The 72089-nt window shown below is 43.6% G+C and overlaps 1 protein-coding gene across 1 annotated transcript; it reads left to right on the forward strand.

Annotated features, from left to right (window-relative positions):
- The first annotated feature begins 5423 nt into the window (after positions 1-5423).
- On the forward strand, positions 5424-46842 carry LOC122939574 (prolactin-releasing peptide receptor-like). Its single transcript, XM_044295665.1, has 2 exons — positions 5424-5556; positions 45532-46842. The coding sequence occupies exon 2, from the start codon at positions 45566-45568 to the stop codon at positions 46655-46657; it is 1092 nt and encodes a 363-aa protein (XP_044151600.1). The 5' UTR covers positions 5424-5556; positions 45532-45565; the 3' UTR covers positions 46658-46842.
- Positions 46843-72089: the final 25247 nt, after the last annotated feature.

A 72089-nucleotide genomic window follows, 5' to 3' on the forward strand; every position in this document is an offset into this window, starting at 1 on the left:
TTTTTGGCTAAAGCCTACATCAGGGTGAAGCTGTCACACCAAGTGCATTTAACCAGCAATAGTCTGTTTATTTTTTGGCCATATACTACATCAGGGGCAAGCTGCGCATGTCACCAAGTGCATTTAACCCTCAATGGTGTGGTTGTTTTTTGGCTAAAGCCTACATCAGGGTGAAGCTGTCACACCAAGTGCATTTAACCAGCAATAGTCTGTTCATTTTTTGGCCATATACTAAATCAGGGGCAAGCTGCGCCCGTCACCAAGTGCATTTAACCAGCAATAGTCTGTTCATTTTTTGGCCATATACTACATCAGGGGCAAGCTGCGCCCGTCACCAAGTGCATTTAACCCTCAGTAGTGTGGTTGGTCAAGCTGTCACACCAAGTGCATTTAACCAGCAATAGTGTGGTTATTTTGTGGCCATATCCCAGTCTAATTCTGTCACTAAATCCATACCGGTCACCCAGCGCCTAAATACTAGGCCTCAAATTTATATCCCGCTAAATCTCTCGTTACCGCTGTCCTGTTGTGGCTGGGCAAGTTATTTAGTGTCCGTCAAAGCACATTTTTTGTTCAGGGTTGAAATACAATTCCCAATTTCGCAATTTCATAATTTAGTGGTTTCTGCTGTATCAGAGCTATTTGAAATCTATCCCTAAAAGGGTATATAATATTCAAGGTGCACATAGGGTCATTCAGAATAACTTCACACACACCCGCTACTGTGTATTTCCAAGTCTAATTCTGTCACTAAACCCATACCTGTCACCCAGCGCCTAAATACTAGGCCTCAAATTTATATCCCGCTAAATCTGTCGTTACCGCTGTACTGTTGTGGATGGGCAAGTTATTTAGTGTCCGTCAAAGCACATTTTTTGTTCTGGGTTGAAATACAATTCCCAATTTAGCAATTTCCTAATTTAGTGGTTTCTGCTGTATCAGAGCTATTTGAAATCTATCCCTAAAAGGGTATATAATATTCAAGGTGCACATAGGGTCATTCAGAATAACTTCACACACACGCTACTGTGCATTTCCAAGTCTAATTCTGTTAGTAAATCCATACCGGTCACCCAGCGCCTAAATACTAGGCCTCAAATTTATATCCCGCTACATCTGTCGTTACCGCTGTCCTGGTGTGGCTGGGCAAGTTATTTAGTGTCCGTTAAAGCACATTTTTTGTTCACGGTTGAAATACAATTCCCAATTTAGCAATTTCATAATTTAGTGGTTTCTGCTATATCAGAGCTATTTGAAATCTATCCCTAAAAGGGTATATAATATTCAAGGTGCACATAGGGTCATTCAGAATAACTTCACACACACGCTACTGTGCATTTCCAAGTCTAATTCTGTCACTAAATCCATACCGGTCACCCAGCGCCTAAATACTAGGCCTCAAATTTATATCCCGCTAAATCTGTCGTTACCGCTGTACTGTTGTGGATGGGCAAGTTATTTAGTGTCCGCCAAAGCACATTTTTTGTTCTGGGTTGAAATACAATTCCCAATTTAGCAATTTCATAATTTAGTGGTTTCTGCTATATCAGAGCTATTTGAAATCTATCCCTAAAAGGGTATATAATATTCAAGGTGCACATAGGGTCATTCAGAATAACTTCACACACACGCTACTGTGCATATCCCAGTCTAATTCTGTCACTAAATCCATACCGGTCACCCAGTGCAGATTAGACATTAACTACCTCCCCTTAACCATATATTATTGGACTCCAGGGCACTTCCTCATTCAATCCTATTTTTATTTTCATTTTACCATTATATTGCGAGGCTACCCAAAGTTGAATGAACCTCTCCTCTGTCTCGGTGCCGGGGCCTAAATATATGCCAATGGACTGTTCCAATGTTGGGTGACGTGAAGCCTGATTCTCTGCTATGACATGCAGACTAATTCTCTGCTGACATGAAGACAGATTCTCTGTTACGGGACCTCTCTCCTCTGCCTGGGTGCTGGGCCTAAATATCTGACAATGGACTGTTGCAGTGGTGGCTGACTTGAAGCCTGATTTTCTGCTATGACATGCAGACTGATTCTCTGCTGACATGAAGCCAGATCCTCTGTTACGGGACCTCTCTCCTCTGCCTGTGTGCTGGGCCTAAATATATGCCAATGGACTGTTGCAGTGGTGGCTGACGTGAAGCCTCATTCTCTGCTGACATGAAGCCAGATTGTCTGTTACGGGACCTCTCTCCTCTGCCTGGGTGCTGGGCCTAAATATCTGACAATGGACTGTTGCATTGGTGGCTGACGTGAGGCCTGATTCTCTGCTATGACATGCAGACTGATTCTCTGCTGACATGAAGCCAGATTGTCTGTTACGGGACCTCTCTCCTCTGCCTGGGTGCTGGGCCTAAATATCTGACAATGGACTGTTGCATTGGTGGCTGACGTGAAGCCTGATTCTCTGCTATGACATGCAGACTAATTCTCTGCTGACATGAAGCCAGATTGTCTGTTATGGGACCTCTCTCCTCTGCCTGGGTGCTGGGCCTAAATTTATGAAAATGGACTGTTGCAGTGATGGGTGACGTGAAGCCTGATTCTCTGCTATGACATGAAGACTGATTCTCTGCTGACATGAAGCCAGATTGTCTGTTACGGGACCTCTCTCCTCTGCCTGGGTGCTGAGCCTAAATTTATGAAAATGGACTCTTACAGTGGTGGGTGACGTGAAGCCTGATTCTCTGCTATGACATGAAGACTGATTCTCTGCTATGACATGAAGCCTGATTCTCTGCTATGACATGCAGACTAATTCTCTGCTGACATGAAGCCAGATTGTCTGTTACGGGACCTCTCTCCTCTGCCTGGGTGCTGGGCCTAAATTTATGACAATGGACTGTTGCAGTGGTGGCTGACGTGAAGCCTGATTCTCTGCTATGACATGCAGACTGATTCTCTGCTGACATGAAGCCAGATCCTCTGTTACGGGACCTCTCTCCTCTGCCTGGGTGCTGGGCCTAAATTTATGAAAATGGACTGTTGCAGTGGTGGGTGACGTGAAGCCTGATTCTCTGCTATGATATGAAGACTGATTCTCTGCTGACATGAAGCCAGATCCTCTGTTACGGGACCTCTCTCCTCTGCCTGGGTGCTGGGCCTAAATATCTGACAATGGACTGTTGCATTGGTGGCTGACGTGAAGCCTGATTCTCTGCTATGACATGCAGACTAATTCTCTGCTGACATGAAGCCAGATTGTCTGTTACGGGACCTCTCTCCTCTGCCTGGGTGCTGGGCCTAAATTTATGAAAATGGACTGTTCCAGTGGTGGGTGACGGGAAGCCAGATTCTCTGCTATGGGACCTCTCTCCAATTGATTTTGGTTAATTTTTATTTATTTAATTTTTATTTTAATTCATTTCCCTATCCACATTTGTTTGCAGGGGATTTACCTACATGTTGCTGCCTTTTGCAGCCCTCTAGCCCTTTCCTGGGCTGTTTTACAGCCGTTTTAGTGCCGAAAAGTTCGGGTCCCCATTGACTTCAATGGGGTTCGGGTTCGGGACGAAGTTCGGATCGGGTTCGGATCCCGAACCCGAACATTTTCGGGAAGTTCGGCCGAACTTCTCGAACCCGAACATCCAGGTGTTCGCTCAACTCTAGTCATTGATGTCAATTGATGCAGTTTGATGATTTTCTTGGCCGAGATACCGCTATCGATGAGCAGGATAATGCTGTTTCTCTTTTCTTGGGGAATCTTCTTCATGGCTGCTCCTGGATTCCACCCAGTGACCTTTCATTTGGGAATCAACCTAACACACTGAGCTATTAGGGAATGTGAGAACAGGTTGTAATTTGTAGTATAGAGGTGAAACTCGGAAAATTTTGAATATTGTGCAAAGTTCATTTATTTCAGTAATGCAACTTAAAAGGTGAAACTAATATATGAGATAGACTCATTACATGCAAAGCAAGATATTTCAAGCCTTTGTTAGTTATAATTTGGATGATAATGCCTTACAGCTTATGAAAACCCCAAAGTCACAATCTCAGGTACCCTTTGTTCAAGGGGTATGGATTAATTAGCTGACTAGAGCTTAGAATATTGAACCTTTTCACAATATTCTAATTTGAAGTTGCATTACTGAAATAAATGAACTTCTGCACTACATTCAAATTTTTTGAGTTTCACCTCTACAAGAAGAAAAAAAGATTGGTTCACCAGGAGCAAAACAGTAACAAAGCAGTTACACGACAATAATCCGCATAACTAATCATATGCTGAATAGCCGCAAGTCCAATTTATGTATGAGATAGCCAAGATGATTGTCTATAAAATGATGGTCGTCTCACGTTTTAAACTGTAGTGGATGGTTAGATATGAAGCCTGAAAGTCAAACGTTCTATCCATTCTTACCCTTTTGCCTGTCAGTATGTATATATATATATTCTGGAGAGAAAGAGAGACAGGAGGCAGCGCCTCGTGTGTATTTCCGTTTGCCACAAGATCACAATAGATAATAAATTGCTCTTACCATATGATGTTGTGATGAGTCACAACGCCTTTGTTTTGTCCTTCCTGGTATTTTCCCGTCCAGCTTGCGGGGAATCTGCTCTGCTGCCAAGGTCTTTGCCCTTACCGCTGCAGCGGTTTTCAGGAACGAGAAACAGTAGTAAAAAGGAAGAAACACAGGACCTTTTCACGGCGCTGATGCAGAAGACGTGGGACCAGAAGGGTATCGGTAAAACAGTAACAATTCTTTATTCCGGGTCTACGCGTTTCATGGGCGAACAGCCCCCTTCATTATTGTCCTGATGAAGGGGGCTGTTCACCAAATGTTTTATTGTCCTGATGAAGGGGGCTGTTCACCAAATGTTTTATTGTCCTGATGAAGGGGGCTGTTCACCAAATGTTTTATTGTCCTGATGAAGGGGGCTGTTCGCCCCTGAAACGCGTAGACCCGGAATAAAGAATTGTTACTGGTTTACCGATACCCTTCTGGTCCCACATCTTCTGCATCAGCGCCGTGAAAAGGTCCTGTGTTTCTTCCTTTTTACTACTATATATTATTCTGGTAATTTTGTGGACTTTCAGAAGAATTTTTTAAACCATTCCATGTGTCTGATGACGAAGGCAATACATTTAAACCAGTAACTAGTCATGGCTCTTAGAAAAGAAGTGACATTTTATTTCTCCAGTTTTAGAGAAGTAGAAGTAATTGCCTCCTCCCTGCAAGTTAATTCCCATTATTGTGAGAGGAATAAAGGCTGGATTCAGCAGCAGAGCTCTGGACAGCTCCCTCTACCTCCAGTGTGTGCTGTGGGGGCTGCTCACAGGCTCCTGTACCTGACACAGGCTGGACTATCCCCTCACCACACTATATACAGCCAGGATCTGACTGCACAATCTGTGCCTTTCCCTTTCTGAGATTTCCAGTGCCGGGTCTGTGCACAAAGCTGAGCTCCACATTTAGTGACTGCTGTCGCAGAGCGACCTTTCTCAGTCTTCAAGTGCTGCGCTGCAGGTTCACTCCCAGTGCTTACTGGATTCTGCTTACTGGGAATACAAGCACATAGGATCCTCAAACTATGTGAGTATGGATCAACAGGTCTGTGCCTGTCCTGTCTTCTCTTCTGTATGGGTACTCCTAGGAGGAAGGAGAGCACAGCTCTAGCTTTCTGACTGTCCTGGGGTGTAATACTAGAAATAGATCTATATAGCATGCTACATATGTAACTGGTATTCAGACTGGATTTAAGATGATTATGCCTAGTGACAGCTCTCTATCTATCTATCTATCTATCTATCTATCTACCATCTCTTTTCTATCAGTTCCTATCTTTTATAGTTTGTTACTTTATCTATCTACAATCTTTTTTCTATGTTTCCCATCTTTTATAGTTTGTTTATTTATTATCTATCTCGTGTTATATTTCTATATCTATCTACTATGTATCCCTCTACCTACTATCTATCTATCAATCATGTAACATAAATGCCACAGAAAAGTACATTGACCGGTTATCCACAACCCTAAGCTTAGCCTTTGGCTTTAGAGCCTCACAATTTCCAACTTATCTAAGTGAATTCGGAGATAGCCATGCCAACATCTGCCCGTGAGATGTAAAATCACCGAAGACGACTAGTGAGGAACATATGACAAAGAACTGAAATTCCAATGAAACTGGAGTAATACAATAAGGAAAGGTCAGTCCATTAATTCTTTTCAGAATTCCTGCTGAGATAATGAACCGTGTGTTGGTTAGCATAATAGATTTTATAACTGTACAGAGGACAGCCTCATAGGCTAATGATAATAAATGAGGAACACGGTACTTATGGTAATGTATACCAGCTTAGTGTGTTAATTGCTGGGTAATATACGTGATTGATTGACCTTTCCTTTGAAGTAAATAAATGATTGTGACCTTTAACGGGTAATCCAAATTTGATAGTGTTTCAATCCTTTAAGAGCCCATTCAAATGGCGTATAGTTGATCCAGTGGTGGGAGCAGTGTGACTATTGTATAGGTCTCTTAGGATCTCAGTGAATGTGGTGTAAGCCTTTATGAGGCTCATTATTCACACCTTCCACCCTTACTCTAAGTAGTGTGAAAATAATCGAAACAAGACAGTGTTCCCCTGAGAGGCATCGTTCACTGGTAATCAAATAACTGCCTCTGAGATCCAAATAGCCTCCTGCAAGTGGAGGGCACTAAATGCACCAGTAAAAGATGCTTCCAGTACTGGTTAGTACATACAGTACAATATAAATCAATACTGCTCTGATACTAATACTAGTGATATAAATAAGAAGCCCTCCTCTAGTAAAAACTATGTACCATATCTACTATATACATCAATAATATAACCCTCCAGTGATGGCATCAATATACTATACTACATACTCACCCAAAAATATTCTACAGTTTTCAAACCATAACCTAACATATAACATAGTAACATAGTTTATAAGGCTGAAAAAATAAATCTGTCCATCCAGTTCGGCCTGTTATCCTGCAAGTTGATCCAGAAGAAGGCAAAAAAACCCTGTGAGGTAGAAGGCAATTTTCCTAATTTTTACGAGAAAAAAATTCCTTCCCTACTCCAATCAGGCAATCAGGATTAGTGATGAGCGGCAGGGGCTATATTCGAATTCACAATATTTCACGAATATTTTGTAGAATATTCGTCATATATTCGCGAATTTCGAGAATTCAAACTTATTTTATTGAATGCAATAAATCGCGTAATGCGAAATACAGGCGTGGGTCACTTTGGCTACATTTTTCAAGCTGGTATAAGTTTCCTGAGACTGGAGAAAATGGTTGGCACGGCAGAACATTACAATAGCTTTATATGCAGATAGAGTGCTCCAATATATTCGCGATTGTGCTAATCGGCAGTGATTAGAATATTTTATCGCACTACGTGCAACTTCACATTTTAGCAGGTCTGGCTACAGATTACTGACTGGTGCAATAAGTATTGTTGTGAACTTGACACTGCTTCCTTCTCATTGGCCCACAAGCAAGAAGCAGAGACGAATCATGTGTTCAGATGGGAAAAAATGCTGAATATTTGATATAACGAATATATAGCACTATATTCTAAATATTTGCGAAGTGGCGATATTCACGATAAAAATTTGCTATTCGAATATTCGTGCTCAACACTAATCAGGATAACTCCCTGGATCAGCGACCCCTCTCTAGTAACTATAGCCTGTAATATTATTACACTCCAGAAATACATCCAGGCCCCTCTTGAACTCTTTCATTGTACTCACCGTCACCACCTCCTCAGGCAGAGAGTTCCATAGTCTCACTGCTCTTACCGTAAAGAATCCTCTTCTATGTTTGTGTACAAACCTTCTTTCCTCCAGACATAGAGGAAGTCCCCTCGTCACAGTCCTAAGGATAAATAGATGATGGGAGAGATCTCTGTACTGACCCCTGATTTTTTAAGTGGACCCTAATTTTGATAATTTTTCTGGGTACTATAGTCCACCCATTTCACTTATTACTTTAGTTGCCATCCTCTGTACCCTCTCCAGCTCTGTTATGTCTGTCTTGTTCACAGGAGCCCAGAACTGTACACAGTACTCCATGTGTGGTCTGACTAGTGATTTGTAAAGTGTCAGGACTATGTTCTCATCACAGGCATATATGCCCCTTTTGATACAACCCATTATCTTATTGGCCTTGGCAGCAGCTGCCTGACACTGGTTTCTACAGCTTAGTTTCTGGTCCACTAAAATTCCTAAGTCCTTTTCCATGCCAGTGTTACCCAGTGTTTTACCATTTAGTATGTACGGGTGACTTGCATTATTTCTTCCCATGTGCATAACTGTCATGATCAGTGTTGGGGAAAAACGCCACACTAAACACAGGACGGAAGGGGAACAGTAACTGTGCCTGGAAACTAGGGAAAGAACAAGTCATCTCCTAAACAACCCTAATCCGGGCCCTAACTACCTATCAATATGAATAGACCTTCAAGGTAGGAATATTCATATGCTGTATACCTAGGCCCTTATATCCCTATAAGGCCCTGAAATGAGGTTAGGACCAGAGACAACCCATTCCTCCCCAGATGGATGAATGGAAGTTTCTGTCTCAGGCCGAGATACAAACAATAGGGAATATAACAAACACAAAACAATAAGAAAAGACAAGACTTATCTGAAAGTAGAAAACTGGCAACTCCAGAAGCACCACAGAGTACAACCGACCAGCTAGTTAGAAGGCAGGAAGACAATCTATAAACCGCACATTCAAGAGTGAGAAGCGGCTACTTATGGGAAAAGTAAATTACCAACAAGCAACACCTGAAGCAAGGGGTGTGGCATTAATCAAAACACAGACACAATAAGATCCACAGTGAACTTGTCAATTTAACCCATGAGTTGCCAGTCTCTCCGATCTCCTGGTACCTGCCACGGGAACGTCAGTTACAGTACCCCCCTTTCTACGGATGACCTCCGGGCACCCAGGACTGACCTTATCGAGGTGAGATCTATGAAAGGCATTCACTAAACGATTGGCATTAACGTCAGATGCCGGCACCCACATCCTCTCCTCTGGTCCATAACCTTTCCAGTCGACAAGATATTGAAAGGAACCACGGAGAACTCGAGAACTCAACTATTTTCGCAATCTCAAATTTCAAATTACCGTCCACCATGACTGGAGTGGGTGGCAAGGAAGATGGCTGTAAAGGTTCCACATATTTTTTTCAGCAAAGACCTTTGGAACACATTATGAATTTTCAGGGCCTGAGGAAGCTAAAGACGAAAAGCTACAGGATTTATAATGGCTGTGATCTTATATGGGCCGATAAACCTTGGACCCAACTTCCAGAAAGGTACCTTCAACTTAATGTTTCTTGTGGACAGCCACACAGAATCACCCACACTTAGGTCCGGACCATTCATACGTTTCCTGTCAGCCAGAAGTTTATATTTGTTGCCCATATTTTTCAAGTTATTTAGAATTTTTCACCATATCGATGACAATGATGACGAAAAACGTTCTTCCTCAGGGATACCAGAAGTATTAGAACCAGAAAATGTGCCAAACTGCGGGTGAAATCCATAGGCCCCAAAAAACGGCGACTCACCAGTGGACCCCTGAGTACGATTGTTTATGGCAAACTCTGCCAAAGACAAAAAGGAAAACCACTCCTCCTGGTTCTCAGATACAAAACATCTCAAGTAGGTCTCCAGACTCTGATTAGTCGCTCCGTCTGTCCGTTCAACTGAGGATGAAAAGCCAAAGATAATGACAATTGAATTCCCAGACGAGTACAGAACACCTTCTAGAATCTGGAAACAAACGGAGTCCCACGATCTGAGACCACGTCAGAGGGAATGCCATGAAGTTTCACAATGTTGTCAACAAATACCTGTGCAAGGGCTTTAACATTAGGTAGGCCTGGTAATGCAATAAAATGTACCATTTTACTAAAGCGATCAACTACCACCAGAATAACTGTCTTTCCTGAAGAATTAGGTAGATCAGTGATAAAGTCAATGGATACGTGAGTCCATGGTCTGGACGAATGGGTAACGGGAGTAAAGATCCAGAAGGTCGAGTATGTGTCACCTTGGCACGTGCACAGATAGTACAGGCTGACACATAGTCCTTTACACACTTACGCCAGCCCAGCCACCAGAATCTACGAGATATGAGGTTGGCAGTGGACCTACTCCCAGGATGTTCTGTAAGAACCATACAATAATGTTCCTCCAACACCTTGTGACGCAATTCTGGTGGCACAAATAGTTTCCCAGAGGAACATGAGTCCGGTACGTCTCCCTGAGCCTCTAACACCTTCACCTCAAGGTCAGGGTAGAGGGCGGATGATATCACCATCCCTTTAGACAGTATGTGACTTGGGTTTTCAAAATCACCACCTCCAGGAAAACTACGTGACAAGGCGTCCGCCTTGACATTCTTAATTCCAGGACGATAGGTGACAGTGAAATTGAATCTGGTGAAAAACAGGGCCTATCTGGCTTGTCTTGGTTTCAGTCGTTTTGCCGACTCCAGATAAGCCAGATTTTTGTGATCAGTTAAAACCGTGATCGGATGACTCGCCCCTTCCAACCAATGACGCCATTCCTCAAAAAACAATTTAATGGCCAGCAACTCTCTGTTACCACATCATAATTTTTCTCAGCGGGGAATAGTTATTTTTCTAGAAAAATGCACATGGTTGCCATTTACCAGGTGATGGGCCCTGTGACAAAACTGCTCCTATCCCAACCTTGGATGCGTCCACTTCCACAATAAATGGTTGTGACTAGGGATGAGCGAACCCGAACTGTATAGTTCGGGTTCGTACCGAATTTTGGGGTGTCCGTGACACGGACCCGAACCCGGACATTTTCGTAAAAGTCCGGGTTCGGGTTCGGTGTTCGTCGCTTTCTTCGCGCTTTTGTGACGCTTTCTTGGCGCTTTTTGAAAGGCTGCAAAGCAGCCAATCAACAAGCGTCATACTACTTGCCCCAAGAGGCCATCACAGCCATGCCTACTATTGGCATGGCTGTGATTGGCCAGAGCACCATGTGACCCAGCCTCTATTTAAGCTGGAGTCACATAGCGCCGCCCGTCACTCTGCTCTGATTAGCGTAGGGAGAGGTTGCGGCTGCGACAGTAGGGCGAGATTAGGCAGATTAACTCCTCCAAAGGACTTGATTAACTGATCGATCTGCAGCTGTGGATCATTGAGCTGCTGATCCTCAATTGCTCACTGTTTTTAGGCTGCACAGACCGTTTGTCAGTCTCATTTTTCTGGGGTGATCGGCGGCCATTTTGTGTCTTGTGGTGCGCCAGCACAAGCTGCGACCAAGTGCATTTAACCCTCAATGGTGTGGTTGTTTTTTGGCTAAAGCCTACATCAGGGTGAAGCTGTGACACCAAGTGCATTTAACCAGCAATAGTCTGTTCATTTTTTGGCCATATACAAAATCAGGGGCAAGCTGCGCCTGTCACCAAGTGCATTTAACCCTCAATGGTGTGGTTGTTTTTTGGCTAAAGCCTACATCAGGGTGAAGCTGTCACACCAAGTGCATTTAACCAGCAATAGTCTGTTCATTTTTTGGCCATATACAAAATCAGGGGCAAGCTGCGCCTGTCACCAAGTGCATTTAACCCTCAATGGTGTGGTTGTTTTTTGGCTAAAGCCTACATCAGGGTGAAGCTGTCACACCAAGTGCATTTAACCAGCAATAGTCTGTTCATTTTTTGGCCATATACAAAATCAGGGGCAAGCTGCGCCTGTCACCAAGTGCATTTAACCCTCAATGGTGTGGTTGTTTTTTGGCTAAAGCCTACATCAGGGTGAAGCTGTCACACCAAGTGCATTTAACCAGCAATAGTCTGTTCATTTTTTGGCCATATCCCAGTCTAATTCTGTCACTAAATCCATACCGGTCACCCAGCGCCTAAATACTAGGCCTCAAATTTATATCCAGCTAAATCTGTCCCTAGTGCTGTAGCTGGGCGAGTTATTTAGTGTCCGTTCAAGCACATTTCTTGTTCTGGGTTGAAATACAATTCCCAATTTAGCAATTTCATAATTTAGTGGTTCCTGCTATATCAGAGCTCTTTGAAATCTATCCCAAAAAGGGTATATAATATTGAAGGTGCACATAGGGTCATTCAGAGTAACTTCACACACACCCGCTACTGTGTATTTCCAAGTCTAATTCTGTCACTAAATCCATACCGGTGACCCAGCGCCTAAATACTAGGCCTCAAATTTAATTCCCTCTAAATCTCTCGTTACCCACCGCTGTACTGTTGTTGCTGGGCAAGATATTTAGTGTCCGTCAAAGCACATTTTTTGTTCTGGGTTGAAGTACAATTCCCAATTTAGCAATTTCATAATTTAGTGGTTTCTGCTATATCAGAGCTATTTGAAATCTATCCCAAAAAGGGTATATAATATTGAAGGTGCACATAGGGTCATTCAGAATAACTTCACACACACCCGCTACTGTGTATTTCCAAGTCTAATTCTGTCACTAAACCCATACCTGTCACCCAGCGCCTAAATACTAGGCCTCAAATTTAAATCCCTCTAAATCTCTCGTTACCGTTGTCCTGTTGTAGCTGGGAAAGTTATTTAGTGCCCGTCAAAGCACATTTTTTGTTCTGGGTTGAAGTACAATTCCCAATTTAGCAATTTCATAATTTAGTGGTTCCTGCTATATCAGAGCTATTTGAAATCTATCCCAAAAAGGGTATATAATATTGAAGGTGCACATAGGGTCATTCAGAATAACTTCACACACACCCGCTACTGTGTATTTCCAAGTCTAATTCTGTCACTAAATCCATACCGGTGACCCAGCGCCTAAATACTAGGCCTCAAATTTAATTCCCTCTAAATCTCTCGTTACCCACCGCTGTACTGTTGTTGCTGGGCAAGATATTTAGTGTCCGTCAAAGCACATTTTTTGTTCTGGGTTGAAGTACAATTCCCAATTTAGCAATTTCATAATTTAGTGGTTTCTGCTATATCAGAGCTATTTGAAATCTATCCCTAAAAGGGTATATAATATTGAAGGTGCACATAGGGTCATTCAGAATAACTTCACACACACCCGCTACTGTGTATTTCCAAGTCTAATTCTGTCACTAAACCCATACCTGTCACCCAGCGCCTAAATACTAGGCCTCAAATTTATATCCAGCTAAATCTGTCCCTAGTGCTGTAGCTGGGCGAGTTATTTAGTGTCCGTTCAAGCACATTTCTTGTTCTGGGTTGAAATACAATTCCCAATTTAGCAATTTCATAATTTAGTGGTTCCTGCTATATCAGAGCTCTTTGAAATCTATCCCAAAAAGGGTATATAATATTGAAGGTGCACATAGGGTCATTCAGAGTAACTTCACACACACCCGCTACTGTGTATTTCCAAGTCTAATTCTGTCACTAAATCCATACCGGTGACCCAGCGCCTAAATACTAGGCCTCAAATTTAATTCCCTCTAAATCTCTCGTTACCCACCGCTGTACTGTTGTTGCTGGGCAAGATATTTAGTGTCCGTCAAAGCACATTTTTTGTTCTGGGTTGAAGTACAATTCCCAATTTAGCAATTTCATAATTTAGTGGTTTCTGCTATATCAGAGCTATTTGAAATCTATCCCAAAAAGGGTATATAATATTGAAGGTGCACATAGGGTCATTCAGAATAACTTCACACACACCCGCTACTGTGTATTTCCAAGTCTAATTCTGTCACTAAACCCATACCTGTCACCCAGCGCCTAAATACTAGGCCTCAAATTTAAATCCCTCTAAATCTCTCGTTACCGTTGTCCTGTTGTAGCTGGGAAAGTTATTTAGTGCCCGTCAAAGCACATTTTTTGTTCTGGGTTGAAGTACAATTCCCAATTTAGCAATTTCATAATTTAGTGGTTCCTGCTATATCAGAGCTATTTGAAATCTATCCCAAAAAGGGTATATAATATTGAAGGTGCACATAGGGTCATTCAGAATAACTTCACACACACCCGCTACTGTGTATTTCCAAGTCTAATTCTGTCACTAAATCCATACCGGTGACCCAGCGCCTAAATACTAGGCCTCAAATTTAATTCCCTCTAAATCTCTCGTTACCCACCGGTGTACTGTTGTTGCTGGGCAAGATATTTAGTGTCCGTCAAAGCACATTTTTTGTTCTGGGTTGAAGTACAATTCCCAATTTAGCAATTTCATAATTTAGTGGTTTCTGCTATATCAGAGCTATTTGAAATCTATCCCTAAAAGGGTATATAATATTGAAGGTGCACATAGGGTCATTCAGAATAACTTCACACACACCCGCTACTGTGTATTTCCAAGTCTAATTCTGTCACTAAACCCATACCTGTCACCCAGCGCCTAAATACTAGGCCTCAAATTTAAATCCCTCTAAATCTCTCGTTACCGTTGTCCTGTTGTAGCTGGGAAAGTTATTTAGTGCCCGTCAAAGCACATTTTTTGTTCTGGGTTGAAGTACAATTCCCAATTTAGCAATTTCATAATTTAGTGGTTCCTGCTATATCAGAGCTATTTGAAATCTATCCCAAAAAGGGTATATAATATTGAAGGTGCACATTGGGTCATTCAGAATAACTTCACACACACGCTATCTGTGCATTTCCAAGTCTAATTCTGTCACTAAATCCATACCGGTGACCCAGCGCCTAAATACTAGGCCTCAAATTTAATTCCCTCTAAATCTCTCGTTACCCACCGCTGTACTGTTGTTGCTGGGCAAGATATTTAGTGTCCGTCAAAGCACATTTTTTGTTCTGGGTTGAAGTACAATTCCCAATTTAGCAATTTCATAATTTAGTGGTTTCTGCTATATCAGAGCTATTTGAAATCTATCCCTAAAAGGGTATATAATATTGAAGGTGCACATAGGGTCATTCAGAATAACTTCACACACACCCGCTACTGTGTATTTCCAAGTCTAATTCTGTCACTAAATCCATACCGGTGACCCAGCGCCTAAATACTAGGCCTCAAATTTAATTCCCTCTAAATCTCTCGTTACCCACCGTTGTACTGTTGTTGCTGGGCAAGATATTTAGTGTCCGTCAAAGCACATTTTTTGTTCTGGGTTGAAGTACAATTCCCAATTTAGCAATTTCATAATTTAGTGGTTTCTGCTATATCAGAGCTATTTGAAATCTATCCCTAAAAGGGTATATAATATTCAAGGTGCACATTGGGTCATTCAGAATAACTTCACACACACACGCTTCTGTGCATTTCCAAGTCTAATTCTGTCACTAAATCCATACCGGTCACCCAGCGCCTAAATACTAGGCCTCAAATTTATATCCCGCTGAATTTGAATACAATACATTGGGCCAAATAATATATTTGTTGTTGTGGTGAACCATAACAATGAGAAAAACATCTAGTAAGGGACGCGGACGTGGACATGGTCGTGGTGGTGTTAGTGGACCCTCTGGTGCTGGGAGAGGACGTGGCCGTTCTGCCACATCCACACGTCCTAGTGTACCAACTACCTCAGGTCCCAGTAGCCGCCAGAATTTACAGCGATATATGGTGGGGCCCAATGCCGTTCTAAGGATGGTAAGGCCTGAGCAGGTACAGGCATTAGTCAATTGGGTGGCCGACAGTGGATCCAGCACGTTCACATTATCTCCCACCCAGTCTTCTGCAGAAAGCGCACAGATGGCGCCTGAAAACCAACCCCATCAGTCTGTCACATCACCCCCATGCATACCAGGGAAACTGTCTCAGCCTCAAGTTATGCAGCAGTCTCTTATGCTGTTTGAAGACTCCGCTGGCAGGGTTTCCCAAGGGCATCCACCTAGCCCTTCCCCAGCGGTGAAAGACATAGAATGCACTGACGCACAACCACTTATGTTTCCTGATGATGAGGACATGGGAATACCACCTCAGCATGTCTCTGATGATGACGAAACACAGGTGCCAACTGCTGCGTCTTTCTGCAGTGTGCAGACTGAACAGGAGGTCAGGGATCAAGACTGGGTGGAAGACGATGCAGGGGACGATGAGGTCCTAGACCCCACATGGAATGAAGGTCGTGCCACTGACTTTCACAGTTCGGAGGAAGAGGCAGTGGTGAGACCGAGCCAACAGCGTAGCAAAAGAGGGAGCAGTGGGCAAAAGCAGAACACCCGCCGCCAAGAGACTCCGCCTGCTACTGACCGCCGCCATCTGGGACCGAGCACCCCAAAGGCAGCTTCAAGGAGTTCCCTGGCATGGCACTTCTTCAAACAATGTGCTGACGACAAGACCCGAGTGGTTTGCACGCTGTGCCATCAGAGCCTGAAGCGAGGCATTAACGTTCTGAACCTGAGCACAACCTGCATGACCAGGCACCTGCATGCAAAGCATGAACTGCAATGGAGTAAACACCTTAAAACCAAGGAAGTCACTCAGGCTCCCCCTGCTACCTCTTCTGCTGCTGCCGCCTCGGCCTATTCTGCTGCTGCCGCCTCGGCCTCTTCCTCCGCCTCTGGAGGAACGTTGGCACCTGCCGCCCAGCAAACAGGGGATGTACCACCAACACCACCACCACCACCTCCGTCACCAAGCGTCTCAACCATGTCACACGCCAGCGTTCAGCTCTCCATCTCACAAACATTTGATAGAAAGCGTAAATTCCCACCTAGCCACCCTCGATCCCTGGCCCTGAATGCCAGCATTTCTAAACTACTGGCCTATGAAATGCTGTCATTTAGGCTGGTGGACACAGACAGCTTCAAACAGCTCATGTCGCTTGCTGTCCCACAGTATGTTGTTCCCAGCCGGCACTACTTCTCCAAGAGAGCCGTGCCTTCCCTGCACAACCAAGTATCCGATAAAATCAAGTGTGCACTGCGCAACGCCATCTGTAGCAAGGTCCACCTAACCACAGATACGTGGACCAGTAAGCACGGCCAGGGACGCTATATCTCCCTAACTGCACACTGGGTAAATGTAGTGGCAGCTGGGCCCCAGGCGGAGAGCTGTTTGGCGCACGTCCTTCCGCCGCCAAGGATCGCAGGGCAACATTCTTTGCCTCCTGTTGCCACCTCCTCCTTCTCGGCTTCCTCCTCCTCTTCTTCCACCTGCTCATCCAGTCAGCCACACACCTTCACCACCAACTTCAGCACAGCCCGGGGTAAACGTCAGCAGGCCATTCTGAAACTCATATGTTTGGGGGACAGGCCCCACACCGCACAGGAGTTGTGGCGGGGTATAGAACAACAGACCGACGAGTGGTTGCTGCCGGTGAGCCTCAAGCCCGGCCTGGTGGTGTGTGATAATGGGCGAAATCTCGTTGCAGCTCTGGGACTAGCCAATTTGACGCACATCCCTTGCTTGGCGCATGTGCTGAATTTGGTGGTGCAGAAGTTCATTCACAACTACCCCGACATGTCAGAGCTGCTGCATAAAGTGCGGGCCGTCTGTTCGCGCTTCCGGCGTTCACATCCTGCTGCTGCTCGCCTGTCTGCGCTACAGCGTAACTTCGGCCTTCCCGCTCACCGCCTCATATGCGACGTGCCCACCAGGTGGAACTCCACCTTGCACATGCTGGACAGACTGTGCGAGCAGCAGCAGGCCATAGTGGAGTTTCAGCTGCAGCACGCACGGGTCAGTCGCACTACAGAACAGCACCACTTCACCACCAATGACTGGGCCTCCATGCGAGACCTGTGTGCCCTGTTGCGCTGTTTCGAGTACTCCACCAACATGGCCAGTGGCGATGACACCGTTATCAGCGTTACAATACCACTTCTATGTCTCCTTGAGAAAACACTTAGGGCGATGATGGAAGAGGAGGTGGCCCAGGAGGAGGAGGAGGAGGAGGAGGAAGAGGGGTCATTTTTAGCACTTTCAGGCCAGTCTCTTCGAAGTGACTCAGAGGGAGGTTTTTGGCAACAGCAGAGGCCAGGTACAAATGTGGCCAGCCAGGGCCCACTACTGGAGGACGAGGAGGACGAGGATGAGGAGGAGGTGGAGGAGGATGAGGATGAAGCATGGTCACAGCGGGGTGGCACCCAACGCAGCTCGGGTCCATCACTGGTGCGTGGCTGGGGGGAAAGGCAGGACGATGACGATACGCCTCCCACAGAGGACAGCTTGTCCTTATCCCTGGGCAGCCTGGCACACATGAGCGACTACATGCTGCAGTGCCTGCGCAACGACAGCAGAGTTGCCCACATTTTAACCTGTGCGGACTACTGGGTTGCCACCCTGCTGGATCCACGCTACAAAGACAATGTGCCCACCTTACTTCCTGCACTGGAGCGTGATAGGAAGATGCGCGAGTACAAGCGCACGTTGGTAGACACGCTACTGAGAGCATTCCCAAATGTCACAGGGGAACAAGTGGAAGCCCAAGGCCAAGGCAGAGGAGGAGCAAGAGGTCGCCAAGGCAGCTGTGTCACGGCCAGCTCCTCTGAGGGCAGGGTTAGCATGGCAGAGATGTGGAAAACTTTTGTCAACACGCCACAGCTAACTGCACCACCACCTGATACGCAACGTGTTAGCAGGAGGCAACATTTCACTAACATGGTGGAACAGTACGTGTGCACACCCCTCCACGTACTGACTGATGGTTCGGCCCCATTCAACTTCTGGGTCTCTAAATTGTCCACGTGGCCAGAGCTAGCCTTTTATGCCTTGGAGGTGCTGGCCTGCCCGGCAGCCAGCGTTTTGTCTGAACGTGTATTCAGCACGGCAGGGGGCGTCATTACAGACAAACGCAGCCGCCTGTCTACAGCCAATGTGGACAAGCTGACGTTCATAAAAATGAACCAGGCATGGATCCCACAGGACCTGTCCGTCCCTTGTCCAGATTAGACATTAACTACCTCCCCATAACCATATATTATTGGACTCCAGGGCACTTCCTCATTCAATCCTATTTTTATTTTCATTTTACCATTATATTGCGAGGCTACCCAAAGTTGAATGAACCTCTCCTCTGCCTGTGTGCTAGGCCTAAATATATGCCAATGGACTGTTGCAGTGGTGGGTGACGTGAAGCCTCATTCTCTGCTATGACATGCAGACTGATTCTCTGCTGACATGAAGCCAGATCCTCTGTTACGGGAGCTCTCTCCTCTGCCTGGGTGCTGGGCCTAAATTTATGACAATTGACTGTTGCAGTGGTGGGTGACGTGAAGCCTGATTCTCTGCTATGATATGAAGACTGATTCTCTGCTGACATGAAGCCAGATTCTCTGTTACGGGACCTCTCTCCTCTGCCTGGGTGCTGGGCCTAAATTTATGACAATGGACTGTTGCAGTGGTGGCTGACGTGAAGCCTGATTCTCTGCTATGACATGCAGACTGATTCTCTGCTGTCATGAAGCCAGATTGTCTGTTACGGGACCTCTCTGCTCTGCCTGTGTGCTAGGCCTAAATATATGCCAATGGACTGTTGCAGTGGTGGCTGACGTGAAGCCTCATTCTCTGCTATGACATGCAGACTGATTCTCTGCTGTCATGAAGCCAGATTGTCTGTTACGGGACCTCTCTGCTCTGCCTGTGTGCTAGGCCTAAATATATGCCAATGGACTGTTGCAGTGGTGGGTGACGTGAAGCCTCATTCTCTGCTATGACATGCAGACTGATTCTCTGCTGACATGAAGCCAGATTGTCTGTTACGGGACCTCTCTGCTCTGCCTGTGTGCTAGGCCTAAATATATGCCAATGGACTGTTGCAGTGGTGGGTGACGTGAAGCCTCATTCTCTGCTATGACATGCAGACTGATTCTCTGCTGACATGAAGCCAGATTGTCTGTTACGGGACCTCTCTGCTCTGCCTGTGTGCTAGGCCTAAATATATGCCAATGGACTGTTGCAGTGGTGGGTGACGTGAAGCCTCATTCTCTGCTATGACATGCAGACTGATTCTCTGCTGACATGAAGCCAGATTGTCTGTTACGGGACCTCTCTGCTCTGCCTGTGTGCTAGGCCTAAATATATGCCAATGGACTGTTGCAGTGGTGGGTGACGTGAAGCCTCATTCTCTGCTATGACATGCAGACTGATTCTCTGCTGACATGAAGCCAGATTGTCTGTTACGGGACCTCTCTGCTCTGCCTGTGTGCTAGGCCTAAATATATGCCAATGGACTGTTGCAGTGGTGGGTGACGTGAAGCCTCATTCTCTGCTATGACATGCAGACTGATTCTCTGCTGACATGAAGCCAGATTGTCTGTTACGGGACCTCTCTGCTCTGCCTGTGTGCTAGGCCTAAATATATGCCAATGGACTGTTGCAGTGGTGGGTGACGTGAAGCCTCATTCTCTGCTATGACATGCAGACTGATTCTCTGCTGACATGAAGCCAGATCCTCTGTTACGGGAGCTCTCTCCTCTGCCTGGGTGCTGGGCCTAAATTTATGACAATTGACTGTTGCAGTGGTGGGTGACGTGAAGCCTGATTCTCTGCTATGATATGAAGACTGATTCTCTGCTGACATGAAGCCAGATTGTCTGTTACGGGACCTTTCTCCTCTGCCTGGGTTCTGGGCCTAAATTTATGAAAATTGACTCTTACAGTGGTGGGTGACGTGAAGCCTGATTCTCTGCTATGATATGAAGACTGATTCTCTGCTGACATGAAGCCAGATTCTCTGTTACGGGACCTCTCTCCTCTGCCTGGGTGCTGGGTAGTGTTGAGCGCGAATATTCGAAAAGCAAATTTTTTTCGCGAATATCGCAACTTCGCGATTTCGCGAATATTTCGAATATAGTGCTATATATTCGTAAAAACGAATATTCGTTTTTTGTTTCCCCCCCCCCCCCACAAAATTACAGTACACATATAATTGATTGTTTCCCAAAGGTCCAACAGCTCAGATCTTACTCACATTGCCTAGAAAGTGATTGAGGCGCGAATCTTCGTAAGGCGATTTTATTAGCGCACATGCGAATATCGGCACGTCCCAGAACAGAGGCAAAGGGCTTTGCATTCATACATTAGTGAATTGAGTTGCGAATCTTCGTAAGGCGATTTTATTAGCGCACATGCGAATATCTACACTTGTCCCAGAACAGAGGCAAAGGGCTTTGCATTCATACATTAGTGATTGAATTGAGCTGCGAATCTTCGTAAGGCGATTTTATTAACGCAAATGCAAATATCTACACTTGTCCCCAGAACAGAGAGGCAAAGGCCTGTGCATTCATATAGTATAGCACCATATTCGCGAATACGTAGAACTTCGTAAAAGTCGATTTACGAATATTCGTATTTTTTATTTTACTTTCCACCTTACAGATTACATTGATCTGTACTCTGTCAACTACTGTCATCACCCCCCACTGTATCTCGATTGATTCCCAAAAGTCTCACATTCCCTAGAAAGTGATTGAGGTGCGAATCTTCGTAAGGCGATTTTATTAGCGCACATGCGAATATCTACACTTGTCCCAGAACAGAGGCAAAGGGCATTGCATTCATACATTAGTGATTGAATTGAGTTGCGAATCTTCGTAAGGCGATTTCATTAGCGCACATGTGAATTTTGCATAGCATATGTATTATGCGATAATTCGAATTATCGCATATGCGAAATAATAACGAATTTGAATAATCGCGAATATTTTACGAATATTCTTTCGAATATTCACAAAATTTCGCGAATTCGAATATGGGACATGCCGCTCAACACTAGTGCTGGGCCTAAATTTATGACAATGGACTGTTGCAGTGGTGGGTGACGTGAAGCCTGATTCTCTGCTATGACATGCAGACTGATTCTCTGCTGACATGAAGCCAGATTGTCTGTTACGGGACCTCTCTCCTCTGCCTGGGTGCTGGGCCTAAATATATGCCAATGGACTGTTGCAGTGGTGGCTGACGTGAAGCCTCATTCTCTGCTATGACATGCAGACTAATTCTCTGCTGACATGAAGACAGATTCTCTGTTACGGGACCTCTCTCCTCTGCCTGGGTGCCGGGGCCTAAATATCTGAGAATGGACTGTTCCAGTGGTGGGTGACGGGAAGCCAGATTCTCTGCTATGGAACCTCTCTCCAATTGATTTTGGTTAATTTTTATTTATTTAATTTTTATTTTAATTCATTTCCCTATCCACATTTGTTTGCAGGGGATTTACCTACATGTTGCTGCCTTTTGCAGCCCTCTAGCTCTTTCCTGGGCTGTTTTACAGCCTTTTTAGTGCCGAAAAGTTCGGGTCCCCATTGACTTCAATGGGGTTCGGGTTCGGGACGAAGTTCGGATCGGGTTCGGATCCCGAACCCGAACATTTCCGGGATGTTCGGCCGAACTTCTCGAACCCGAACATCCAGGTGTTCGCTCAACTCTAGTTGTGACACATCTGACTGCACCAATACGGGAGCAGAAGAGAAGCATTTCTCAATCGCAGAAAAGGCTTGCAATCCCGAATCAGACCATACAGAGACATCTGTCCCTTTCTTAGTCATGTCCGTTAAGAGTTTTACTATTGTCGAATAATTCTTAATACATTTAAGGTAATAGTTGGTGAATCCTAAAAACCGCATAAGAGCCTTCAGATTTTCGAGTCGATCCCAGTCCAATACTGCACAGACTTTCTCAGGTTCCATTCGAAAACCCGAAGATGACAGCAGGTAGCCCAAGAACTGCACCTCGTGTACCGCAAAAAACACATTTCTCTAATTTTGCAAACAACCTTTTATCCCTTAGAATCTGTAACACCTGTCTCACATTATTCTGATGTGTTTCCATGTCAGGAGAATAAATAAGAATGTCATCCAAATACACAATCACAAACCTCCCCACCAGGTGATGAAAGATGTCATTCACAAAATATTGGAAGATTGCCGGGGCATTGGTGAACCCGAAAGGCATGACCAGGTTCTCAAAGTGCCCCTCAGAAGTATTAAAAGCTGTCTTCCATTCATCCCCTTCCTTGATCCTAACCAGATTATATGCTCCCCTTAAGCCCAACTTGGAGAACACCTTGGCACCAATAATCTGGTTAAACAAATCGGGAATCAAAGGAAGAGGGTAAGGATCACGGATAGTAATCTGAGTTCACGAAAATACAGACATGGCCGAAGATCTCCTTTTTTTTTTTTTTTTTTTTTTAAAAGAACCCTGCAGCCACTGGAGACTCTGAAGGTCTTATGTGCCCTTTCTTCAAACTCTCGGCAATATATTCTCTCATGGCCTGCCTTTCAGGTTCAGTAAGATTATACAACCTAGATTTAGGCAATTTATCCCCGGGAATAAGATTGACAGGGCAATCATATTCCCGATGGGAAGGTAAATCCTAGGGCCCGCAATCCTTGACGTCGGTAGCACCTATGCCATCCCAGGGTACGACTCGCTCCCGGCCTCCACAACATTCACCCAGTGTGCCGTCAGGGAAATGTAGCGTCCCTGGCCGAATGCACTTGTCTATGTGTGGTACTGCGTAAGGCGGGACGGCCACTGACATCAGGCTGCAGAAGGCCTCAGTGTCCACAAGCCTAAATGGCAACATTTCCAGGGCCAGTAAGCACGGAAATAAGCAAATAACGCCATATCAGCATGGCTTCATGAGGGATCGGTTATGCCAAACTAATTTAATAAATTTCTTTGAGGAGGTAAGTTCTAGACTTGACATCAGCGAATCAATTGATGTCGTATATCTGGACTTCTCCAAAGCATTTGACACTGTACCACATAAAAGGTTAGTATATAAAATGAGAATGCTCGGACTCGGAGAAAATGTCTGTATGTGGTTAAGTAACTGGCTGACCCTCTAAAACATTATATTCGAGGGTCTTCAGGTGAGCTGACCCTGTAAAAGATTGTAGGTGAAGGCCTGCTGGTGAGCTGACCCTCTAAAAAATTATATGCAAGGGCCTGCTGGTGAGCTGACCCTGTAAAAAATTATATGCGAGGGCCTGCCGGTGAGCTGACCCTGTAAAACATTATATGCGAAGGACATATATGCTAGGGCATTATATGCGACGAATAAGCCTGTTAATATGATGGAAGAGGAGGATGATAAAAGGAAGATTTAACCATATACCCTTTTTTGTGGTGGAAGGGGTGCATGGGAATACAGTGTATTGAGTACATTAAACAACACATTTAAAGTGCCTTTGTTCATCCGCTTTCCTCTGGTAAAGTCGAGAAGTCTGGGGCAATTCAGGCCTTGTTCATTTTTATAACCTGTCAACCTGTCAGCATTTTCAGTTGACAGGCGGATACGCTTATCTGTTTTAATGCCACCAGCAGCACTAAATACCCGCTCAGACAAAACGCTGGCGGCAGGGCAGGACAGCACCTCCAAGTTGTAGAGCGCCAGTTTTCTGCCACGTGTCCAGCTTGGACACCCAGTAGTTGTAAGGCACTGAGGGATCATTGAGGACGCTGACACGGTCTGCTATGTACTTCTTCACCATCTTCCAAATTTTTCCCTTCTTGTGACACTAGGCCGCACATCAGGGTGAGGGTGCTGGCGGGGTGTCATGAAACTGTCCCAGGCTTAGGAGAGTGTTGCTCTGCCTCTGTTGGAACTGCTGTATGTTCCCCTTGTCTCCCTTCCTTGGTTGGCCAAGGAACTACGGACTCTGCTGCCAGAGTTGTCAGATGGAAATTTTTGGAGCAATTTTTCAACAAGAATCTTCTGGTATTGCATCGTTTTGCTCGTCCTCTCCACCAGAGGAATGAGAGATGAGAAGTTCTCTTTGTAGCGGGGGTCGAGAAGGGTGAACAACCAGTAATTCGTGTTGTCTAAAATGCGTATAATGTGTGGGTCGCGGCAAAGGCAGCCTAACATGAAGTCAGCCATGTGTGCCAGAGTACCAACAGGTAAGACTTCGCTGTCGTCATCAGGAGGATCACTCTCAATCTCCTCATCTTCTTCCTCCTCTTCTGCCCACCCACGCTGAACAGATGGAATTAAACTTCCATGGGTACTACCCTCTGTAGCTGAGGCAACCTTCTCCTGCTCCTCCTCCTCTTCATTGTCCAATTTGCGCTGAGAAGACAAACTGAAGGTGGTCTGGCTATCACCCTGTGTAATGTCTTCCTCCATTTCCACCTCTTCCACATGTAAAGTGTTGTCCTTAATTGTGAGCAGCGAGCGTTTGAGTAGACACAGAAGTGGGATGGTTACGCTGATAATAGTGTTATCGCCGCTCATCATCTGTCTTGATTCCTCAAAGTTTCTTAAAACCTCACAGAGGTCAGACATCCATGCCCACTCCTCACTTGTGAATAACAGAAGCTGACGACCATGTTGCAGCTGGTATTCCACTACTGCCCTCTGCTGCTCACAAAGCCTGGCCAACATGTGGAACGTCGAGTTCCAGCGAGTGCTCACTTCGCACAAAAGCTGTCGATGACTTGCGGAAATGTGGATACACGCGGGTGCACCTTCACCAGTAGCTCAGGCAAATTGGGGTAGGTTTTGAGAAACCACTGAACCACCAAGTTTAGTGGCAGATGAGGTTTAACACTGACAAATGTAAAGTTATGCACATGGGAAGGAATAATGCAAGTCACCCATACATACTAAATGGTAAAACACTCGGTAACACTGACATGGAAAAGGATCTAGGAATTTAAATAAATAGCAAACTAAGCTGTAAAAACCAGTGTCAGGCAGCTGTTGCCAAGGCCAATAAGATAATGGGTTGCATCAAAAGGGGCATAGATGCCCGTGATAAGAACATAGTCCTACCACTTTACAAATTGCTAGTCAGACCACACATGGAGTACTGTGTACAGTTCTGGGCTCCTGTGAACAAGGCAGACATAGCAGAGCTGGAGAGGGTCCAGAGGAGGGCAACTAAAGTAATAACTGGAATGGGGCACCTACAGTACCCTGAAAGATTATCAAAATTAGGGTTATTCACTTTAGAAAAAAAGACGACTGAGGGGAGATCTGATTACTATGTATAAATATATCAGGGGTCAGTACAGAGATCTCTCCCATCATCTATTTATCCCCAGGACTGTGACTGTGACTGTGACGAGGGGACATCCTCTGCGTCTGGAGGAAAGAAGGTTTGTACACAAACATAGAAGAGGATTCTTTACGGTAAGAGCAGTGAGACTATGGAACTCTCTGCCTGAGGAGGTGGTGATGGTGAGTACAATAAAGGAATTCAAGAGGGGCCTGGATGTATTTCTGGAGTGTAATAATATTACAGGCTATAGCTACTAGAGAGGGGTCGTTGATCCAGGGAGTTATTCTGATTGCCTGATTGGAGTCGGTAAGGAATTTTTTATTCCCCTAAAGTGGGGAAAATTGGCTTTTTACCTCACATTTTTTTTTTGCCTTCCTCTGGATCAACTTGCAGGATGACAGGCCGAACTGGATGGACAGATGTCTTTTTTTCTGGCCTTATGTACTATGTTACTATGTTACTAGTAATTTGGAAAGCTGCGCATTTAGTGCTATGGCCTGTGGGTGGTTGGCTGGGTATTTGCGCTTGCATTCAAATGCCTGGGGTAAGGACATTTGTACGCTGCGCTGGGACACGGAAGTGGATGTGGTTGCTGATGATGCTTGCGAAGGTCCAGGTGCAGGGCGGGAGGCATCCGGGCCTGCGTCCTGGATAGGGGATTGGCCAGCACGTAACACAGGGGAAGAGGAGGCAGTGGTGTGACCCGCAGATGTAGATTGTGGACCCAGGCATTCAGCCCACCTATTACGGTGCTTTGATGCCATGTGGCTGATCATACTGGTGGTGGTGAGGTTGCTAGTGTTCATGACACTGCTCATTTTTGTATGGCACAGGTTGCAAATTACAATTCTTTTGTCGTCCACACTTTCCTCAAAAAAGCGCCTGGCTGCGGAAAACCTACCCCTTGGCAAAGGAGATTGCTGCAAGAGGGTGCTCCGGGGAACAATTGCGGACCTGTTTGGTGTGGCCCACCTTCTCCTTTTTTCCACCCCACTGCCTCTTCCAGCCTGTTGCGGTGCAGCAGAACCCCCCCCCCCCCTCTGTACTGCTGTCCTCACTCGGCTTTCCACCTTCCCAGGTTGGGTCAGTGACTTCATCGTCCACCAACTCCTCTTCTACTTCCTCACTTTGCTCATCCTCCTGACTTGTTGACCTAACCACAACCTTAGTGATTGACAACTGTGTCTCATCCTCTTCATCAACATCTTGAGAAAGTAATTGGCGTTGAGTTATTGGCAACTCATCATCATTCACCTCATTAAACAGTAATTGCTGTTCCCCACCGTCATCTTCTTGTGATTGTGTATGCTCAAGAGTTTGGGACTCAGGGCACAAGATCTGTCCCTTTTCAAGCGTGCTCGGCGAGAGGGCAAAATCAAGGAATGGTGCTATAAAGAGGTCCTCGGAATATCCGAGTGTGGGATCACTTGTTTGCCCAGACTCTCCATGGTGGAAGGAAGGAGGATCAGGGTGAGGATTGGGTTGAGCAGACTCTTGGCTACTGACATTGGACTTAGTGGAAGACAGGGTGGTGCTTAACCGACTGGAAGCATTATCTGCTGCAATCCAACTGACCACCTGGTCGCACTGGTCTGACTTCTAGAGTGGTGTCCTGCGACGCCCTGCAAACTGGGACATGAAGCTAGGTATCGTGGATGATTGGTTTTCTTGTGCTCTGGCAGCAGGCACAGTTTCACCGCACTCAGGGCCACGGCCTCTGCGTGCACCATCAGTATCACGGCCACTGCTCCGTCCCTTACTGCTCGCCTTCTTCATATTAAATGTTATATATGATTGAAAGTCTGTCACACGTACAGTAGCGTAGGATTTGTAAGTGTATGCGCAAACAAATGTAAAATGATTTTTGGGATGTGGAAACGTCACACAGGAGATATGCCGCAGATAATGTCAATGCTGTCACCATCAGCTAATGAAAAATTACAGGGAATGTCACAGGTATTTGGGATAAGGAAACATTATACAAGAGCGGTACCACCGGTAATGTCACTGTCCGCAGCCTCTCCGCAAAAAAGTACACTGTATGTCACAGATACATTTTTTCAGTGTACACGTTACACTGCAGATGTGCCCCATGTAATGTCAGAAGCGGACACCGTCCATTTAAAAAGTACACTGTATGTCTCAGATATTTTTTGGATGCGCACACTTTACACAGGAGATGTGGCGCAGCTAATGTCACTGTCCGCAGCAGACACAGTCTACGGAAAAAGTACACTGGATGTCACAGATATTTTCTGGATGCGCACACTTTACACAGGAGATATGGTGTAGCTAATGTCACTTTCCGCACCGGACACCGTCTACCGAAAAAGTACACTGTATGTCACAGATATTTTTTGGATGAGCACACTTTACACAGGAGATGTGGCGCAGCTAATGTCCCTGTCCGCAGCGGACATCATCTACGGAAAAAGTACACGGGATGTTACAGATATTTTTGGGATGTGCACACTTTACACTGGAGATGTGGCGCAGCTAATGTCACTGTCCGCAGTAGACACCGTCTACGGAAAAAGTAGACTGGATGTTACAGATATTTTTTGGATAATCACACTTTACACTGCAGATGTGGCGCAGCTAATGTCACTGTCCGCAGCGGACACCGTCTACGGAAAAAGGACACTGGATGTCACTGATATTTTTGGGATGCACACACTTTGCCTAGCTATTGTACGCTATTTAGCGCAGGATGCGCAAAAAATATACATACAATAGTATGGACTTTTGGGTCTGTATAGATTTAGCTATTTTGCACAATTTGCACTAAAAAAAGATATTGCTGCTGCCACACACAATAGTCATTACAAGCACTTTTGGGTCTGTAAAGTTTTAGCAATTTAGCGCAGGTTGCGCTAAAAATATAGATTGCTGCTGCCACACACAATAGTCCTTAACCCCTTCCCGACATACGATGACGTAATAGTACATCATGGCAGCAGGTGCTTTCCTGCATTTTGACGTACTATTACGTCATGGTGATCAGGCGGGCATTGGAGTGGTGCACGCCCAAACACTGCAGGGGCCCGGCAGTCCCTGGTAGCCGGGCCCCTGCTGTATCCGCCAGCATTGCTGTACAAGCTGATGCCGGCGGATTAACCCCTTCTATGCCGCGATCAGCGCTGACCGCGGCATAGAGGGGATTTGCGGAAGGTGAGGGAGCCCATCGAGTCCCCGCGCGGCTGTGGCGGGAACCCTTTGCCGTGCAGAGGCTGCCCAATGCCTTGCACGGCATCGGGACCTGCCTTCTACGGGTGTCCAGGAGATCCAGCCTTAGGCCCGGTCTCCCAGGCAACTCAGTGTCATACACTAACAGGCAATGCATTACAGTACAGATGTATTGTAATGCATTGCAAAGGGGATCAGACCCCCAAAAGTAAAGTCCCAGAGTGGGAAAGAAATAAAGTTTAAAAAAAAAGTCCAAAAAAGAGTTTTTAATAAAAAAAATAAAGTTTCAAGTAAAAAAAGATTTTATATAAAAAAAAAGAAAAAAAAAAAGAAAACACACATATTAGGCATCACCGCGTCCGTAACGACCGGCTCTATAAATATATCACATGATCCACCCCATTCGATAAACACCGTAAAATAAATAAAATAAAAAAAGTGTTTAAAAAAAGCTATTTTTGTCACCTTAAATCACAAAAAGTGCAACACCAAGCGATTAAACATCAGAACATGGAGACACTAAAACATCATTTTTTTGTTATAAAAATGCAATTGCTGTGTTAAAGTGAAATAAAAAAAAAAAAGTATACATATTAGGTATCGCCGCATCCATAACAACCAGCTCTATAAAAATATCACATGACTTAACCCCTCAGGTGAACACAGTAAAAAATAAATAAAAACAGTGCCAAAAAAAGCTATTTTTTTCACCTTACATCACAAAAAGTGCAACACCAAGCGATCAAAAAGGCGTATGCCCCCAAAAATGGTACCAATAAAACAGTCATCTCATTCCACAAATTAAAGAGCCCCTACATAAGACAATTATAAAAAAAACTATAGCTCTCAGAACATGGAGACACTAAAACATAATTTTTTTGTTTCAAAAATGCAATTACTGTGTTTACGGGAAATAAATAAAAAAAGTATACATATTAGGTATCGCCACATGACTTAAACCCTCAAGTCTGGAGGAAAGAAGGTTTGTACACAAACATAGAAGAGGATTCTTTACGGTAAGAGCAGTGAGACTATGGAACTCTCTGCCTGAGGAGGTGGTGATGGTGAGTACAATAAAGGAATTCAAGAGGGGCCTGGATGTATTTCTGGAGCGTAATAATATTACAGGCTATAGCTACTAGAGAGGGGTCGTTGGTCCAGGGAGTTATTCTGATTGCCTGATTGGAGACAGGAAGGAATTTTTTATTCCCCTAAAGTGGGGAAAATTGGCTTCTACCTCACAGGGTTTTTTTTTTCTTCCTTCCTCTGGATCAACTTGCAGGATAACAGGCCGAACTGGATGGACAAATGTCTTTTTTCGGCCTTATGTTCTATGTTACTATGTTAGGTGAACACAGTAAAAAATTAAAAATCAAAAACAGTGCCAAAAAAAGCAATTTTTGTCAACTTACATCACAAAAATTGCAACACCAAGTGATCAAAAAGGCTAATGCCCCCCAAAATAGTACCAATCAAACCTTCATCTCACCCCACAAAAAATTAGCTCTCACCTAAGACAATCGGTGAAAAAATAAAAATAACTATGTCTCAGACTATGGAGAAACAAAAACATTTTTTTTGTTTAAAAAATGCTATTAAAACTTGCTGTAAAACTTAAATAAATAAGAAAAAGTATACATATTAGGTATTGCCACATCCGTAATGTCCTGCTCTATAAAAATATCATGTGATCTAACACCTCAGGTGAACGCTGTAAAAATAAATAAATAAAAACTGTGCCAAAACATCCAATTTTTTTGGTCACCTTGCCTCATAAAGTGTAATGATGAATGATCAAAAAATCATATGTACCTAAAAATAGTAAAAACGTCAACTCTTCCTGCAAAAAATGAGCCCCTGGACAAGACGATTGGCAGAAAAATAAAAACAAATGGCATTCAGAAAATGGAGACACAAAAACATTTTTTTTTTCAAAAATGCTTTATTATGTAAAACTGAAACAAACAAAGAAAAGTAGACGTATTTGATATCACTGCTTCCATAACAACCTGCTCTATAAAAATGACGCATGATCTAACCTGTCAGATGAACGTTGTAAAAAAAATAAATGCCAAAACAGCCATTTTTGGGTTACCTTGCCTCACATAAAACCTAATATAGAATGATTAAAAATCATACGTACCCCAAAATAGTACCAATAAAACTGTCACTTTATCCCCTAGTTTCCAAAATGGGGTCACTTTTGGGAGTTTCTTCTGTAGGGGTGCATCGGGGGGCTTCAAATGGGACATGGTGTCTAAAAACCAGTCCAGCAAAATCTGCCTTCCAAAAACCATGTGGCTCTCCTTTCCTTCTGCGCCCTGCCGTGTGCCCTTACATCAGTTTACGAGTAAATACCTTGTAAACTGAATCAGGGCAATAAATAGTGAGTTTTACTTGGCTGTTAACCCTCGATGTGTTAAAGAAAAAAATGGATTAAAATGGAAAATCTGCCAAAAAAGTGAAATTTAGAAATGTAATCTCCATTTCCTTTAATTCTTGTGGAACACCTAAAGGGTTAACAAAGTTTGTAAAATCAGTTTTAAGTAACTCGAGGGGTGTAGTTTTTACAATGGGGTCATTTATGGTTGTTTCTATTATGTAAGCCCCACAAAGTGACTTCAGACCTGAACTTGGCCTTAAAAAGTGGGTTTTGGAAATTTTCTTAAAAACTTTTAGAATTGCTTCTAAAATTCTAAGCCTTCTAACGTCCCCAAAAAATAAAATTACATTTACAAAATGATGCCAACATAAAGTAGACATATGGGGAATGTTAGGTAATAAATATTTTTTCATAAATAAAGGTGAAATATATTGACTCAAATTTATGACTGTCATGAAATACAATGTATCACTAGAAAACAACCTCAGAATGGCTTGGGTAAGTAGAAGAGTTCCAAAGTTACTACATAAAGTGACACGTGTCAGATTTGCAAAAAAAATGGCCTGGGCAGGAAGGTGAAAACAGGCCCTGGGTAGAAGGGGTGAAAAGGACTTTTGGGTCTCTAAAAAGTTTTGGTGGTAAAAATATTCTCAAAATACTCCCTACACTGTCTGTCCCTTCCTCAACACAGCTCTCCCTGACTAAGAATGAGCCAAACATGCGTCATTGGGTGCTATATAGCACCCGATGCGAGTTCCAGCCAGCCAATCACTGTAATGCCAGTAGCCAACATGGCTACCGCATTACAGTGAGGGCAGTACTTACCTGCACATTTATTGGCTGCATAGCAGCCAAGAAATTTGCGTGGTGGAGACTCTAGCATTGCGCTCGAGCAAATGCGGTATTCGGCCAAATACCGCCATGTGCCGAGCATCGAGATGCTCAAGCTGAACTGGTGTTCAGCCGAGCATGCTTGATCATCACTACTGATAATTCATTGCATTAGCAGTTATGTTGTATTGTATACTACCAGGGAGTGTATTCAGTCTTTTCTAATTTTGTGATACAGTAGGTTGCAGAAAACTGAAAATCAATGAAAACTGAAAATCAATTCCATTCACCTAAATCCATGAGCTTGCAACCAAAAACCCCAGATGAATGGAACTAATTTTCAGTCACATAAATTTTCTGTCACGTGTAAAGGCACATTAATACTTTTCTCTTGAGATGTTACTCCACTTTCACCCCTTTAACCACCTCAGCCCCCCTAGCCTTAACCCCCTTAAATGACCAGACCACTTTTTACAATTCTGCACTACACTACTTCGGTTATACAACTTACCACCCAAATTAATTTTACCTCCTTTTCTTCTCACTAATAGATATTTAATTTGGTAGTATTTCATTGCTGCTGACATTTTAACTTTTTTTTATATTAATTAAAATTGAAATTTTTCACTTTCTGTTGTAAAATTTTTCAAATAAAACTACATTTCTATATACATTTTTCTCTAAATGTATTGTTCTACATGTCTTTGATAAAAAAAAAAATGCAATAAGTGTATATTTATTGGTTTGGGTAAAAGTTATAGCGCTTACAAACTATGGTACAAAAAAATAAATTTACGCACTTTGACTTTCTGAGCACCTGTCATGTTTCCTGAGGTTTTACAATGCCCAGACAGTAGAAACACCCCACAAATGACCCCATTTCGGAAAGTAGACACCCTATGGTATTCGCTGATGGGCATAGTGAGTTCATGGAAGTTTTTATTTTTTGCCACAAGTTAGCGGAAAATGATTATTAAAATTTTTTTTTCCTTACAAAGTCTCATATTCCACTAACTTGTGACAAAAAAAAAAATTTTACATGAACTCACCATACCCCTCACGGAATACCTTGGGGTGTCTTATTTCCAAAATGGGGTCACATGTGGGGTATTTATACTGCCCTTGCATTTTAGGGGCCCTAAAGCGTGAGAAGTAGTTTGGAATCCAAATGCGTAAAAATGCCCTGTGAAATCCTAAAAGTACTCATTGAAATTTGGGCCCCTTTGCGCACCTAGGCTGCAAAAAAGTGTCACACATGTGGTATCGCCGTACTCAGGAGAAGTAGGGCAATGTGTTTTGGGGTGTATTTCTACATATACCCATACTGTGTGTGTGAGAAATATCTCTGTAAATGACAACTTTTTACATTTTTTTTATACAAAGTTGTCAATTTACAGAGATATTTCTCCCACCCAGCATGGGTATATGTTAAAAAACACCCCAAACCATATTGCCCTACTTCTCCTGAGTACGGCGATACCACATGTGTGACACTTTTTTGCAGCCAAGATGCGCAAAGGGGCCCAAATTCCAGTGAGTACCTTTAGGATTTTTACAGGGCATTTTTACGCATTTGGATTCCGTGAGTTCATGTAAGATTTTATTTTTTGCCACACGTTAGTGGAATATGAGACTTTGTAAGAAAAAAAAAAAAAAAAACAATTTCCGCTAACTTGTGCCAAAAATAATAATCTTGAACTCGCCATGCCCTTCAAAAGTGATCTTTATAGCGCCGCAGCGATTTTACAGTGTTTTTGCAGTGATCAGAAAAAAATAATTTCTGTCACTGCGGTGGGGCGGACTGAACGCAAGTGTGCGCACAAGATCAGGCCTGATCGGGCGAACACTGCGTTTTTTGTAGAGCCTATAGAACATGTCCTATTCTTGTCCGCAATTACGGACAAGAAAAGGCATTTTCTATATAGTTCTGGCAATGTGCGGATCCGCAAAATGCGGAAAGCACATTGCCGGTGTCCGTGTTTTGCGGATCCACAAAACACATACGGACGTCTGAATGGAGCCTTACAGGGGGGTGATCAATGACAGGGGGGTGATCAGGGAGTCTATATGGGGTGATCAGGGATTAATAAGGGGTTAATAAGTGACGGGGGGGGGGTGTAGTGTGGTGCTTGGTGCTACTTATTACAGAACTGCCTGTGTCCTCTGGTGGTCGATCCAAGCAAAAGGGACCACCAGAGGACCAGGTAGCAGGTATATTAGACGCGGTTATCAAAACAGCGTCTAATATACCTTTTTGGGGTTTAAAAAATCGCATCTACAGCCTGCCAGCGAACGATCGCTGCTGGCAGGCTGTAGATCAACTTCTTAACTTCTCTCGGGAGATGACGCACCGATGCGTCTAGGAGGAATAACCCGGCCGCCCGCAGGACGCATCCCTGCGTTAGGCGGTCGGGAGGAGGTTAAAGGAGTAAGATTGCAACAATTTATATGAACTTCTAAAAAGTTGCAGTTGATAAATCTGGCTTAAAGGGGTTATGCAGGCAGGATTTATTGATGTAAACCTATAGTGTTGTTAATCAAACAACAACAACAAAATGCCCAAAATAATCAAAAATATAGTTCATTTTATTATAATAAATACATAACATATCATAATATACATAAAAATAAAGATAACAGGGAAAGAACCAGCAGAAAGGCACATGCCATAATCCACTGGCCTATGCCGCTATCACCCACCAAGAGATGTAAAACATGTCGGGTACACAGGTTGTACATACATAAAAATATAATACAGTCGCAGAAAATGATATCAAGGATAATATAGCTCAATATATGACATTAAATTATCATCTAAATAAATAACTGTTCCAAAGAGGACACAGCTCTAAAGTGAGACCTATCACTCAGTTAGGGTGATAGAAATGATAGAAACAATAGCCAAAAACTGAGATTCAGCAGAGACTAAGTATAGCGACAAGAGAGAGGATTAATCCCTCAAAGAATCACCAGTTAGAGGGTGAACTGAGCCAAATGGAAAATCATAATCAAATCAATGTTTACCACAAGACATGATGGGGGGTGAAAACAGCAGCACAGGTCAGGATAGGAACCTCGACACCCGTTTCGCCTCAGCTTCGTCGGGAGGTAAGGATTTATTGATGACCTGTCCTCAGGATAGGTCATCAATATCTGATCTGCCGGGGTCCCACACCAAGCACAAACGTCGATCAGCTGTTTGGGCGGGCTGGCCAACCCGTCTCCTTTATCATTTTGTATGCCTGTTTTAGGCATAGAAAAATCTAAAGGGAGGAAGCTGACGTAGATTTAGGCGGGTGGTGGATACGCCTCAGATATGTAAAGAACTGGTGCGCAGGGTTATTAAGACCAGCGTCTTAATAAATGATCCCAAATACATTTTCTATTTACATACCACAGAAAATCTTTTCCAATCCCCTTTTTCCACAGTGAATTGTGGGGAGGACCAAAAGTAAAAAGGGAGGAGGAATTAAATAAATAGAAGCTTTGCAACCCATACACTATGTTTAATATGTCCCTCTGACCTCATCTGGGACAAACCTTATCCAGGGATTTCCAGACGGATAAAATTGTGAACATGGCCTTGCTGTAAAAAACACGCATTTTGTCTAATAGGTCGGAACTCTGTTAGACATCCAGAATCAGCGGATCAGTAGTTTAGCGCATTTTAGCGCTCTATCACCCCATCGGCATACTTAGTGGTTATAACAAGAGATATATCCTCCAATAAACATGGACTCTTTAAGATCTGCACTCCCCAGCCAACCTCGAGAAATCCTAACTCTCCTCATTGAGTATGCTACGGTAATACACAGTCCACCTCAATTCCATGCCTATTAAGGAGAAATAACCAGGGCTGACTCCAGGGTTATGTAGGACCTTGAATGAAGTAAGTAAACCTTTAGGACTGGTTGATCATTTAAAGGTGAAATTAGAGTCATGTGTTTTCAATCATTGGGATGGCAATCAGGTGTGTGTGCGTGACCTTTTTTATTTAAAGAACAGGGATATATCAAATCTGTTTGTAGTTGTATGCCAGCTCACCTGATAATAGTCATTGACCCCCAGTGCACGGAGCAAGTCAGGTAAGACCTTTGGTAATAGAAATAGAAGAAATAAACGTAGTTCCAGTACTTCAGTTTCGTTGTGTTGCCTTCTTTTTTATTATGGTGATCAATTTACAACATGTAGAAAAAAAACTTATATGCCCATATATAAAATTCACGTCTTACAAAAAGGATTTGAAGCTATTATACTCATTTAAACCACCTGGAACCACTGTATCCAGCACAGTGATCAACTTAGTCTCCTTTCGTAGTAACGCTTTTTTTGCGTCACCACCCCGCACCCCCAACCTCACTCTGTCAATCCCTCTTACCCTCAGGACACTGGGATCACTATTGTGGCACTTGAGGAAGTGCCGTGGAACAGATTGTAATTCCTCCACGTCCTGGTCTTCACATTGTGAGGCTGCGCGGATTTTGCTGGTGTGTTCTAGTATCCGAGTTTTCAAGGCTCTAGTTGTCATGCCAATATAAATCAATCGGCATGGGCAATTGAGCCAATATACAACTCTCTCTGTGGTACAGGTTATATAGTGAACGATCTTGAACTCCGTGTCCCCGGAGGCGTCATAGAAAGTGGTGGAACGTTTCATGTATGTACATGCAGCACATTTGCCACAGGCTCTCGAGTCCCACGGCGGACCCTTACTCCCAAAGATCCTCTTGGGAATATCTGCTACATAGTGACTTCTCGTCAAGATGTCTTTTAACATTCTAGACCTTCTCCAAGTAATTTGGGGATAGTTGGGTAAGGAGGACCGCAGATCCCTATCAGTCATCAACACTGACCAATGCCTCTTCATTATCTCCTGCATTGTGCGCCATTCGCTGTTAAAAGGAGTAAAGAATCTTACTGAGCCATCCATTGATTTTTCAAATAGCTTTTTTTCTAGACAGTAGGGCATCTCTCGTCCTGGTTTTGGCCATCTCATAGCCCTTCTTCACCACCCCCATCTGATACCCCCTGTCAAGAAAACGTTTCGTAAGATCCGAGGATTGTTGTTCAAACCTCACATCCTCTGAACATATGCGCCTCATCCTCATAAATTGGCCCTTCGGTATGGCCTGTATTACCTTAGGATAGTGTGATGAGGTTGCATTATTCACCGATGTCGGCTTCCTATGTACATCAGTTGCTACCGCCCCCCTATTCTCCTTTTTAATCATTATATCAAGGAAGTCTACTTCAATTCGACTGTACTTCCAGGTGAGCTTGATGTTGAACTCATTGAGATTGAGGGCGGCCAGGAGGTCATCCAACTGCGACGTGGAGCCCTGCCAGATGAAAAACACGTATTTGATATACATATATAATTGTGGGCTAATAAAAATTCCAATAATTTTAAAATCAGTTCAACAAGATCATCGTCCAGATTCATCATTGAAAGAAAATATCTGGACGCCCTCAAGCCCTGGTTGTGGACTCGTGGCATATCAACGTGTACAGGGACTCCACGTCGCAGGTGACCAGAAGCATATTGTCCTCCAGACACAATCCATCCAATCGCCTTAACATATCAGACGTATCTTGCACAAATGATGGCAGAGTCTCCACGCAGCCCTTAAGGTAAAAATCTATAAACCTCCTAATATTGGCACACAATCCACCAATCCCCGAGACGATAGGTCGTCCCGGTGGATTGGTGGCGTTCTTGTGTACCTTGGGCAACAAATATAACATGGGGCTGACTGGAGACTCCACCATCAAACCCTCCATCATTTTGGAGCTAATGACATTGTTAGTCACTGCCTCATGTAGAGCAGCATATATAATTCCGCCTGGTATTTAACAGAGGGGTTGCCTTCTAGGCGCATATAGCATGATTAATCATTCAGTTGACTGAAGACTTCCTGCTCGTACAGCTGCACCGGCCAGATCACGACATTACCCCCCTTGTCCGCCTGTTTAATAACTACCTCTTTGAGAAATTTTAACTCCCTCAATGCCATCCTTTGTGGTGGGGTCAGGTTATCTCTATATTTTTTAGATGAAATTTTCTTAAAGTCTTCCTTCACCAGTTTAGTGAATATATCCACTACTGGACAAAGTGACCTAGGGGGGAATGTCTGTGATCTCCGATGCAGGTGCACGGGAGTAAGCGTCGAGGCTGGCTCTCTTGTTCCTCTAAGAGGGACATCAGATCCTGACACGCCTGCTGTTCAGTGACATTCACAGGTACTGATTTGTCATCTTTCTAATTGAAGTGCTTCTTCAACAGTAATTTACGGGAAAAGAGTTCCAGATCTTTCACTGCCTCAAAGAAATCTAATTTCCCCACAGGGGAAAAGGACAAACCTTTTTGTAACACCTGTATTTGGGGAACACTACTTTTGGTGCTAAACAAGTCTGGGTTTTTCCCTCCAAAACATGGTCTTCTTTAAACCCTATGGCAGCTGTGGAAAAAAACTGCTTATCAATCAAAGCTCTAACAGTCTCTCAGTATTCATTAATCCTTTCCACAGAGCCATGTAAATACAGTGATAAGGAACAGGATATATATCATAACATATAAAATGCAGGTACACAGTATTAAACAGTATAAGTTAACTCTTTCAAAAGAAATTAAGAAGTTTTAACTTTGCATAGGGGATATAGGCAAATGTCCACAAATGTCCAAATGTGAAAGTACTCCCTGCTCTAGGGCACTACATACAGCCACAAAATTAGATATTTTTAAAAGCTTCCTAAACTCTCATTGTGAGAGATACCTTAAGAGAATAAGAGGGTCAGGAACAAAAAAAAAAAACGCAATGTAGATGAATAGAAATGTAATGGATTTAAATGACTAAAACATGAATATAGCGAAGAAGCGCTAAAAAAACTACAGGGAGAAAAATAGAATATGTAAAAGACAGATAAAGGCAGTCAACCTGCAGACATAGAGCATCCTTGACAAAGAGAATAAAACTAATCTTAAAATGTTATGGAAATTTGTATATAGAGATGGCTCACTTCTTGAACAATGATTGAAATGGGTGCACCTACAAGGAAGATTACACCCAATCTTCAGAAAAATAAAATTATATATAAAGGAGTAGTAGGGCTCACCTACACCTGGATACACATAGGAGATTTGATATATCATTTATTTAAACATATATGTATAATAACACGTAAAATTTAATTAAACATATATTCGCATGCTATAACTTCACATATAAAATAAATAAAATCGATAAATTGCACACTGTAACACACTCTGTGTTGTGTAGTCCTGAAAAAGAAGGATAAATCCTTCCAGCTATGTTTTTGTCCGTAATGTGATGCTCACATAGCAAGTCTGAAATATTCAGCTCTTTGACATAGTTCGTAATTCTCAGGAAATACGGAGCAGAGTTCACAGAATAATTTCAATGTAATCGGATAGAGGTAAGTGATTTTGTCACTTATATTCCTTTTGTTTGGTTAGTGTCCCAGAGCTCACTTTCTAGCCACTGAGCCACTGAGGAAGGAGTCGTAGCCAACTCCGAAACGCGTTTGGTGAAAGAGGATCCCATGAAACTGAATATACAACCGGAATATTGAAGCGCTTGAAGCCAACTGTAAGGAGAGGGATCGGTATCAAATATAATTGGCAGGAGAAATCTAAGACTGATCGCCGTAGTAAAAACCAGCCTGTTGCTTGATTTGAGCACCTGGCAGCAACTTCCACCTAAAAATTTTCAACTACAGCACTCCTACAATTGATGACCGACGATCCCTGGATCCACACTCTGGAAGCTACATCACTGCCCGCAAGCGGAACACACGTGGGACGCCACGCTAACCGCAATAGTAGAAAAATCACACGTGAGCGCCAAACTTCTAATCTAATATCATATATGATGGAGAATAAATGTGATGCACATATAAGTGATATATATAAGATAATAGCAGATGGATAGATAAATACCCCTCTAGATAAGCGAACAAAACAGACGGATATAGTATTGTTATCGTTGATTCTTAATAGTATTGATACCTGATTGCATTCACTACAATTAGATATAATTAAAACTGGCCAAAACCCCGAAATCTGGATATTTCCCAATAGAAAAAATGTCTCAAATAGAGGTCAAAGGAGAATAAATATATATACTGTATATAAAAAATAAATATGTAAAACAAGTAGCAAGAGCAAAGAACTTTTCCACTCACTTCACAAGGGGGGTCACCTCCAGGATAAACTCAAGACACCTGGGGTGATTCCCCCTGATCCGAGATCGTTCGTAGAATGGTAGAGATCCAGGTAAGTGGACCAAATCTGCAGTGAAGATGGAAGCAGCAGCCGGATCCTTAACTTCATGAAATCTCTCTTTATTGGAAATAAAACATTAGAACATGTTTTATTTCCAATAAAGAGAGATTTCATGAAGTTAAGGATCCGGCTGCTGCTTCCATCTTCACTGCAGATTTGGTCCACTTACCTGGATCTCTACCATTCTACGAACGATCTCGGATCAGGGGGAATCACCCCAGGTGTCTTGAGTTTATCCTGGAGGTGACCCCCCTTGTGAAGTGAGTGGAAAAGTTCTTTGCTCTTACTACTTGTTTTTACGTATTTGTTTTATATATATATATATATATATATATATATATATATATATATTTATTCTCCTTTGACCTCTATTTGAGACATTTCTTCTATTGGGAAATGTCCAGATTTCGGGGTTTTGGCCAGTTTTAATTATATCTAATTATAGTGAATGCAATCTGGTATCAATACCATTAAGAATCAACGATAACAATACTATATCCGTCTGTTTTGTTCGCTTATCTAGAGGGGTATTTATCTATCCATCTACTATTATCTTATATATATCACTTATATGTGCATCACATTTATTCTCCGTCATATATGATATTAGATTAGAAGTTTGGCGCTCACCCTCTCCTTCCCGGTGTCGTTTCTACCACTTCACTGGTTACGGATTCTTGTTTTTCTCTGTTCTATTTCATTGACTTAGTGTTAAACTTCGTTTACACTGATTTGAGCAGCCTACTTCTCCTTAGTGATTCTATATTCCTTTCTTCACATCACTACAGTCCTGTTGGCGCCCTTTTTTCACCTCTTCAGGGGCATTCAGTTGATCCCTAGATAGAGTTGGGATAACCTTGTTTCTTTTTTATGTTTCTGATAGAGGGCGGGTGCCGGGTATGTGATACCGCTGCCAATACCCGCTGCCTACACTTAAATTAATGTATTAATTATATTCATTTGTGGCGCAGTGTGGCCCCCAACCCCCCCCCCCAGTATTAAAACTATTATAATCATTGGTGGCGCAGTGGCCACATGCACCCCCCCCATTGTTATATTTATTGGTGGCAGTGGCAGCTTCTGATCAGAGCCCCAGCAGTGTAATCGCGGGGCTCCGATCCGTTACCATGGCAGCCAGGACGCTACTGAAGCCCTGGCTGCCATGGTAAGCTCCTGCTGCTGTGTGCACTATGCACAGGGAGAGTGTGAAGTCCTATTCACCCTGATAGAGCTCTATTAGGGTGAATAGGACGAGGGATGAAAAGATCCAGGTTCTAGCCCCTAAGGGGGCTAATAGTTATTAAATAAAAAGTAAAAAAATATTAAGTTTAAATTACCTCCTTTCCCAATTTTTTATATAAAATATATAAACAATAAATAAATAAACATATTACATATCGCCACGCCCAAAAAAGTGCGAACAATTAAAATATTAAAAAAATCTCCTATGTGGTGAACGCCATTTTTATGACACCTTCTCACCCCAAAAAAATAGGATTGGACTGTTCAATTATGGGCCGTACGTTCCATAAAATGCGGAATGCACACTGCTTTTTTGGTGTTTTATTTTTTTAGCGTGTTACCAAATGGTATCGAGTATCGCAATACTTTTTTATGGTATCGAAATCGAATCAAAATTTTGCTATCACAAAAACCCTAGTGGGGATAGTTTATTTTAACCTATTCTGTGTCACGTATAGAAGAATATCTGATTGAAAAGCCCTTAAAAAATTAACTCCTTAAAGGGTTTGTATACACTAATTTCTGAGACTGGCAGGACCTTTGCTGTGATCATACTTACCTGATCCCCGGTGCTGGGTCCTGGCTCGTATGCTCCCCAGCTTCCGTTGCTTGTCTTGAGTCCCTTCATGAAAATGTCCTGTTTGACGCCGTTACAGCTAATAACTGACCACTGCTTCCCTTGCATTATGTTAAGGTCATGTGATGCAAGGGGTGCAGATCTCCACTGTGGCCAGTGATTGGCTGCAGTGGCATCAAGATAAAAGTTTTCATGGAGAAACCCAAGACAAGCAGCGAATGAGCCAAGGCCCAGCACCTAGGGATCAAGGAAGCATGATCTGCAACGTGAATCTGGCTAGTCTGAGAGTTCATAGAAATTAGTACACAATCCCTCAAGAGCCTCAAGTGTGATGGGGTTAGAAGAATGAATCAAAAGGAGAGACAAATGGGCATCTACACAAGGTAAGAAACGTCTTTGTTTTAATGTTATACCATAATTATATGCATTTTAAATTTGGCGACTAAAAATTTCATTTGGCTCCTAAATTTTTCAGGTTAGAAGCCAATGGCTCCTTGATATTTTTTTAGTCTGGAGCACTGAGTGTGGTACCTCAGGGGTCGGTATTGGGTCCTATTCTCTTATTTATTAATGATCTTGTAGAAGGCTTGCACAGTAAATGATCAGTTTTTGCAGATAACAGTACGTACTAAGTGGTAAAACCTTGGGTAAGGCCTCATGCACACGACCGTTGTGTGTTTTGCGGTCCGCAAATTGCGGATCAGCAAAAAGCGGATGGTGTCCGTGTGCATTCTGCAGTTTGCGGAACGGCACGGACAGCCATTGATATAACTGCCTATTCTTGTCCGCAATGCGGACAAGAATAGGACATGTTATATTTTTTTGCGGACCACGGAACGAAGCAACGGATGCGGACAGCACACGGAGTGCTGTCTGCATCTTCTGCGGCCCCTTTGAAATGAATGGGTCCGCATCCGAGCTGCAAAAACTGCGTGTGCATGAGGCCTAACACTGACATGGAAAAAGACCTAGGAATTTTTGTGAACAGCAAACTAAGCTGTAAAAACCAGTGTCAGGCAGCTGCTGCCAAGGCCAATAAGATAATGGGTTGCATCAGAAGGAGCATAGATGCTCGTGATGAGAACATAGTCCTACCACTTTACACATCACTAGTCAGACCACACATGGAGCACTGTGTACAGTTCTGGGCTCCTGTGAACAAGGCAGACATAGCAGAGCTGGAGAGGGTTCAGAGGAGGGCAACTAAAGTAATAACTGGAATGGGGCAACTACAGTACCCTGAAAAAATATAAAAAATTTTGGTTATTTAGTTTAGAAAAAATACTAAATGCTTTCACAGTAATTGGATGTGTTTCCATAACCTTTTTTGGGCTCCTAAACTGGAAAAAATACACTTCCTTCCTGTGTTGTCTGTATAGGCAGTATAGCAGGGTGGTGTACTTTATGGCTTCTAAAATAAATCTGGACGGGAGTAAATTGACAAGTATGCCATCCGTCTTTTTTTGCGGATCCATTGTAACAATGCCTAAAACGGACAAGAATTGGACATGTTCTATTTTTTTGGGCGGTGCTATGAAATGGACATACTGATGCGGACAGCACACGATGTGCTGTCCGCATTTTTTGCGGACCCAATGAAATGAATGGGTCCGCATCCTATCCGCAAAAAAACGGAACGGACACTGAAACAAACAACGTTCGTGTGCATGTACCCTAACTGTCATAGATTTTTATAGTCTCTAGGAAAAATAGATTAGCTCGCTCCGTCCCAGGGCCTGAGGCTCCATGACCACCCAAATGACACCACATTACACAATGACAGTGCGGGAGCAGGAAAGCTATGTTCACACTAGCAGAGCACAGTGGGGACAGGAGCAGAGCCTCGACGCTGATAAGCCAACCATAAGATTCATACTCTGCTACTCTACAATGTAGGGGCTAGCAAACCTCCTACTGACATGCAGTGAAAGATGTTATGGGAAGGCACTCAGCAAAGAGATGATATTTTATGAGCCAGCAGGGGGGTGCTGTGCACCTGGAACAACTCATGGAACCTCCTGGTATGTTTTCTATAGATGTAGGAATCAGTCCATTAGTGCTCAAGGTAGTGAGTCAACTGGGCCATGAAAAATCCTTTGCACAGACACCTACTGTATATATACGCTATTGGACTGTAAGTATTTTACAGAAATTCAGTTACACAGAAGGGCACTAAAATGACAATGAATGATAAATAGGAACTAATTCTGTGCCCATTTCCCATGTAATGCCTTACCTGCTGACTATAGACATGGCAGAGAATGGGGGGGGGGGGGGGGGTTACACTTAACATTTCAGGGCCTACGGTCCACCCTCCGTTTAATGATGAGTTGACTCATTAACTTAGTGACTGCTCAATTACAAGATAGTCAGAAACCCAAGATGTTTCTTGCAATTGATAAGCAGACTACCCAAAAAGACAAAGGGGAAGATTTAAGCTAATTGTGAGATAATTTGTGCCAAAAATCTGACACATGTGCATTGAACCACATTTATTATGTTTTAAGTGCTTTTTGCTCCCCACACAAGGGAGCGTGACTTAGTAGTAAAAGTGTGTGGCTTTACGGTAAAGGAGCATGGCTTACGATGTGCCAACATGGGCAAAAATTGAGCAAAATTCTGGTGCAAAGTAAGCCAAACAATTGGGGGGTGTAAAGTTATACCAACGTGTCAAACATGCGCCAAATGTATTATTCAGCATCAACCAGTTGATACATGTGTAGTCTAAATCCAAGAAGGCCAAAGATCCAGTGGTCATGAGTAAAGGCTTGAATTGTCTTCGGTAGCCCGAAACGCGTAGACAAGACTTTTTGTAACTGGATGTGTTTTGACCGCAAGCAAAAATAAAAGATTTCCTTTACTGAAGTGGAGCTGGATCTTTGGACTTCTTGGATTTGTGTTTGCCCGATTCCTGTCATGGGCTTTCCGTGCTCACAGGTGAAGGTGGGGCAGGTGAGAGCTGCTGAACTTTGCTTTTCACATTTGTAGTCTAAGTTTACATTGTCTAAAGATTACACAGGATTAGTAAATCTGCCTAAAAGTTAATTAGAACTAAGGATTGATATATTTTTTATGCATAGTTCTCCAATTTAGTAGGTGCTAAAACTCTTCTCTTACTGTTTTTCAGAAATGCATCAAGGACCCACCCAAGCTTGAAAAAGATGTTCACCCAGTCATCCAATGAGTCTGTAAAGAATGCATCCCAGTCGTTCACAGGCCTGGATCTCCTATTTGATATGAAGCCTCTGTTCATTCCTTTGTATGCGTTGTTGGTGACCGTGGCTTGCCTAGGAAACAGTGTTCTAATCCTTCTTATTGCCTTCACCAAGAAACTTCACAATACTACCAATTTCCTTATTGGGAACCTAGCGGCAGCAGATCTGGTCATGTGCATTTTCTGCGTGCCACTGACAGCCTCCTATGCTTTCGAAGTCCAGGGTTGGCTGTTTGGAGAGTTTATGTGCCATTTTGTCACTTTAATGCAAGCTGCAACTGTTTTTGTATCTGTGTTATCACTGACTGCTATTTCCGTAGATCGATATGTGGTAGTTGTTTATCCTATCCGAAGAAGAATAGGCTGTAAATCATGCATTTATATCGTGACAGTCATCTGGATGGTCTCCATTGGAGTCTCTTTACCAACATCCATGCATACTCATTACCTGGATCTCAAGAAAGTTGGCCATAACATGATCATTTGTGAGGAGTTTTGGAAACACCAAGAAAAACAAAGGCTTCTCTATTCCTGCACTATGTTGCTCTTGTCTTACATGCTTCCACTTTCTGCTGTTACAGTTTCCTACTGTGCCATTGCCTACCACCTTAGAAGGAGGAACGTCCCAGGGGCAGCAACCCAAAACCAAGATAAATGGTCTAAAAAGAAGCAGAAGACTTTCCGTATGCTCCTTATTTCCGTCATGGCTTTTGCCATATGTTGGCTGCCTCTTCAGGTGGTCAACCTTATCCGGGATATTGATGAAGAGTTTACTATTTTGGATAAGGATTATATTAATGTAATTCAAGTTACATGCCATCTTATTGCGATGAGCTCTGCATGCTACAACCCTTTCATTTATGCTTCTTTGCATGACAAATTTCGCTTTCACCTTCGAAATTACTTCTATCACCATAAGAAGAGAGCCAGGACAATGTCAAGCAAGAACTCAAGACTCAACACTTGCTCTACATTAGCTGATGTCCCCATGGCACTGCCGGACAAGATGGCCCTCCAGGGGAGATTCTCTTTTAACTAGAAGTTTAATGTATTTTCATGAATGTATTACCGTACAGTGAGAAGTCTAATTACTGCTTAAATATGCTTTGTGTGTTCAGACTCAACAGTTCACATCTTACCTTCATCACCTGTACATAATTATGGGTTTAGATTCTCAAAATATTTAAAATAGTTTAATAAGATCATTATTCAATTAAAATGAGTAGTTTTTAACCAATAGATTTTACTCAGGGACTATAAAAATCCATTGTCCGTTGACTAAGAATTATTATGTTATATTTATATTATTATAAGACAGACTTATGTATATCTTACATGTATACAAAAATACTGATTAGCCTTAACATGACAGAATTTATCGTGATGGAAGCAGATAAAAATCGTCAAGTGCAAGGATCTAAGCAACGTTTACCAGATTGTGAGGGATAGATGACCGAATCCAAAGGATTCTGGCAGGACTTATGGGGGGGTATGCAATGGTTAGTAATACCAAACGTGAACCAAAGAATGTCAACAGGTGAACTGGTTAGAGGGTCACAGGTGCCCAAGCATATTGATGCACACAGGATGTGCTTAACAATAAATCCAATTCATGGAGGCTCCACCTCAAAACTTACAGGGTTTAAAGAAGATCTGTCACCTCCCCTGACAAGTCTGTTGTAGTAACTATTTGCATTCCCCATGTAATAACAATTCTCGAGCATCTATTCTTATGATGTTCCATGCCTTTATTATTCCTTTTAAGTCCTCTTTAAAATAATTAGCCGTTAACACCTTTGAAGAAGATACCACGAGACACCTTCATGGATCTTGAGACTTCATGCTTCAACGGATCAGAGCTGTTATGGTAACATGACGGAGGTTTACACAATTTTAGGCAGGTGGTATATATGTTATGGCTGATAGCTGTAGTATAGATTTAATATTTGGTAATATACATATGAGTGTTGTGTTTGTGGGTCAGAATTGTGCTCACTTAAAGTGTAAGTGTCATTCTTTTTTTTATTTGTGTAATATATAGGGGCAGTGATACTGACCAATTTTGTAATATACTTTAATTACTGAAATCGTACATTTCTATTAGAAAAATAGCTCTAAAGAGGCCCATTATGAGCCTTAGCAATGCTCCTCTGTCTTCTGTTTACATAACTGTAGAGTCTTGCTCAACACTGAGTAAACAGAAAACAGAGGAGCGTCGCTAAGGCTCAAAATGTTCTGTTAAGAAGTTGGAGAATATATACTGAGACGCATTATGAAAATGAATAGTAAAAACTGTGCACTTTCTTGTAAGATACCAGTTTCTTGTAAAGGAATTGTCTAATCACAACATCTTTTAGATTAAAGCTGGCTGGTGATCAGCTGACAGATGGTATAGTGGGTGGTACATTTATAATGTAGTAATATATTGGCAGCGAATGTGATAGATGGTTGAGTCAGAGCTGAGGTCCTGAGAAGGGGCCGCTATATAGTATGCAAGTATATCTTCTTTAAGAACATTATAATGAAGTCTTGATGCTTAAACCTCCATGTTAATGTTGCATATACAGTACAGACCAAAAGTTTGGACACACCTTCTCATTCAAAGAGTTTTCTTTATTTTCATGACTATGAAAATTGTAGATTCACACTGAAGGCATCAAAACTATGAATTAACACATGTGGAATTATATACATAACAAAAAAGTGTGAAACAACTGAAAATATGTCATATTCTAGGTTCTTCAAAGTAGCCACCTTTTGCTTTGATTACTGCTTTGCACACTCTTGGCATTCTCTTGTTGAGCTTCAATAGGTAGTCACCTGAAATGGTTTTCACTTCACAGGTGTGCCCTGTCAGGTTTAATAAGTGGGATTTCTTGCCTTATAAATGGGGTTGGGAGTCTGGGACCATCAGTTGCATTGTGGAGAAGTCAGGTGGATACACAGCTGATAGTCCTACTGAATAGACTGTTAGAATTTGTATTATGGCAAGAAAAAAGCAGCTAAGTAAAGAAAAACGAGTGGCCATCATTACTTTAAGAAATTAAGGTCAGTCAGTCCGAAAAATTGGGAAAACTTTGAAAGTGTCCCCAAGTGCAGTCACAAAAACCATCAAGCGCTACAAAGAAACTGGCTCACATGCGGACCGCCCCAGGAAAGGAAGACCAAGCGTCACCTCTGCTGCGGAGGATAAGTTCATCCGAGTCACCAGCCTCAGAAATCGCAGGTTAACAGCAGCTCAGATTAGAGACCAGGTCAATGCCACACAGAGTTCTAGCAGCAGACACATCTCTAGAACAACTGTAGGAGACTGTGTGAATCAGGCCTTCATGGTAGAATATCTGCTAGGAAACCACTGCTAAGGACAGGCAACAAGCAGAAGAGACTTGTTTGGGCTAAAGAACACAAGGAATGGACATTAGACCAGTGGAAATCTGTGCTTTGGTCTGATGAGTCCAAATTTAAGATCTTTGGTTCCAACCACCGTGTCTTTGTGCGACGCTGAAATGGTGAACGGATGGACTCTACATGCCTGGTTTCCACCGTTAAGCATGGAGGAGGAGGTGTGACGGTGTGGGGGTGCTTTGCTGGTGACACTGTTGGGGATTTATTCAAAATTGAAGGCATACTGAACCAGCATGGCTACCACAGCATCTTGCAGCAGCATGCTATTCCATCCGGTTTGCGTTTAGTTGGACCATCATTTATTTTTCAACAGGACAATGACCCCAAACACACCTCCAGGCTGTGTAAGGGCTATTTGACCATGAAGGAGAGTGATGGGGTACAGTCACCGGACCTGAACCCAATCGAGATGGTTTGGGGTGAGCTGGACCGCAGAGTGAAGGCAAAAGGGCCAACAAGTGCTAAGCATTTCTAGGAACTCCTTCAAGACTGTTGGAAGACCATTTCAGGTGACTACCTCTTGAAGCTCGCCAAGAGTGTGCAAAGCAGTAATCAAAGCAAAAGGTGGTTACTTTGAAGAACCTAGAATATGACATATTTTCAGTTGTTTCACACTTTTTTGTTATGTATATAATTCCACGTGTTAATTCATAGTTTTGATGTCTTCAGTGTGAATCTACAATTTTCATAGTCATGAAAATAAAGAAAACTCTTTGAATGAGAAGGTGTGTCCAAACTTTTGGTCTGTACTGTATTTCAAAAAGGTATACACAAGGAAACAAGTAAGTCTACGGTAAACACTGTTTACAGTGCCAGCAGAGGGTTTTTTCATTTATTTTATTATTTTCTTCACTCCCTCCTTCTGCCAACAGGGTGACCTTGGGGTGGAGGGGGAAGGCGGGGGGGTCTTATTAGGACTTACTGTGTATCTGCTGCCCGTTCTGCTTAAAACTCCATATCTGAAAGACCTGCAATGACATTATAGTCATGTGATCTTTTCAACAGTGAAAGTGGTGGTAGGACCTGTGATGATGTCACCATCATGTGATCAGTGCAGAAAAAGGCAGCGCTCAGCAGTGGAGAGAAGTCGGAAGAGAACTGTGATGCCATGGAATGAATATGAGTGCCAGAGAAATGCTGGGAGATGTGGTTCTCCCTTATTAAAACCTTTTACCTTCTGAGTGGAAGGGAAATATGTTATGTAACTTGGACTGTATGTCAGAAGGGCTGAAGGGAGAGGGGTGTTATTTACATGGGACTGTATGTTACCGAACATTGGGGGAGATGACTTGTGTTATTTACATGGGACTGGATATTATAGAAGACTAGGGGGTAAGGGGTGATGTTATTTACATGGGACTATGTGTTGGAGGGGCTAAAGGAGGGGATTTAAGTTATTTACATGGGACTGTATGTTATAGAAGACTGTAAGGAAGATAAGTTATTTACATGGGACTGTATCATATAAAAGACTAGTGGGAAAGGACTGGTGTTATTTACATGGGACTGCATGGTGTAGAAGACTGGAGGGAGAGGAGTGAAGTTATTTACATGGGACTGTATGTTATAGAAGACTGTAAGAAAGATAGGTTATTTACATGGGACTGTATCATATAGAAGACTGGTGATAGAGGGCTGGTGTTATTTACATGGGATTGCATGGTATAAAAGACTGGAGGGAGAGTAGTAATGTTATTTACATGGGACTGCATGATATAGAAGACTGAAGGGAGAGTAGTGATGTTATTTACATGGGACTGCATGGTATAGGACACTGAAGGGAGAGGACAGGCATTATGATATATGGGTGCACTACAGAGAAGATTTTAACTCCAGGGGGTATGGCAGGAGGCATTATAATTATAGGGGGCAATGCAGGGAACATTATAAATACTGTGGGCAGTGGTGGGGACTTACTACTACTGAGGGCTCCATAGAAGTGGCTTATAAATTGGCCTTATTTCTATTAGGGGTGCGCTATAGGGGGGCCTTATTAGTAGTGATGGATGAACATCGGCCGGGACGAATTGCGAATCAAATGTTCGCAAACCACAAGTTTGCGGCGGGCCCCATTAACTTTAATGGCAGGCAAACCTGAAAAACCTTCAGGTCCTTTTTTCAGCCACCAAATACTTACTAGAAGTGCACAAATTGTCCCACAACATGGACAGTGACATACCAGAGGGGGATCAATGTAAAAAATTCCCACAAAAAATATGTATTTTAATCAGGGGCCATTTTTATGCATCATAAAGGGAAACTTTAAAAAATGTGCCCTGCTGGAGCCTAGAAATTTTTTATTTTAGGCCACGGGAGTACAGGCCCCAAACATTAGGCATTCACTGGACAGAAAACATCAAGTGATTATGTGGCTGGAGGTATATTAGACGGTCATTAGACATCAATTTTACTGCAGGCCAGTGGACTACAGGCCCCAAAAATGATGCATTCACCATACAGAAAAGATCAAGTGATTATGTGGCTGGAGATACATTAGAGGGTCATTGTATATCAATTTTACTACAGGCCAGTGGAGTACAGGCCCCAAATATTAGGCATTCACCGGACAGAAAACATCAAGAGATTATGTGGCTGTAGGTATATTAGACGGTCATTGGATATCAAATTTGCTGCAGGCCAGTACAAATACATGTAAAATACATATGTTTAAAAAAAAAATCTAAATTTGATTAAAAACATGGCTAACGAAAAAAACAAACTATGGTAATAGGTGAAATTCAATTAAACGTGGTCGTCACAGGAGTTGAATTCCTCCGAGATCCATGCCTCATTCATTTTAAGAAATGTGAGGTAGTCCACACTGTCGTGAGCTAGGCTAGTGCGCTTATCAGTCACGATCCCCCCTGCTGCGCTGAAAGTCCTTTCGGACAGGACACTCGACAAGGGGCAAGCCAAGAGTTTCATGGCAAATTGTGCCAGGTTTTGCCACAGGTCAAGCCTGCACACCCAGTAGTTCAGGGGTTCCCTGAGGCTGGATCTGGAGGGCGGCTGTTGATGGGTTGGCTGCAAGAATGATCTCATATCTGAAGTGACCAACACATCTTTAAATCGCTCTCTTCTTGCATGCGCGGTAGGATTGGTACCCGCAACTGTTTCTCTGTGGGTGGAAATTCCTCTGCCAGCACCCGCAACAGCAGAATGCAGCATCTCTCGAAGCAAGGCCTGGAAATGCTGTATTCTGACAGGCCTCTGTGATGCTGGTAACATGTCCACCATTTTGTGTTTGTAATGGGGGTCTAAGTACGTTGCCACCCAGTACTGGTCCTTACCCTTTATGCTTTTTATATGGGGGTCCCTCTTCAAACACTGGAGCATGAAGACCCCCATTTGCACTAAATTGGAAGCGGTGGAGCGGCCTTGCTCCTGCTCCTCGCCCAGGAGAATGTTGTCCTCGGTCTCCTCCCTACATCCACGGAAAACACCAGGGATCCCAGAAAAGTTTAAAGCCTGCTCTTCTTGCTCCTCCTGCTCCTCCCCCAGGCACCATCCTCCTCTGACTCCTCTTCAGACTCCTGCTGACTTGCCTCAGATGGAGTAGCCCCCCTGAAAATGTATTCAGCATTGCGACTTCCTAATCTTCCTGCTCCTGTTTCTCGACGGCTTGATCAATGACACGACGCAATGCACGCTCCAGAAAGAAGGCGTAAGGTATGATGTCACTGATGGCGCCCTGGCTGCGAATGACCAGTTTGGTGATCTCATCAAATGGCTAGAGAAGTCTGCATGCGTCGCGCATGAGCAGCCACTGGCGTGGTGAGAAAAAAAAAAGCTCCCTAGAACCTGTCCTGCTGAAGAGTTTGTACAGGTAGTTGTTAACGGCACGTGTCTGCTGGAGCATATACATATCAAGCATATACAAGGTTGAGTTCCAGCGAGTCAGGCAGTCACAAATCAGACGTCTGATGGGCAAGTGGTGTCGCCGCTAAACGTCATCAAGGCGAGCCATGGGCGTGTAAGATCTTCTAAAATTGCCAGGGATTTTCCTGGCCTGCCACAAGACGTCCTGTACCCTGGGGTATTTGGCAACGAATCGCTGCACGACTAAGTTCAGGAGGTGTGCCAGGACATGTGTCAGTTTGCCCTGTTTCAGGGCGCTCAGCAGATTGGCACCATTGTCGCACACCACTTTACCAACTGTCAAATTTAGCAGGGTTAGCCACTGATCACTGTGACTACAGAGCTGAAAGGAGTGCAGGACCGGTGTGGGTCTTGGCTTCCAGGCACAACAGCTGCAGCACAGCATGGCAATGTCTCACCTGGCACGTCAAATAGGTTCTGGGGAGCTGGGGGGTTGCAGCGGAAGAGGTGGTAGCAGTGGAAAAGGAGGAGTCAGCCGAGGAGGAGACAGAGGATGGAGTAGGAGGAGGAGAAGAAGAGGCAGGCCTGCATGCAATCCGTGGCGATAACACCAAATCCATACGGGTGCCATGGGTTGCATGCTTGACAGCAGTCAGAAGGTTCACCAAGTGGGCAGTAAAAGTTATGTACCTTCCCGTGTTTGCTAGACCACGTGTCTGTGGTCAGATGTATCTTGGCACCGACACTGTGTGCCAGAGATATATTCACTTGCCGCTGAACATGCCCTGGGATGCCCTTCTGGGAGAAATATTTCCTTCCGGGGACCTTCCATTGCGATGTGCCAATGGCCACAAATTTTCTAAATGCCTCCAAGTCCACCAATTTATATGGCAGTAGTTGGTGGGCTAGCAGTTCCAACAAGCCGGCGGGCAGCCATTGGGCAAGAGGGTTATCCAGCATCAACTTTTTACGTTCGAACATTTGGGCCACGAAAGCGTGCCTTTTGCCAGATGAATGCGACGACGGCATGGTGGAAGGTGGAGTGGAGGACAAATAGGAGGAGAGAGGAGAAGGAGTAGAGGCAGAACGTGGAGCGCCGGGAGTGTGGCTTTGTGGGTTCTGACAGTGTTGCTCCCATTGGGCTTGGTGATGGGAGGCCAGGTGCCTTCTTAAGGCGGTCGTCCCAAGGTAAGTGTTGGGCTTACCATGACTTATGCGTTGACAGCACAGCCTGCAGATGGCAACACTATTGTCAGCAGCGGACAAGTTAAAAAAAGCCCACACTGCTGAGCCATGTGCCGGCGTCCTGGGAGCGCCAGATGTGACCGTGCATGGTGGATGGCTCGCTCCAGATACATTTGCAGTCTGCTTTTTGCCTCCAGAGTACTGCAAGTTCTGCCTGCTTCTCTTACTTCTACCTGCCTGCTGCTCTGTCTCTCCCTCTGAACTCCCCTCCTCTTTCTCTCTTGTGGGCACCCACGTGACGTCCATCGACACGTCATGATCGTCACCCTCACCACCACTGACATTAGAGATCTTAGAATAGGCAGCAACAGCGGGGACCTCCGTCCTTGGGCTGATCTGGGTACTGTCGTCAGACTGCTGGGTGGCGGCGGTTGCTACCTCCTCTTTCTCATCCGATGCCAAGAATGGCTGCATATTGGTAAGGCCTGGGAATGGATGGAAAAATAATTCCTCTGACTCGAGTGGAGGGGCTATGGTGGTGGTGTCTTTGGGGGTGGACACAGCAGAGTATGAGGATGGTGCAGAAGTGGAAGGCTGAGCGAGCCACTCAACCAACTCTGGTGCGTCCTTTGACGTAATCGCACGCACTTTCTCCAACTTCCCACTCAGGCTCCGGTCTGGTGCACCTGCCCGACCCCTACCATCCCTGTGGAATCGCCTGCCTCTTCCTCTGCCTGTCATTTTCAAAATGACCCTTTGACAAAGTCCCTATACAAGAGCAGTATTTGATGAAGCAAGTATATAGAACCCCTTAATGATTATTTTCTGTAAGAAGGTATATCAAACCCCTTAATCAGTTTTTTGGGGGGCAACAGGTATATCACACCCAAGTTGTTATAAACGCTCAGTTCAGAAGCCTGCATCTCTGATGGTATGGGGTTGCATGAGTGCGTGTGGCATGGGCAGCTTGCATGTCTGGAAAGGCACCATCAATGCAGAAAAATATATTCAGGTTCTAGAACAACATATGCTCCCATCCAGACGTCATCTCTTTCAGGGAAGACCCTGCATTTTTCAACAAGATAATGCCAGAACACATTCTGCATCAATCACAACATCATGGCTGCGTAGGAGAAGGATCCGGGTACTGAAATGGCGAGTCTGCAGTCCAGATCTTTCACCTATAGAGAACATTTGGCGCATCATAAAGAGGAAGGTGCAACAAAGAAGGCCCAAGACGATTGAACAGTTAGAGGTCTGTATTAGACAAGAATGGGAGAGCATTCCTATTTCTAAACTTGAGAAACTGGTCTCCTCGGTCCCCAGACGTCTGTTGAGTGTTGTAAGAAGAAGGGGAGATGCCACACAGTGGTGAAAATGGCCTTGTCCCAACTTTTTGGGGATTTGTTGACACCATGAAATTCTGATTCAACATATTTTTCCCTTAAAATGGTACATTTTCTCCGTTTAAACTTTTGTTCCATGATTTATGTTCTATTCTGAATAAAATATTAGAAGTTGGCACCTCCACATCATTGCATTCAGTTTTTATTCACGATTTGTATAGTGTCCCAACTTTTTTGGAATCCGGTCTGTAGATAAAAAGGCAGTTAGTTCAAAGAGGTTGTCCCTGAGTTAATATAAATCAATTCTTGTAGATAGTAAAAAGCAGTTCTTATTAGTAGTGGATCGATCCCCAAAATTTTTTTTTTATATTGATCACTGCTATTAAAAGCAAACAGAATGATATTGCAAATGGATCTTTTGCAGCTAGATCTTTCATATATCTGTTCCTCAATAGAGTGCTGGGTTATCATCTGGAAAGGAAATAGCACAGTGGTACATTACCGCTCTTCTGTGTTACTCCGGGTATCCAGGTAGTAGGCGGTGTTCTCTCTTTGTCCAGGTAGTTGGCAGCGTCCTCGCTCTGCACGTGGGTTTGTAGCGGTCTTGCCGTCGCGCGCTTTTCTCCTCCGGTGACGTCACTTTCGGGTAGTGAGAGATACTTCTGAAACGCGTATGGGAGAGAGCAGCCATAAGTCCCATATCTATACTGGCCAGTATATGGAAAATTTTGCGGTGAACACTAAGAAGACCCGATATTTCAAATAATCGCGCTCATCTCGAAAAATCCCACTCAGTGGAACACGTGGGACGCCGACCACCGAAGTATCTCTCACTACCCGGAAGTGACGTCACCGGAGGAGAAAAGCGCGCGACGGCAAGACCGCTACAAACCCACGTGCAGAGCGAGGATGCCGGCAACTACCTGGACAAAGAGAGAACGCCGCCTACTACCTGGACAAAGAGAGAAGGCCGCCTACTACCTGGACAAAGAGAGAAGGCCGCCTACTACCTGGATACCCGGAGTAACACAGAAGAGCGGTAATGTACCACTGTGCTATTTCCTTTCCAGGTGATAACCCAGCACTCTATTGAGGAACAGATATATGAAAGATCTAGCTGCAAAAGATCCATTTGCAATATCAATTCTTGTAGATAGTAAAAAGCTGTTCTTATTAGTAGTGGATCGATCCCCAAAAAATTGTTTTTATATTGATCACTGCTATTAAAAAAAATAGCTATAATTTTGCTACAAGAAGTGAGCCACCTAAACTACATTTTTTTTTTTATAGCAGTGATCAATATAAAAACAATTTTTTGGGGATCGATCCACTACTAATAAGAACTGCTTTTTACTATCTACAAGAATTGATTTATATTAACTCAGAGACAACCTCTTTGAACTAACTGCCTTTTCATCTATATGAACTCAGAATAATCTTTGAACTATATGAACTTTGCGATCTATGATTTTTAGGCAATTTTTATGATTATATATTTTTTATGATTTTTTGGGGGGATTTTTATGGACTTTTATCCGGATTTTATATGAATTATAGGAATTCCTAATCATATATGGACACTGATTAATATAATTTGTCACATGTTCTCTATATTTATAGACATCAACGTATAATTATCACAGACATCAAATCCTGAATATCATTCACATTGTTTTATATGAACTAGCACAATTGTCACCTATTAACTGCCTACTTATTTATTTTATCTACCTATTTATATATCCAGTCACCCATTATTACCTTCTGAAGAGTACATATACCACAAGTCCTATTAAAACCATATAGTGAATCCAGACTAATATATGCCAACTAACAACTACTAATTGCCTTTTTTTTTAAAGAATATCCTATTCTTATTATCTAATAAACGTATCCACATATCCCACCTGTTGCGAGTGCCGTCCATTTATTAATTTTTTTATCCCACTAATTTGAAGCTTTTGGGTTAGCTTCCTCGGACTGAGCACAGCTATAATTCTGCTGAAAGAAGTGAGCCACCTAAACTACATATTTTTTTACTCTCTCAAAAGACTGAATGTAAAATGGCGGCCAGATTGGCTTTATTTATAGGCTAGGGGTATGTCCATGTGCTGAAACTTCTCAATTGGCTGTCCTGCACCACCTGATGGATGTGTCAGAGGTCAAAGTTCTGCACAATGCAAAAGAATATGGCGCTGGCGGACATCTCCATATGTTTGCCTGTTCGGCGAATCGCGAATGAGCAAAGTTCGCCACGAAACGACCGCCGGTTGAACCGCAATGCCTTCTCTACCTATTAGTACTGAGGGCACTGTAGGGAGCCCTCTTTCCACTGGGGGTACTATGGGGGAGGCCTCCACCTAGCAGTGAGCTCGGTGATGTCACCGGCACTAATGGAAAGCTTTAGCGCTGCCCTAGACTGTAAAGCCATCTCGCCGAAATATGGAGTGAAAGGTGTGTACCAGTGTAACTATAGGCAAGACCTAACTGGTGGCATGCACAGCAGAGCTTACAAGTCGATACTGTGCCGCTGAGAACCGGTGTAGGCCTACACAGAAACAAGTTGATCCTCTACCTTTTGAATGCACGCTGTTCATGACTCACCAGATCCAAATCTGCTATGGCTCACGGTGCCGGCAGAACCCTTCCTTCCTCAAGTCATCACAGGGAAGCTCCTGCTACTGGTATCAGTTGCTGTACGGATCTAAAACTCCAGCACAGCTCCTCAGAAAAACAATCCTTTTCACTGAATAAATATCTCCCAGACTCCTGCAGCACAAAACAGAGTCTCTTACTTCCTGCAGCCTTTGAACATAGTCCCGCCAGCTCACAAGGGACACAGCGGCATCTGGTGGCTGGAGTTAGTACTACTGGCAATAACAGTCTATAAGTTCCTAACACTGAACTGATGCAGCCTGTGTGTTTCATAGGCGCACCCTGAAAATAATCCCAGTTCACATGAAGGTCCACTCTAGGGTATATCCTCACCCTCTCACACCATTACACCCAGAGGCTCTGATTTATTTGCAACTGCTGCTCCCTGTCTACTTTGACAGTGCCTGGCAGTGAAAATGTCATCATAACTGGCCATGTCAAAGTGCAGTGGGTGCGGCAGTTACAGAGAGAGCGGAGCCTCTAGGAGTAATCGTAACACCCCCCGTTTGCATAATTTTTCTCAGCAATGCAGGCAGGTATTAGGATGGAACCAACAAAGATGCCTTCAGTTGGCAAGCGCACATGTAACAGGTCTGCCCTTTAATTGTGCAACCGGATGAGGGAGTCCTGAGGGATAGCTTAAGCATTTTACTGTCAGCTATCTAAAAAATATGGACTTCAGTGGGGGGAGGAAGCTGACACTAAAGTGCCAAGGGCAGCATAAAATCCAAATATGGCCCTGTCTCCATAGCAGCAGCACAATATCTGGGCATAACTACTGCGAAAGGGGGCACATATCTGGATGTAACTACTGTGAAGGGGGCACATATCTGGCATAGCTACTGTGAAGGGGGCACATATCAAAGCATAACTACTGTGAAGGGGGCACATATCTGGCATAGCTACTGTGAAGGGGGCACATATCCAAGCATAACTACTGTGAAGGGGGCACATATCTGGATGTAACTACTGTGAAGGGGTCACATATCTGGCATAGCTACTGTGAAGGGGGCACATATCCAAGCATAACTACTGTGAAGGGGGCACATATCTGGATGTAACTACTGTGAAGGGGGCACATATCTGGCATAGCTACTGTGAAGGGGGCACATATCTGGCATAGCTACTGTGAGGGGGCACATATCTGGATGTAACTACTGTGAAGGGGGTACATATCTGGATGTAACTACTGTGAAGGAGGCACATATCTGGCATAGCTACTGTGAAGGGGGCACATATCCAAGCATAACTACTGTGAATTGGGGATATATCTGGGCATAACTGTGTGGGCATTACTACTATGTGCAGGTAAAATGGGAAATAATTATTATGTGGGGGCATTAAGGGGACAAGGTGTGTATAGTTATGCTTTGGCCGGAGTTAGAGGCGTGACCTCTAGTATGAAAAAAATAATATATATATTGTAAACATATTGACCCATATTCACAAGATGTTTTTTATTTGAACATATATGTTCATATCTGTATGTGTGGTTTGGGTGGGGGGGCAGGTACATTCCTTACACAGGGAACCTCTGCGGATTGTGTCCGCCCCTGAGGCCAATAATATCATGTATTAAGGTGGCCATACACCTTAGATATTTGTTAGCCGAGAAGGGAATGCCAGCCAGACACCTCTAGTGGTGACTTATTGCCCTTGAAAAGTAAAAAAAAAAAAAAAAAAGGATTGGGCATACTGAAATCTGACTCTTCTTTCCCTGCCTGGCCAGCCAGTATTCAATTAATGTGTGCTACCATGAAGCCATCAATTTGTTATAGTTAAGAGTTTACAAAAATTGGGTAAACTAATTCCTGTTACTTTGCTAGTTAAAATACTTTAAATATTAGGACCCAATTTTTCAAGCATTTTTATGGCTCTTTTAGAAGCATTTCTGGTGGCATTTTTAAATTTTGATAAAAATAATGCACAGCGGCTTTACCCTTAAAAAAATAAAATAAAAGTTGATAAATAGTAAATCGTCCTTTGCCGAGTGATTATAATAGTCAATTAATATAAGTCAAATAATCTCTCAAGGCACAGGACCCTATAAATTACTAATATGGATTTATTGACAATAGATAAGAGAATAATGAATATATAAAATCAATTATAGTGGAACAAACTAAAAATATAAAATCATACCAGCATATTAGAAATTGCTATATATCCCAATAGTAGAATCCAAGTAATAATGCACAATTACTTGCATCGAGCAAAGCAATAGGACTCTACTATTGGGATATATAGGAGTTTCCAATATGTTTTTGTATGATTTTATATTTTAGAGTTTTACTTAGTTCCACTATATGTAGTAATACATATAATGTACAACAGTCAGATGTATGGGCTCTGCCAAGGTGAAATGTATGGGCCCCGCCGAGACTCCGGTGAAGAACTTTGGCATTTGATTTTACAACTTGAAAGCCATTTTAAAACTGCAAGGTACCAGTTGGTACTGAAGCGGACTTCGGATTTCACTTTTAAAAACGGTTTTCAATTTGTAAAATCGAATGCCGAAGTTCTTTACCGAAGTCTTGTGAGACTTTAGACTTAAAGGGGTTATCCCATGATTGATGTAAAAAATGAAAATCAGACATCATATAGTAGATGATATAAAGCTAGAACCAGCCCTGGACCTCACATGGATCCAGAGATCTCCCCATTCATTGCTCTGCTAGATTTATATAAAGCGACAGCTCAGGGGAGTGTCTTTTCTGCTGCAGCTCAGGGGGCGTGTCTCAGCTCTTCCTATCACAGCTCAGAGGGTGTGTCCCAGCTCCCCCTATCACAGCTCAGGGGAGTGTCTTTTCTGCTGCAGCTAAGTATTCAGATCCAGGTGCTGGTTTGAAAGCTGTAGAATATTTTTTGTGGGACAACCCCTTTAACGAGTTTCACCTCGGCGGAGCCCATACATTTGAATGCTGCATGGAGATGGGTCTCCGTACAACAATCAAATGAAATTTTGAACGAAGGACTTTGGATCTAATATCTGAAGAGCGCTTTGCTCAACACTAATAATAATAATAATAATAATCATCATCTTTGCTTATATAGCTCCAACATATTCCACAGCGCTTTACAATCAGGGGGTTCAAGTACAAACAGAGTCATAAATAACATATCAACTAGAGATGAGCGAATCGAACCTGAAGAAGTGGTATTCGATCCGAATTTCAGGAAAAATTTGATTCGCACCGAAGCCGAATTTCCTTGCGATTCGTCGTAATGAATCGTATTTTTTCCTAAAATGGCTGCTGCACGTGTGATGACATGAAGCAAAGAACTCTGGGAAGATGGGATCACCCTTTATGCCATGCATGCAGCTAATTAGCAGCCAGCCCTGTGATGTCACAGCCCTATAAATAGCCTCAGCCATCTTGGATTCTACCATTTTCCAGTGTACTTAGTGCAGGGAGAGATGTCAGCAGGCGCTAGGGACAGTGCTATAAAAAACATCATTGTGCTAAAAAAAACGATTTACAAGTGCAGGGAAAGATTATTCAAGGTGTAGGGAAAGGATAGGGAGGAATCATTCCACAGCATTTATGTTGAACAGGGTTCAGTAGGTGAGGTTACAGCCTGGGTGCACTGACTGGGGATCCAAAATTGCCATTATACAGCTCTGTTATTCCAGCAAACCGTTCTTATTAGGGTGCAAATGCTGTTTGATACAGGCATTGATAGCTGTTGTGTGGTAAAGTGCTAAAATTACAGCCCTTTTTGTTGTGTATTAGTGGCAAAAGTAAAATATATTTGCCGTTCAGCGGTGCAGTTATATGTTCTAAAGCTTTTTGTGATGTGTATTAGTGGAAAAAGAAAAAATATATTTGCCATTCAGCGGAGCAGTTATATGTTCTAAACCCTTTTGTGGTGTATATTAGTGGCAAAATAAAAAATATATCTTCTATCCATCGGTGCAGTTATATGTTCTAAAGCCTTTTGTGGCGTGTATTAGTGGAAAAAGAAAAATATATTTGCCGTTCAGCGGTGCAGTTATATGTTATAGACCCATACCCGAGCCAAGCCGAGCTGGAGAGTCCCAAGCTGTCATTTCTTCGCCAAAAAGGCAGTACCAGCCCTGCGCACACATGTAGAACAGTCCTTGAGCCTGTCGGTGTCTGGCAAAGTGCACGGCAGCACCGACGTGTGGAGCTGTAACTACTGTCAGGGACAATACATGTTCTTTACAGACCACTGGGTGAATGCGGTTCCTGCACAGCCACACCAGCAACTTGGCCAGGTGATGCTGCTTCCGCCTCCACGTTCTCATGCCATTGGTCCTGAGACAATGTCCGCCTCTGCCTCCTCATCCTCCACCGTGTCCTTAGCCTCCACTGCAGGGACAATTCACAGTGCCGCTCCGGCATACCACATGTGCACGGGACGGCGGTGTCATGCTGTTCTGCACCTCGTTTGCCTAAGTGAATGGAGTCACACAGGGGCGGAGCTGCTCCATATCCTTCATCAAGAAATCGAATACTGACTTTCACAACTCAAAATCGTAACCATGGTGAACAACAATGGGAGGAACATTGTGTCAAGGAGGGCTGAGCCATGCACCCGGCATGCCCCACGTGTTCAATCTGGTTGTCGAGCGGTTCCTGAAGTCTTCCACCCATATGCCGACATCTTAAAAATGGCCAGGAAACTTTGCATGCACTTCCCGACTCGTACACCGCAAAGCACACCTTCCTTGAGCTGAAGAGGCAGAACGGCATCCCCCAACATAGGCTGTTATGCGACGTTTCCACACGTTGGAATTCCACCCTCCATATGTTGGACCGACTATACCAACAGAGAAAGGCCATAAACGATTTCTTGATGATCCAAGAGGACAGGAGTACTCCCCTGTGTAACTTTGATGTCAGCCAGTGGCAGCTCATGTCTGACATCTGCTGTTTGTTCATGCCCTTTGAGGAGGCCACGTTATTTGTCAGTCGCTAGGACTATGGGATGAACGATGTCATTCCACTGCTTCATGTCCTGGAACAGATGCTGGTAAATATGGCTGGTCAGGGGATTTTACAGCCACAGGATCCCTGTGGGGGCTGAACTGGAGAAAGAGGAAGAGGACATTGGAATACAAGCAATGTGTGGAGAAATGGGTGGTTTTTATACACAGGTGACAGGAGGAGCAGCCAGAGAAGCTACAGGGTGATGTGGAAGAGGAGGCAGAGGACCCAGACACACTGTGGCAGTATGCAGTGCTGATGGAGGCAGGGAGTCCCTCTGAGTTACTTGCACAAATGGCTTGATGCATGCTCACTTGTTTGCGTAGTGACAGCCGAATAGTCACCATTAGGCAGAGGGATGATTTCTGGCTCTCCACCTTGTTTTACCCTCACTACCAGTCCAAAATGGGGGCCTTTTTTACACCCGCTGAGAGGGAGGACAAACTGAACTACTATAGAGACATCCTATGTAGTCAGTTGGCCGCTGCCTATCTGTGCTATCATCCATCCTCTTGCAGGTCTGACCGGGGGGGCCCTCTGCGCTCACGTTCCACTGCCATGTGGGGGGGGGGGGCAGGAGCAGCACCAGCTCAGCCTGAGTCTAGAGTCGCTGATGAGCAGCTGTCTTCACCTGCATAGTGAAGAAACTACTCACCAGCAGCTAGACATAGAGCAGGACCTGAACCAACAGGTGATGGCATACTAGGACAGCACCCTGCCACCCCACATTGAAGATCCACTGGACTACTGGGGAGCCAAACTGGATTTGAGGACGCAACTGCAAGAGTTTGCCCTGGAAAAGCCGTCCTGCCCGTCCAGTAGTGTGGCATCAGAGCGGATGTTTAGCGCGACGGGGGCCATAGTTACCCCATGAAGAACTCACCTGTCCACCCAAAATGTGGAGAGACTGACCTTTGTCAAGATGAATCAGGCATGGATCAGCCAGGATTTCCACCCACCAATGCCTGATGCATCAGACTAGATCATCCATGGTGCCACACCAACACTTTGACAAAAGAGACAGGTTTCTTCTGGCTATCTGTCTCAGCTACTATTCTGATGCTGCCAGCTGCCTGATGCCAAACATCTGATGCCAAGTGCTCCTTCTTACACCAACCATCATCAGCGGGTACTGTTATTGCCACCCACCTCCCCACTCTGTCGTCTCCTGATGCTGCTGCTACCCACCTCCACACTATGTCACCTTGCCACTCTCTGGCATCCTGATGCTGCTGCCACCTCCACACTATGTCAGCTTGCCACTCTGCGGTCTCCTCATGCTCCTGCCACTTCCACACTATGTCACCTTGCCACTCTGTGGCCTCTGATGCTGCTGCCACCGCCATACTAGGTCACCTTGCCACTTTGTGGTCTCTGCATGCTGCTGCCACCTCCACACTATGTCACCTTGCAACTCTGTGGCCTCCTAATGCTGCTGCCACCTCCACACTGTCATTGTGCCGCTCTGTAGCCTCTTCCTGATGCTACTATTGCTGCCACCTCCACACTCTGTAATTGTGCCACTCTGTGGTCTCCTCATGCTGCTTCCACCTCACCACTATGTCATAGGGCCACTCTGTGGACTTCTCATGCTGTTCCCACCCTCCCTACTTCATAACTGGACCACTATTTTGCCTTTCGGCCTGGCTGACATCATCATTTATTTGACCCTTCTTCTGGTCTGTCAGAAGGAAGGAAAAATGAGACGCACAATGGATCTGTCTGTGTAGCAGCTATAAGGCCTGTATGGTCCCATCAGAATTGGCTTGTGATTTGGTAGCCAAAAGCAGAAGTGGGTACAAAACACAGAAGACATGCAAATATTCAATTTATGTGTCATCTCTGTTTCTGATCCACTCCTGTTTTTTTGGCATTAGCAATACTGATGGATTACTGACCAAATGTTGAACGAGTGAAGGCGGATACTCAACAGACAGGATCCGTTTTTGGGGGGTTATTGTTCTGACAGATCATAGGAAGGACAAAATAATCAGTGACGTCAACACAAACTTACTGCTGACACCCTCTCCACTCTATCGGGGGCTCTACTTGTATATGCGATTAATAGAACAGGTTCTGTAGACATCTATGTGGAATCAGCTGACGACGGTGTAAAAGGAGTGCGCTTCTTCTTGGCGCTAACATCGTCCTGTAAGGCTGAGTTCATACTTGACTTATTTGGTCAGTTTTGGCCCCGTGACTGCCCAAATATGTAAAGTCTGCAGTTATTCTAAGAGCAACACCTGTCATCTGCATGTCATACGGACTCACAGTATTATTTTACTACCACAGCAGACTCCCTATGCGTGTTACTGCAAGGCACAGTGTTCTACTCCACTATAAAGGCTCTCTGCAGCCAGGAAATAGCCGTTTTTTAAGTAAATTGCCGCAAATAAATTCAGATCGAACCAAATTTTTTCTAAAAAATTTGGCGAACCGGCAAATCGAATTTTAGAAAAATTTGCTCATCTCTAATTATTTCACATTTGTAGCTTTGCTGTGTTTTTTTTGCTCACGCATAGTGTGCACTTTACCTGTCATAACCTTCTGCTATTTGACAGTCACAAGTAAATACAAATTTTCCCTTAAATGCCAATTCTTTTATCTCAGTGTGAAAAGCTTAAAATCAATTTTTGAGGAGAGAAACCATGAGATTTCCAGACCAATGTTTGAAAGTAAAAATCTATTTCGCAGTATGATACTTGCAAATGCCAGTAGAAAAAAACTCAAAGTTACAATTCTCTCTAGCACAACTTTTCTATTGTTGATGCTTTTACACAGACCCCAACAATTATTTTCTAAGACTAAGAAGTTATGGTCTTTCCTGGGCCATAACTTTTTTTTATTTTTCATTCACATAGCTGTGTGAGGGATTGTTTTTTGCAAGACAAGTTGTACTTTTAAATGAATCATTTAATATTGCATATGATGTACTAGAAAACTAGATTTTTTTTTTTTTATGGGATGGAATTGGAAAGAAAATGTAAATCCAACACAGGGTTTGGGTTTTGTTTTATGGCATTCCTTATGCAGTAAAACTAACTTACCGTATGCTTCATTCTTTAGTACAATTATGGCATATTTGTGTAGCTGTTCTTGCATTTTAATTCTACAAAAATTAAAAACTTTAAAAAAATTTACTTTGTTTTCATTACCATATTCTGACCTCTATAACTGTTTTGTAGTTATCTGTAGAAAGCTGCATGATACCATTTTGGGGTGTGTATGACGTTTTGATCACTTTTTATTAAAAAAAATTTAGGGAGGTGAAGTGACCAAAAAAACTGTGAATCTCCCATTCTCCCCCCCCCCCCCCCCCCCCATTTCACTGTTTGCCGTATTGGGAAAATATTTTTTTATTTTAATGGTAAGGGCATTTTTGCACCCGGTGATGCCCATGATCATTTTTTTTTATTGCTTACCTATTTTCATTTTGATTTTGTATAATTTTTTATATATTTAAAACCATTTTTTTTTACACATTTTAAAAGTTCCAATAGGGAATTTGAACATGCGGTCATTACACTGCTTCTCTCATAGACTCCAATCCAGTACTATTGGAGTCTATAAGAATTTCACTGTGTTCCTATCTGTGGCAGCCTCGAATCATTCCAGAGGATTGAGGCTGCCACACACAATATCTGGCTCCCTTGATCCAGACTATGGCGACCGCGGCAGGCCCAGGAACGCGTGCTCCCGTTTTTTGTTTTTTTTAGCTCCCAGATGCCATGGTCACATTTGATCAATGTTATCGTTTAAAACAGCAGGCATCGGGTGGCCATGGTGCCCGCTGCACTATCTTTAAAGAGCCACACAGTGCCATACATGTAGGAAGGGGTTAATTTCAAGTCAGAATTAGTCATCTTAATGTGACAGCAACATATATGGCTATGGGCAAATGGTTGGCTGCTGGTCGTGACAGAAATGCCAAATTTATGCAACTGCTCACTAACTATATATATTTTCATATTTTTTTTTATCAAATCTTTATTTATTACAGCAGGCATGATAAAAATGACAATTACAAAGTACGGGCAAACAGACCAACAATAGAGGTAGGCATATAAAATATAAAGTTGCAATATGCAGATACAGCAAGCTATGCAAATATGCTAATATGGTTAATTTGACTGATTTAGGCAGATATGGCATAAATGGCAAGTATAGCAGATAAGGTACTGGCTCCGGCGAGAGTATATCAAGTAAGGGTCAGAAAGGAAGCGAGCGAGAGGTCGTCATAAAATAAGACAGATTGCTGGTTAAGACATGAGTAATAATCGAAATAGTTATGATAGGCGTTTAGAGGCGTATGTAACCTAAAGGAGTTGTAAGTCTTAGAATTTTCATTATTAAAGAGCATGTGTCAGCATGATCAACCCTAGTAAACCATATTGCCTGGTAGGGTTGATCATGCTGAGTACTAGGATCTGTATTTTATGTTTATGCTAATTAGGTTCTCAGCCCTTGTCAGAGCCCCCCTGGCCTGTGCCCCCCTTGCACCTGTCTGCGTTCCACTGGTCTAGATTGTGAGTAGCCAAAGGAGTGGGGTTTACACAGGAGGAGGGATTTGCAAAGCACCCGGGGGGCCCATACAAAAATTTGCTGTGGGGCCCAGTCACTTCTAGTTACGCCCCTGGCTGGGGGTACATTAGGCAGTCACTGGATACAAATTTTACTGTAGGCCACTGGAGTAGAGGCCCCAAACATTAGGCATTCACCTGACAGAAAAGAACTTGAGATTATGTGGCTGGAGGTATATTAGGCGGTCACTGGATACAAATTTTACAGTAGGCCACTGGAGTAGAGGCCCCAAACATTAGGCATTCACATGACAGAAAATAACTTGTGATTATGTGGCTGGAGGTACATTAGGTGGTCACTGAATAAAAATGTTACTGTAGACTACTGGATTACAGGCCCCAAACATTAGGCATTCACCTGGCAGAAAAAAACTTGAGATTATGTGGCTGGAGGTATATTAGGCGGTCACTGGATAAAAATTTTACTGTAGGCCACTAGAGTAGAGGCCCCAAACATTAGTCATTCACCTGACAGAAAATAACTTATGATTATGTGGCTGGAGGTACATTAGGTGGTCACTGAATAAGAATGTTACTGTAGACTACTGGATTACAGGCCCCAAACATTAGGCATTCACCTGGCAGAAAAAAACTTGAGATTATGTGGCTGGAGGTATATTAGGTGGTCACTGGATAAAAATTTTACAGTAGGCCACTGGAGTAGAGGCAGGCTGCGTTACCGCAGTGTTCTGCTCCAGACTTGATGTGCCCGATATGGAAACTGAGAGCAGACCGGTGCAGGCGGCTTGTGGAGCTAATTTTGTAATAATTTATTGTGGGTTTGACATACTTTAAATACCTTTGAAAAAAAAGTTTAAAAGGAAAATATTGCATTTAGACAAAGAACCTGCTGCTGTCAGAGGTGTATAAGTTTATTTTTGGTGTTGCCCCGGTCTGGTGGGGGCCCATTCCTGCTGTAAACAAAGAACCTGCTGCTTTTGGTTCCTCAGAGTTAGGCAGAGCTATGTGTAGGCCTTATACTCGACTGTTACCATGTACCTGCTGCTGCTGTCAGTCCTGATCCTGATGAGTTATGTGTAGGCCTTATACTCCACCTTTACAATGTACCTGCTGCTGCTGCTGTATTTTCTGATCCTGATGAGTTTGCCCTGGACTAAAGGGGCCTTACAGCTTTGATTCACTCATCTCTAGTGACATTTGCTCTATACCCTGACCTAAAGGTGAAGATGTTAGAGGCTCAGGGAGATGCACCAGATTCTTGTCCCTCTGGGAAATTGTTTGTTCCATCTGAATTGCGTCACAAGGTGTTTGAGGAACATCACTGTACGGTTCTTACGGGACACCCTGGGAGCAGATCCACTGCTGACCTTATTTCTTGTAGATTTTGGTGGCAGGGGTTGCGTAAGTGTGTTGAGGACTATGTGTCAGCCTGTAGCACTTGTGCACGAGCTAAGGTGACACATACTCGCCCTTCCGGATCTCTTCTTCCGTTGCCCTTTCCGTCCAGACTATGGACTCACTTATCCATGGATTTTATCACTGATCTACCTAATTCTTTTGGATAGACAGTGATTCTGGTGGTAGTTGATTGCTTTAGTAAAATGGGGCACTTCATAGCATTGTCGGGTCTACCTAATGCTAAAACTCTTGCACAAGTTTTTGTTGATAACATTGTGAAACTACATGGCATTCCCTCTGACGTGGTTTTAGATCGTGGGACTCAGTTTGTTTCTAAATTCTGGAAGGTGTTCTGTACCAGACTGGAGTACAACTGTCCTTTTCTTCTTCTTTTCATCCTCAGTTGAACGGACAGAGGGAACGCACTAATCAGAATCTGGAAACTTACTTGAGATGTTTTGTATCTGAGAACCAGGAGGAGTGGTCTTCATTTTTGTCTTTAGCAGAGTTTGCCATGAACAATCGTAGACAGGAGTCCACTGATAAGTCGCCGTTTTTTTAGGGCATATGGGTTTCACCTGCAGTTTGGCACATTTTCTGGTTCTGATACTTCTGGTATTCCTTAGGAGGAATGTTTTTCATCATAATGACTTGAGAAATATGGGCAACAAGTATAAACGTATGGCTGACAGGAAACATATCAATGGTCTGGACCTAAGAGTGGGTGATTCTGTGTGTCTGTCCACAAGAAACATTAAGTTGAAGGTACCTTCTTAGAAGTTGGGTTCAAGGTTTATTGGTCCAAATAAGATACCGGCCATTATTAATCCTGTAGCCTTTCATCTTGAACTTTCTCAGGCTCTGAAAATTCATAATGTGTTCCATAAATCTTTGTTAAAGAGATATGTTGAACCTTTGTAACTGTCTTCCTTGCCACCAGCTCCTGTCATGGTGGACGGTAGTTTGGAATTTCAGTTCGCCAAGATAATTGACTCTCGAGTTTTCCGAAGATCTCTTCAGTATCTTGTTCACTGGAAGGGTTACGGACCAGAGGAAAGGATGTGGGTACCGGCATCTGACGTGAATGCCAGTCGTTTGGTCAAAGCTTTTCAAAGGTCTCACCCGGATAAGGTTGGTCCTGGGTGCCCGGAGGCCACCCATAAAAGGGGGGGGGGTACTGTCACAGGCGTTCCTGTGACAGGTGCCAGTAGATCAGTGAGACTGGCAACACTTGGTTTGATATGACAGGCTCCTTGTGGATCAATTTATGTCTGTGTTGTTTCTAGTAATGGCCACACCCCTTGCTTCAAGTGTTGCTTATGTGGTCACTTTACCTTCCCTATTTATTGTGGCTTCTCCCCCCTTGCTGTGCGGTTTATAGCTTTAGCTTCAGTCTTGTTGTGGAGTGCTGGTGTTTGGTTCCTGTGCTTCCATAGCCATTTGAAGTTAAGTGTCTTCCTTCCCTTGTGTTTATGGTGTTGGCTTACTTGTCTTGCTCTTTTCCCTGTCATTTGTGTTTAGGCCTGAGGGAAACTCCTCTTTGTCCTACCGTTTGGAGGAACAGGTTGTCCCTTGTCCTGACATCAGTACCAGGGTCCTACAGGGTGAGTTAGGACTTAGGTTACGGTGTATTAACTCACCTACCTTCGGGGTCAGTTTCTTACTTGCAGTCAGTCAGGACTTTGATTAGGGTTTCTCTATGAGGTGACCTGCTCTTTTCCCTAATTTCCAGGCCTTTTCCCGTCACCCCTTTCCCTCCTATGTTCGGTGTGGGTTTCCCACCCACACCATAGCGTGACAATCACAATAGATGAAATGAAATGTGTATTTATGGGCTTTAGTCCTTTGTGACATCAGAGTAAGGGCTCGTGTATTGTATATTCGGTCCACATCCAATCAGCATTTGTTGCAGATTTAATGAACCATTACTGTATTTTTACCGTATTATGGAAGCACTTAATACAGAAGGACCAGGGACCGGTGAATGCACGGGGAGTGCATGCTCTGAACTCACCACTTCCTGGTCTTCTTCGGCTGGACATGTGGTGTGTCCTGAGCACAGTGTAAGGACATCGATGAGCTTGGTGCAGCGGTGTCCAGAGCAAGAGAGGTAAGTTGTTTTATTTTTTTGTGCTCTGAGCTGTGATTAAATGTGAAGCTCTGATCTGAGGTCTGAATGGGGGATCTGATTCACATTGGGGCTCTGATCTGAGGTCTGATTAGGGGTCATTCACATTGGGGGTCTGATCTGAGGTCTCCGTGGGGGTCTGTTTCACATTGGGGGTCTTATCTGAGGTCTCAATTGGGGTCTTTTTCACATTGGGATGTGATTCAGGGTCTCATGAACATTGGGGTCTGAGCTGAGGTCTATATGGGATATTTAAATGGTCTCTTGGACCTAAAGCGTGTGTCTGCAACCTCTCTGATATAACTTAAACTAAATCTTATAATAAATCTTTATTGAAATCCTTAGATTACACAAATGTATGTTATACACTTAGGGACAAACATTTAAAACTATCAGGCCTGGGTACCCATCAAGAGGTATAGATAACATCGATACATGCAGAGATCCATCAATACAGAGGGTACCCTTAGGGCATGAAAATAAGATCTACTCATACAAATGTTAGTATAAGGATATAGATAATGCAATCATACACTAGCCGAAATCCAATCGCTGGGCGCAGGCGCAGTTTACCTCTGTGACTGAGGAGCAGCGATCGGAGCATGCGCGATAGAACTTAAATGATATCAGGAAGGGACGAAGTCTAGCACATGCGCAGAAGTGTCCGATAGAGCGTCCATGGTAGCATAGAAACGGCGCATGCGCACGTGCGGATAAAGTTCCAAGGAGGCACGGCTGCATATCCAGGTATGGCGCATGCGCGACGCACCCCGATGATGCCCTTTGGCCGCCACGGACCATGAGAGCAGAGCCCGGTCCAATAGGAAGGTCCTTCCGGGTGACGTGTACACACACATAGTTAGGAAAGGGTTTTGACTGGTTCAAAACGATCGCTAAGCAATCCGGAAGTTTTAAATGCCCTAGCCCCGCCCCCAATTTTCAGTACCTGTGCTGTTTTCCCCTGAAGAAGCCGAATAGCTCGGCGAAACATGTAGGGAAGCAGGTCTATAGCTTTTAGGCAGGTAGGGTAGATTCAGACATA

Source organism: Bufo gargarizans, chromosome 5, assembly GCF_014858855.1.
Source record: "Bufo gargarizans isolate SCDJY-AF-19 chromosome 5, ASM1485885v1, whole genome shotgun sequence".
NCBI classification, from domain to species: domain Eukaryota; kingdom Metazoa; phylum Chordata; class Amphibia; order Anura; family Bufonidae; genus Bufo; species Bufo gargarizans.

What these genes read in the sequence shown, in the direction of transcription:
- LOC122939574 (XM_044295665.1), top strand. Translation starts at nt 45,566, where the DNA reads ATGTTCACCCAGTCATCCAATGAGTCTGTAAAGAATGCATCCCAGTCG.